Below are 72089 nucleotides of genomic sequence, written 5' to 3'. Positions count from 1 at the left end.
TTGCGCTGCATGCTTCGGAAAGGTAAGAAAAAGAACGTGCATTTGAGTTTGAAATGTCCGATCCTGCAGCAGCACACTTCCAAAGCCCACACATGACAATAACCCGATTCAAGGCCCCATTCACCCGTTTTTAAAAAAATAGATAACACTCCAACAAAGTAAGATTATAAAACTTTATTAACTATTAACTATAACGAACGGAACAAAAACTAAAAACATTTAAACATTTTTCAACACAAAAAGCAACAATGGTTAGAAGCTGTCTTTTGTGCGAATAGTCCCATTGCAGCACAACGTGCAGAGTTCTGGACGGCACCCAGGTGATGTCGCCTGGGTGCCGCACTGGTTTTGGGATCCTACAATGCAGCACAGAAAAACAGCGTGGGGCGTCCCGGGTGGTTCGGGGGGAGGCCTCGTCAGTAGCGGTCTGTTGTGCGAATAGTCCCAAGGCAGCAGAACGCGTTGAGATGTTGATGGGACTGTGTCCAGTGTCACATGGCTGACACAACATGTACGACAGGCACTCAGGTGATGTCCAGTAAACTGCCGCACTGGCTTTGGTATCCTACAATGCTGCTCCGAAAATTGGCGTGCGGCGGCCCGGGCGTGGGGGAGGCGGCGTGAACGGGCCTCCCCAGGTGGCGGCCATCTAGCTGAGTTGCGCCCGCTCTTGCGGCTACAGCGTCTCGCTCACCATGTTGTTGAGTTGCTCCCACTCTTGCAGTGCAGCGATAGGCGGCTGCCACATGGCTCTTAAAATGGCGGACGGCTCCTCGGTTTTGGGCCTGGTCCACTGAAATGGCCCTGGGACACCTTGGAACTCGGACGCTTGCCTGCTAGGGCTTGGGCTCCATTCTCGAAAAGCGTCCCCTCAGCCGTGAAGATTCTACAAAAGTCTTGGGGGCCCCCGACTCCCGCAGGCTTCCGGTGGGGAGCGGCTGCCATGATTGCTCGCGGAATGACCACGACGGAGCCACGAGATGGTGGTGCTCTCATGCTGACGCCAGCTTCAGTCTGAATGATCCAGAAACAAGGTGGGGCTTTCATCGTTTGGGAAAAAAAAATGTTCTAAACCAATGAAAAGTGTTATTTTTAGGTCATATGACCAAGCCTTCCATCTTTAGGAAACCAAAAGTAAAATGAACCAATGAAAAGTTTTATAAACAAGTCACATGACCTGTTATGCGGCATAGGGCTACAAAAAGCGTAGAAAATCCGTTGGCACGTGAGGCGGCGTCAGTAGCGGACCGATGTGCGAATAGGCCGAAGGCAGCACAACGCGCCGAGATTCGGATGGCACCGAGGTGGTGTCCAGCAAATTGCCGCACTGGTGTGGCCATCCTACAATGCTGCGCCGAAAGACGGCGTGTCCAGCTGAGTTGCGGTCACTGTTGCGGTACAGTGACTCGAACGCGCCGAGATTCGGATGGCACCGAGGTGGTGTCCAGCAAATTGCCGCACTGGTGTGGCCATCCTACAATGCTGCGCCGAAAGACGGCGTGTCCAGCTGAGTTGCGGTCACTGTTGCGGTACAGTGACTCGAACGCGCCGAGATCCGGATGGCACCGAGGTGGTGTCCAGCAAATTGCCGCACTGGTGTGGCCATCCTACAATGCTGCGCCCAAAGATGGCGTGTCCAGCTGAGTTGCGGTCACTCTTGCGGTACAGTGACTCGAACGCGCCGAGATCCGGATGGCACCGAGGTGGTGTCCAGCAAATTGCCGTACTGGTGTGGCCATCCTACAATGCTGCGCCGAAAGACGGCGTGTTCAGCTGAGTTCCGGTCACTCTTCCGGCACAGTGACTCGAACGCGCCGAGATCCGGATGGCACCGAGGTGGTGTCCAGCAAGTGGCCGCACTGGTGTGGCCATCCTACAATGCTGCGCCGAAAGTCGGCGTGGGGTGCCCCGTTGGCTTATGAGGTGATGTCAGTAGTGGACTGATGTGTGAATAGGTCGGAACCAGCACAAGGCGCCAAGATCCGAATGGCAAGTCCTGGATGTTGAGTGCCTCAGTTGAGAGTTCTGAGCAGTGCTTGTAAGACTGTCTGAAGCTTATTTGCACCTGCTGCAGCTTCACTATTGCCCTGGTGTGGCCAAAGGTGGCACATGACATAGGCGGCCGGCTCCCGAGGTGCGGCGGAACTTTTTTCCTTTTCCTTTCTGCTTCTTTTCCTACAATCCGTTTCATCTGAAGACACGACCAGGTCCCTGAATGTGTGCAGCGGGACGCTATTGATTGAATGAAAATGGCGGCTTGACACAAAGCTGACTCAAGCGTTACTGTTGATGCTATACAGACAAAAATTGGTTTTCAGTTTGTACATTCTTCAGGTTTTTTTTTTCCATCCAAGTCTGATTGAGAGTTTGTAGAAAAATGGCTTCAGATTTTCCACATACTACTCTTCAACATTCTTCCTAAATGTAACAATGTGAAACTCACTAGGAGAATGGCTGTTTCTGTTTCCTTTCAAAATGCTGCCAACACTATTTTCTGAATGGAAGACACCATCTTGTAGCATAAAGGGCCGAAAGGGGTTCTGGTCTGGCCGATGGTTGGTGGAGACATTTTGACTATATCTTGGACCTGCCCGGCCTCGCCCAAAATGGCGCCGGTATAAATGGGACTCGTAACTCCTTGCCCGCAAATGTATATCTAGAAAATGTTATTGTAAGTGGCTGTATCGTATTTTAATTACAAAATGTACGTCCACCGATTCCGCAACTGTTAGACACCTTTGTTCTTGCAACCTAATGGCCCGCTCGTTACGTTCTTCTACAGTGTAAATGTCTCCTCATCATATACGATTTCAGTTTGCTCCGTGGCCGGCCCACGTGGTTATAGGCCCGTATTTGTATACTGACATTTTCACAATAAAGGTTTTTAAAACAAAACACGGTAGTAGTATTTACATTGGTAAAGTTTTTACTTTTAGTCACTGTTTTCGAATCAGTAAAGGCAAGTGAAATAAAACAGTCCAATTACATGACGGATAAAAGGTATAATATGTAGGAACGCAGTAAAGATAAATGCTTAAGGGCAGTTGTGTTTTTCATGTCTGCAATATAAAGTGATCGATAAGAATCTGATAATCAGGCGTATCGGCGACTAAGATAGCAGGCCAAATCTCTTTTACTCAACGGCTCCGTCATGGAAGGAAGAAACGCCCTTTTTCTCGAAAAAGGAATATATTTTACTTGCAAGACAGTTGTAAATTTTCCGGGAAAGTACATTAGCCTGGAATATTATAACATATGTTTGAAAAAAAAATATTGTTCGAAAACAATAAAAAGCGTAATTTTTAGGTCATATGACCAAGCTTTTCATCATTAAATTAACAAAAGTAAAATGAACCAATGAAAAGTTTTATTAACAAGTCACATGTCCTGTTGTGCTTACGTTGCGCGCCGCGCCGCGGATCACTTCCGGGTGCGGTAACGCGGCGTGTCATATAACGCATTACGCGACAACGTAGGTCAAGAATATAGTCAAAATGTCTCCACCAACCAGCGTTCGGAACACAACCCCTTTCAGCAGTCCAAAAAGTTCTGTTAAATGACAACAGAGGGGACAGGCAACAAGAACCATCAGTCAAAGAGGGGAGGGCAAGTTCTTCTCTTCCGGGTCATGTTGGGGCGCTACCGGAACTGATCGAATTGGTAGTCTACAGTGTTTCTGGATGTTTCAGACTAAAGCTGGCGTCAGCATGAGACCACTACCATCTCGTAGCTCCGTCGTGGCCATTCCACGAGCAATCATGGCAGCCGCTCCCCACCAGAAGCCTGCGGGAGTCGGAGGCCCCCAAGACTTTTGTAGAATCTTCACGGCTGAGGGGACGCTTTTCGAGAATGGGACCCAAGCCCTATCAGGGAAGCGTCCGAGTTCAAAGGTGTCCCAGGGCCATTTTAGTGGACCAGGCCCAAAACCGAAGAGCCGGCCGCCATTTTGAGAGTCCTGTGGCAGCCGCCTATCGCTGCACCGCAAGAGTGGGCGCAATTCAGCTGGATGGTGGGCAAGACGCTGTAGCCGCAAGAGTGGGCGCAACTCAGCTGGATGGGACAAGGTTCAGAATTGAAGAGTCATCAAAAGGCAAAAAGTTCCGCCGGACCCCGGGAGCCGGCCGCCTATGTCGGGGGCGATCTCAGGCTACACCAGTGCTATAAGACTTGGGGAGGGTGTCGGAGCCAAGCGAAAATTTGAAGCCATCGTACTTGACATTTTAAAGCTTTTGATATTTGCTATTAAAAAACCAATGAAATTCACAGAAAAAACCATAGGTTATAGTGGATATATAGTTAGGAATTTGCATTTACAAAACCTTGAAAATTCAATGAAAAAACCATTGGTTTTAGGCCATATATAGTTAGGGATTTGCATTTACAAAACCTTATTTTACTCGCATAAAACCATTGAAATTCCATATATAGTTATAAGCGCTAACTATATATCGCGCACCCGCAATCCACTGCTGATGATGTCACATATTACATCATTCATGACATGGTTAGTGACATCACTGATGACATCACTGATGACATCTCAAATGACATCACTGATGACATCACTGAAAACATCTCATTTGACATGACTGATAACATCACTGATGATATCATTCATGTGATAATACCATGAACCTCTTCAGACTCTAATATAACCTTAGATACAATCAGTGTAAACAGACAGTCACAGACTGTCACTCATCCATGGAGTTACTCACACACCTAGTCAGTTATGCCAAAAATCAATCACACCTCCATTTTCTCAACTATACAGTTATACACACCTTACTTATTCAAACATATACTAACACATATTTACTTTACTCTCTTATACAATCTCTGATACATGTTCACAATGATCCATACAGCCACTCACACATTCACTGGCTCTTATGCACAGTTATTTATAGATGTCAACTCTCACATGTACTGTGTTTTACATATGTACTTAATTTGACATGTAGCACTGAGATATCCATTCACTCACTAATACACTCATGCACAGTCAACCGCCCATACAGCTGTTTCCACATACACTTTTGAATCCATACATATAGTGAATCAACTACTCACACATCTATGTACAGTCACACACCTCCCAGCCACCCATACACACACACTCAGTTTCCCATACAAATACTTGGACAACCAATGAATAACCCATACAGTTACTCATATAGCTACTGATCAACACATGCAGCAGTTTACAGAACAACAGACATAATGATGCACAAATTAAGACAGTTTAGTCACTAACCCATGCACTTAGTGAGACACATTTGATCACTCACTCATACAGTCAGTCACGCCCCTACTAAATCCTTCATCCAGACACTTCTACATCTACTCATTCTTCAATATGTAAAACATATTTAAACTTTACAGAAACACACAGTCACTGGATGATGTCCTCAGTGATGTCATCAGTGATGTCATTTGAGATGTCATCAGTGATGTCATCAGTGATGTCACTAACCATGTCATGAATGATGTAATATGTGACATCATCAGCAGTGGATTGCGGGTGCGCGATATATAGTTAGCGCTTATAACTATATATGGAATTTCAATGGTTTTATGCGAGTAAAATAAGGTTTTGTAAATGCAAATCCCTAACTATATATGGCCTAAAACCAATGGTTTTTTCATTGAATATATATATATATATATATATATATATATATATATATATATATATATATATATATATATATATATATATATATATATATATATATATATATTGTATAGGTAGTTATAGTTAAAACCTAGTTTCCATAGGAAATCCACAACATTCTATTTGGAATAACTTTGGCGCCGGTGGACGAATCTTCGCGAATTTCTCCGAGAAAATGGCCTGCTCTGCTCCGGATGATTCGTGCAGCAGGGGCCGAGAGAAAAGGGGGGTCCCAAAACGTGTTTTCCCCAAGTAATTTTCCATAGGACCTTTAGCCAGGGCTACAGCCCGAACCGCTGAATGGAATTACACCAAACTTGGCAAAAAGGTAGATTCTGGTTCGCAGATCACCCTTTTTGTTAAATGGTGTGAATCCGTTTAGTAGTTCCTGAGAAATTCATATGTAAAATCATAACTATATCTATAGGAGCTTACTGTAAATTTACTGTAACCTTACTGTACATTCCTGAGCACGAGCTGAATGCTAATTGGCTGTCAACACTCCAAACCAGGAAGTGTTGGCAGCCATCTTGTGCCTCAGTAGAGTCAAGCTAGCCGGGCTGATGAGAGGTGTTACCTCGAAACCGGTCCGGTCCTCGGATGCTTGATTCCGTTCTGGGAAGGACATGGCTTTTGTAGTTCGGACTGGACTATTCCCATGGGGCACAGGGTCAGAGCTGATTTGCATATCGCCATTGTCTAACCCAGGGTGGCGTGGAGTGCAAAAAAACGATGGATTAGGACCCAGATCTTTTGACTGGGTTGAATGTGTGACATTGATCCTCATTCGGTCCATCACCTGTTGTTTTTGCAAACTCGCTATAAGTGTACTGGGGATGCCCAGACGTGGGTCCCAGGCACTCCACACCAATGGAGTCAAGCTAGCCGGGCTGATGAGAGGTGTTACCTCGAAACCGGTCCGGTCCTCGGATGCTTGATTCCGTTCTGGGAAGGACATGGCTTTTGTAGTTCGGACTGGACTGTTCCCATGGGGCACAGGGTCAGAGCTGATTTGCATATCGCCATTGTCTAACCCAGGGTGGTGTGGAGTGCAAAAAAACGATGGATTAGGACCCAGATCTTTTGACTGGGTTGAATGTGTGACATTGATCCTCATTCGGTCCATCACCTGTTGTTTTTGCAAACTCGCTATAAGTGTACTGGGGATGCCCAGACGTGGGTCCCAGGCACTCCACACCACTGGAGTCAAGCTAGCCGGGCTGATGAGAGGTGTTACCTCGAAACCGGTCCGGTCCTCGGATGCTTGATTCCGTTCTGGGAAGGACATGGCTTTTGTAGTTCGGACTGGACTGTTCCCATGGGGCACAGGGTCAGAGCTGATTTGCATATCGCCATTGTCTAACCCAGGGTGGTGTGGAGTGCAAAAAAATGATGGATTAGGACCCAGATCTTTTGACTGGGTTGAATGTGTGACATTGATCCTCATTCGGTCCATCACCTGTTGTTTTTGCAAACTCGCTATAAGTGTACTGGGGATGCCCAGACGTGGGTCCCAGGCACTCCACACCACTGGAGTCAAGCTAGCCGGGCTGATGAGAGGTGTTACCTCGAAACCGGTCCGGTCCTCGGATGCTTGATTCCGTTCTGGGAAGGACATGGCTTTTGTAGTTCGGACTGGACTGTTCCCATGGGGCACAGGGTCAGAGCTGATTTGCATATCGCCATTGTCTAACCCAGGGTGGTGTGGAGTGCAAAAAAACGATGGATTAGGACCCAGATCTTTTGACTGGGTTGAATGTGTGACATTGATCCTCATTCGGTCCATCACCTGTTGTTTTTGCAAACTCAGTAGAATCGAGGCACAAGAAAGCAGAGAAACAACATTTTTTTTTTTAAATTGCGGGGTCCGCTTACGGTAAGCGAACCCTGCGAAAAAAAAACATTGGTCTGCTTTTTTAAAATTAGCCTCCGGGGGGACCAAATCCCGGGGAACAAATTATTTAAAAAGTGGGGGGTCCCAATCCCCCCCACACTGCCCCAGGGACTGCCACCTCCGGGGCAAATTAAATTTTGATTGCAGGGGGGCATAGAGCCCCTCTGCAGCCCCAGGGACCGCCACCCCCCGGGGCTCTGTTATTAGTGAGTGGGGTCTTTTTGGCCCCCCCAAGCCCCAGGGACCGCCACCCTCTGGAGCTTTTTTTCTATGTTTGCGGGGGGCTTTGATTTTTAATTTTTTTTTTTTTAAAGTTGTGGGGGGCTCAACCCCCCCAAACGCCCCAGGGACCGCCACCTCCCCGGGGCTGTAATATTTAATATAGGGGGTTCCATGACCGACCCACCAGTCCCAGGGACCACCACCCCGTGGGCTTTGTTGATGTTGGGAGAGGGGCACTCGGGCCCCCTCCTGGAGCCCTCGATGGCCCTGGGGACCACTACCCGCCAGGGCCAGCTCCTGCAGTGTCCTGGGGTGCCCAATCCCGGGACACTGCTGTTTGCTGTGGACTCGCAGCTCCCACCCTACCACAGCAAACTGCTTTTTGTCATAGAGACTAGCATGTTAGCCGCTCTCTCTGATGAAAAGCAATGCCGGCTCCCCAAGGATGTGCGGAGCCGGTTGAGACGCTGGGGGCATTTGGGCTCCCCCCACGGTCCCCAACCTTTTTTTATTAGCCCCGGGGGATGGGTTCCCTGGGGATTATAAAAAAAATTGTAATAGCCTCTATTTTTTTTATGACATATTTACCGTGCAAGTACGGTGCGAATTACGTACGACGTATGGTGCAAAGTCCGGAAGTCGTTCCAAAATCTTATCCTAGCATTAAAAAAATTCTTAGAAAAAATATATTTTAGAGATATGTTTGAAGTTTATGCATTTATGTGTTGGTTGGTTCTAATAAGAGATTTTCTCTTTATTGGTACTTATAAGTAAATACTTATGTATAGTCTAAATATGTTAAGAAGAAGTGTTTTATAGAGTGCTGAACTTTTGACCTCTGGTGACAGTTTACAGAGGGGTAGGGTGGAAAGTTATGTCAGTTGGCAAGGTTTGAATTGTTGAATCAATAGAAATATGTCTTTGGTTTTTAATTATTGTGTGAATGAATTTGATTTGTTAGTAATGTGTATATATGTGTAAATTGAGAGAGAACATGTGCCATTTCTTTGGTTCTGCTGCAAGCACTGGAGCAGAGAGATTCTGTATAAGGCTATCTGCTGTGTGAGTGGCATTCTTCTTAATCTACCAATCAGTTTGAGAGGTGAGTTTAAAAGTTGTAAGGGAATGTATGTAGTGCATTTTATTTTTAGTTAAAGTAATGTGTTTAATTATGAAAAAATTTTAAAATTGTATTTTGAGTTTGACTGTATTTGAATAAGTATTGTGATAAAATCATTTGGTAAATTAATGTGGTTAGTGAGTAAGGTTTTTGCAATGAAGTGCAGTACTAAAAAAATGTAGAATATGTGCAGTCAGTTAAATGTTTTAGTTTGGTAAATGTGTTTTGGTAAAATGTATGGTTTTAAATAATTAGACTAGAATCACACTGAGCATCTGTGTAAATTAAGGATTAATTGTTGCACCTTTTTCCATAATCTCTGCAGTTTTTCCTCTCTCTGCTTATACTGTCTGCTCTCTTGTGATGTTTTACCTCTTTCTTTATTTTTTCTTGTCTTTTCTTATAGTGCTGCTTGTTGTCATAGTCCCTTCTCTATTCTTAGTGTCTCTCTGTCCTTATTGTCTCCTTTGTTTCCTAATAGTCTCCCTTCTTTTTATACTGGGTTCTCTGACCTTTTAATCCCCATCTCTCATCATGCCTCCCTGTTAAGAATTCCTCAGTCAGAATACATAGACTGTTGCATACAGTGTTAGGTAGATTAACAAGCCTCTTGGGCCTGTTCCTTGTTTTATTGTGTCTAACTTTTGGGTGTAATGTTGGTAAAATAATTATGCAGCAAATTGGAAATGTATTTGGAAAATGTGTCAGAATTGTCAACTGAAATGTAGTGGTTATATTCATAGAATGTTTTCAGTCAGTTAAACATTTTAGTGTGGGAAAGGTGTTTTGGCAAAATGTATGGTTTCAAATATTTTGTCTAGAGTCACACAGAGCATCTGTGTAAATTAGGGATTTATAGTTGCACCTTTTTCCATAATCTTCACAGTTTCTGTATGCACCATCTCCCCTCTGCCTGCATCATCTCTCCTTTTGTCCACACTATCTACCCTCTGCATTCACCATCTCTTCCTTTGCCTGCACCATCTCTCCCTCTGCCTGCAATATGACTCTGTATGTCTGCACTATCTCTCCCTCTGCGTGCAACATCTCCCTCTCTGCTTGTAGCATCTTATTTTCTGTTTGTACCATCTTCCTGTCTGTCTGCACCATCTCTCTCTTTGTGTGGTCCAGCTCCCCTCTGCATGTAACATTTCTCCCTCTGTTTGCTCCACTCCTCTCTGCTGCACCATTTCACCCTCTGCTTGTACCATCTCTCTCTCTGCCTGTACCATCTGTGTCCCTGCCTGAACCATGTCATCCTCTCTCTGCACTATCTCCCCTCTGCCTGCATCATCTCTTTCTCTGCCTCCAGCCCTGCACCATCTATCCTCCCCCTTCACCATCTCACTCTCTGTCTGCACCATCTCCCTCTCTGTCTGCACTATCCCTCTCCCTCTGCCTGCACCCTCTCCTCGGCCTGCTGCTATTTTTACTTTTTTCTCTTCACCTTCACCCCACCTTCTACCCCATGGTTTGTCACTCAATGTTCTCGACTTTTCTCAAAGTCACTGAAATAAACATAAAATGTGCTTCGAATTTTCACGTGCGCTGCTGAAATAAGTTTAAATAGACACAGAGCAGAGGCGAGGCTGCAGAGCTGTGTTATATACATAGTGTAAGCAGATGGTGTCACCGTATGTGAGGGTATCTCCCGGTGCGGTCTGCACCCTCTGCACCCCTCTAGTGACACCACAAAAAGCCCCTTGGGCCTGTTTCTTGTACTATTGTGTTTCACTTTTGGGTTTAATGTTGGCAAAAAATAATGCAGTAAATTTGAAATGTATTTGAAAATTGAGTCAGGATTGTTCACTGAAATGTAGTGGTTATATACATATAATGTGTTTAGTCACTTAAACGTTTTAGTGTGGGAAATGTGTTTTGCTAAAATGTATGGCTTTAAATAATTTGTCTAGAATCACACTGAGCATCTGTGTAAATTAAGGAATTATAGTTGCAGCTTTTTCCATAATCTCCACACTTTCTGCTGATGGTCTACCTGTGTCTGCTTATACTGTCTCCTCTCTTGTGATATTTTCCCTCTTTCTTTATTTTCACTTGTCTTTTGTTATAGTGCTGATTGTTTTCACAGTCTCTTCTGTACACTTAGTGTGTTTCTGTGCTCATTGTATCCTCAGTTTCTTAATAACACTCTTTCTTTTCATAATCCGTTGTCTGATCTTTTAATCCTCCCTCTCTCATCATACCTCTCTCTGCCTGCACCTTCTCTCCTCCATCTGCACTTTTTCTCTCTTTGTCTGCACTTTTTTCTCTCTTTGTCTGCACCATCTCCCTTCCGCCTGAACCATCTTTCTTTCTGCCTGTACCTTCTCTCCCTGTGCCTGCACCATCTTCCCTGTGCCTGTACCATCTCACCCTCCACCTGCACTATCTCCCCCTCTGTGTGCTCCATCTCCCCTCTGCATGTAACATTTCTCCCTCTGTTTGCACCATTTCTTCTCTGCTGCACCATCTCACCCCCTGTGTGTATCATCTCTCTCTTTGCCTGCACCATCTGTCTCTCTGCCTGAACCATCTCACCCTGACTCTGCACCATCTCCCCTCTGCCTGCACCATCTCTCCTTCTACCTGCAGCCCTGCACCATCTATCCTCTGCCTGCACCATCTCGCTCTCCGCCTGCACCATCTCCGTCTCTGTCTGCACCATCCCTCTCCCTCCACTTACACCCCCTCTTCTGCCTGCTGCTATTTTAACTGTTTTCTCATCACGTTCCCCCTCCTCCTACCCCTTGGTTTGTCCCTCACAGTTCTCAACTTTTTTGAAAGTCACTGCAATAAACATATGAAATGTGTGTTGAGTTTGTGCGTGCGGTGTTGAACTAAGTTTAAATAGACACAGAGCATAGGCGAGGCTGCAGAGCTGTGTTACATACATAGCATAAGCAGATGGTGTTACCCCATGTGAGGTTTATCACCCTGTGCGGTCTGCACCCTCTGCACTCCTCTAGTGATGCCATTGACAAACCCTTAGGCTTGTTTCTTGTACTATTGTGTCTCACTTTTGGGTGAAATGCTGGCAAAAAAATTATGCAGTAGAAAATTGAGTCAGGATTGTCCAATGAAATGTAGTGGTTATATACATGTAATGTGTTTAGTTACTTAAATGTTTTAGTGTGGGAAATGTGTTTTGCTAAAATGTATAGTTTAAAATATTTTATCTAGAATCACACTGAGCATTTGTTTAAAATAAGGAATTATAGTTGCAGCTTTTTCCATAAACTTCACAGTTTCTGCTGACAGTCTACCTCCCTCTGCTTATACTGTCTCCTCTCTTGTGATATTTTCCCTCTTTCTTTATTTTCACTTGTCTTTACTTATAGTGCTGCTTGTTCTCATAATTTCTTCTGTACTCTTAGTGTGTTTCTGTGCTCATTGTCTCCTCTGTCTCTTAATAGTACCCCTTCTTTTTATAATCCCTTATCTGATCTTTTAATCCTCTCTCTCTCATTATACCTCCCTCTGCCTGCACGTTCTCTCCTCCGTCTGCACTATCTTTCTCTTTGTCCACACCATCTGCCTTCCGCCTGCATCATCTCTCTCTCTGCCTGTACCATCTGTCCTTGTGCTTGCACCATCTCCCGTCTGCCTGCACCATCTCCCCTTCAACTTGCGCCATCTCACCTTCTGCCTGTACCATGTTCCTCTCTGCCTGCACTATCTCACCCTCTGCCTGCACCATCTCTCTCTCTGCCTGCATCATCTTCTCCTCTGTCTGCACCATCTCCCCTCCTCCTGTAACATCACTACCTCTGTCTGCATCATCTCTGCTTTGTGTATGTGAAAGCTGGGAGATACCACAGGTACCTTTCATGTGCACTTCCAATTACACTTTTACTCTGGGGGCGTGCAAGGGGCCCAACACTAAAGACAGCATACTTTTGTGTGGCGGTAATGCTGCTACTGAAAGGCATCTGCAGAGGCCCATTATGATATGGCTGGCGGTGTGTATTAGACACCACTACCATGTTAAACCCATTCTGCCCAGTCGTAAGGTGACCGGGGCAGAAAAACTTTGAATGGTCTTTGCCACTGCTGTGGAGCTGTCAGCCATGGCGGGGGTCATTCTTGTTGGGGGTCTTTCTGGTTGGGATCGCAGGTGGATTGCCCTCACCAGGCTGGCGGTGGGTATTGCAGCCTGGTGGGGTCAATCTGCTCGCCATCGTAATGGGCCCGTTAGTGCCTCTCTGTCCTCATTGTCTCGTCTGTCTCCTAATAGTCAGACTTTTTTATACTCCCTTGTCTAACCTTTTTTTATATTGCCCCTCTATATTCTCATAGTCTGTATCTTTCTTCTTATACTCTTCCTTCTCTCCTCATACTGCTACCTTTCTCCCCATAATTCTCATTATCTCTTCATATTTTCCAGTCTTTTCATACTCTATGTATCCCCTTATACTGCATTGACTGCTTATATCCTCTTTTCTATGTATATTTCATATTGTCTTGTAGTCTTCTTTCTCTTGCTGTAAGTCCTTCTATTTTCATATTCTTATGTTTGTTGTCATAATCACTCCTGTCTTCTTTTAAGTAATGTAATAGTGTATTTGATATAATTTATTTTTCTAAAGTGATATATATTTTTTATAATAGATTCTTTTGGTCACCACTGAAAAAAAATCAGCATGCCTACTAAAATTGATAAAAAGAAAGGATAAAAGAAATCAGTTTATTTAAAGAGGACTCATCTACAACATTTACCTAAAGATCAATGTAGTAACAAAAAGAAAAAAAGTCCTGGTAAGAAAAAAAAGACTTTTCTGTGAAGATTGACAACCGCTAACAGTAGGGTGCACAAAGTAAACAATACTGTGACTGTTTCTGCAACTAAAAGAAAAAAACAAGAGTCATGGAACAACTTCAGAATTGTTTTTATATAGTAATAGGAGGATCAATCAATTTAACGACATAAGAAGGAAGATGTTTTATAATAGAATTTTGTTCAATTTGACTAAGTTAATAAAGAATAGTAAGAAGAAAACCACATTTTATAAGAAGAGGAAATGTATTGAAAATGTAGTTGAGAAAGCTTTTGAATTAAAAAAACCCTTATTGTTTTAGTAATCAATAAAATTCGATCACTAGATAAGCCAATCCATTTAATGAAGAACAAAAGTAAGTGGAGAAGAGTAATTAACAGAATAAAGTTTTCAGAAGTTTTTTTGGGTGAATGGAAACATAGTTCAAATTCTGAACCTTTTTTTTAATGAGGAGAGTTATCTTCAGAGTAATGCCTTGTTGCATGCAATTGACACCATAGGTCATGCTTATGAGGTTAAGAATTGTTGTCCTATTCAGAAAGAGAAAATTGTTCCTAGAAATGCAAAAGAGGTGTTAGCTGATGAGGTATTAGGGAGAAGGCCTAAAGCTCCAGTGTACACTTGGAATTGCAGTAGTATTTGTAGTGTATGGCAGGAATCTATTGATTTTTTACGCAATTTCTTACGTAACTATACTAAGAAAAGTGTTAAACAAAAGATTAAGATGTTGCAAGGATTAGACCCTTGCAGAGTGAGAGAAAATACTGGTTTGCAAGGACATTCTTTGGCTTGTCTTTCAAAAAAGTTTGTAGCAGTGTTTTTCACCATTTCAGGATGTTGGCAGTACATCATACTGAAATGAGGAAATTAGTCAGAACATTGTATTATGCAAAACGTCCAGCTCTAATGTTAAAGAAGTTGAACAGTGCTCTTTTGCATGGATCTGTGTCAGATGTAAAGAACGTTTGTGATGACTTTCAGGTTAGTTTCTTTGGTGCAGAAGAAGATAGTGCAGAAATTGATACGTTAGTAGAAGGAAATGTAGAACAAAATGTACAACATTTGCAGTACAGAAAAATTTGAGCAAGAAATTACAAAGTTCAAGGTGGTTTCAGGTGAAACACCAAATTATTCTTGTATTTGTTGTCAATGTACTCATTGTAAAAATGAGACTAGGACTGTTGATCTGTATTTAAAATGTGAAAAGGAAAATAATAAGGAGTGGATGGAATTTGCAACTTACTTGTTGGTCGAGAATGCTTTTGATTTGGGTTGTGATCAGCATATTTGTAAACATGTTTATAACAAATTAGACGAGAATAAAATGCCTGCTACAGCTGTGCATAATACATTTGAGTTGGTAAATATTCCTTCTGAACTGGTGGATTAAAATGCTTATGAGTCTATTCTTATTCAATGTGCGCATCCTTTTCAGGCTATAGTTCGTAAGGAGCCTAAGACAGGGAAATTGCCTCCTTCAGATTCACAGAGAGGATTAAAGGGAAGAGTTGTGTATTTACCATTAGATTTAAAGAAAAATATTGAAACAGTTGGTGTAGAAAATATAGAAGATGAACCTTTAGGTATTCTTGTTAATGGCGTTTCTACTAAGAGTAAGAACATCTGGCAGGAATTAGTGGATGTTAGGAAAGTGAAAAAGGCAACGTATCTGATAAAAAATAATCAGTATTATAAAGATGTGTTTATGAGTGAAGAAGAAATAACTGTAGAAGAAGATAATGACTTGCCATCTGGACAAATTGAAAAAGTGGATGTGTCCAGAACTGAAGAAATCTATGAACATTACAGTGCTCATCAACTGAATTCCAAAGAAGGGATGGGGAATACTATAAAGTTATTCCAAATGAAAGAAGCAAAGGGAAGTCCAATTAGTGTATGGGAAAAAAGCTTGGAAGCTCGTTGTTTTCCTCATTTGTTTCCCACAGGAAAAAGAGGACGATATGATAACTGACCTGTGCAGATTCCTGCATCTGAATACCGGACATTAAGATTGTATGCAGAAGATCCAAGATTTTGACAATGTATTCCGTATTTGTTTCATCTTTTGTTTGAGAGTGATTTGTCTGGACTTTCTTATGCAGTAAACCATATATTGAAAACAGGAGTACATCTGCAAAAGGTTTAAGCAAAAGAATGTATATATAAAGTACACCAGGAAAATAATGTTTTGGAATCTCAGCTAATTAATCTCATGGCATGTCAGCGTGGTACTAATGAGTACTGGTACCGTCGTCATGGAGAACTTAAATGTATGCTAAGGAACTTAGGAACTCCTACATGGTTCTTTACTCTAAGCTGTGCTGAATATACTTGGGATGATTTACTTCAATTTCTTAAAGAGGCAAATCCAAATATACTAAATATTGAATACAAGACACCAGGAGAATTGTGCTCCTTGGATCCAGTTAATGCATGCAGATATTTCAATCATAGATGTGAAGCTATGATGTATTTTATCACTAATAAAAAAATTCCTCCTCTTGGAGAGGTTGTGGACTTCTTTTGGAGAAAGGAGTATCATGCAAGAGGTGCTCCTCACATACACATGTTAATATGGATCAAAGATTCTCCCAAATTTGGAACAGATTCAGATGATACTGTGTTGTCTTTTATTGAAGAATACGCTACCTGTGATATACCAAAAAGTACACAGGATAAGGACTTAAGGCAACAAGTCTTACGATTCCAAAGCTATCGTTGTAGGAAATACTGTCGTCGAAAGTATAAATCTAAGGACAAATTCTACACCAAATGTCGTTTTGGATTTCCACGTCCAGTAATATCGAAAGGAAGAGTGAACAGTTTTATGTCATCTTTGCAACATACTATCACAAGAAAGTCTCCTAAAAATACCTACAATTTAAGAAGAAATGAAGATTCAAAATATATAAATGACTATAACCCAGTCATTTGGTCCATGTGGAATGCTAACATGGATATTCAATATGTTGCAGACAATCCCATTGCTGTTGCTCAATATATAACATCGTACATAACGAAATCAAAAAAGACAGAATTGAAGGAAATGTGGGAAGAGATTTCCCACGAGAAGAGTCTAAGTAAGAAATTATATACTTACAGTTTAAAGATGTTATCTCATCGAGAAATTAGAGCGTATGAATGCTCGGATCGATTATCATCTGCAAGTTTATACTCCAAATCTAGAAGAATCATTTGGGTGAGTCTAGGTCTTGCTGCAACACGAAACCGAGTACTTAAACCTGTACAAGAAATTGAATATTTAGCTGAAAAGGAGCCAGAAAGTTCAGATATGTGAAACAAATATGTTGGATCCATATTATCCAAACAGAAGTCATCATCTTGAGAACATTTATCTCTATGAAGGGCTGCAAAACTATATTTTTAAATGGAATATTGCAGAAAGCATAAATAATGGTATATATGCTGTGTTTGGTTCTGAAGGATGTCTGGTGGTACAAAGAAGAGGACATTTGATCAATCACCGTAAACTGAGTTGCGAAACACCTGACAAAAGGGCTTTTTACTATTTAGCTCTTTTGCAACTTTTCAAGCCATGGCGTTCAGAATTAGAATTACTTGGAGATTTCGAGACCTATGAAGATTCCTTCAATGCAACTAAAGATACTATAGAATGTCCTGTTTTGCAAATTATGTGAAAATGTTGAACAATTAAATTGAGCAAGAAGCTACAATTGCAGCTGAGATTGCTAGAGATAGTTCTCAAGACAGTCAAACTTCTGCTTTGTTGAGTCAGGACCCACTAGGAGAACCAATTGTTCAAAATGAAGCAGCAACTGCTATGGAAGAGGTGGAATCAGCAATTTATCAAGCTCAAGAACATGTAAGAAACTTAGGAAACTTAGAAGAACAATTAAATGTTGAGCAAAAACAAATATATGAGCAAGTGAGAGAGCAGATTAACCATGGATTACTTCATGAAAAGAGAGAGTGCTCTTGCTCATCATTTCAACCTATCTGATTGTACGTGAGTGGAGAAGCTGGGACAGGAAAAAGTTTTTAAATTAAAGTAATTTCAACTTATCTACAGAAAACAACTGAGTCGTATTTGTCTTGTGTTGTCACTACTCCAAATGGGTTGGCAGCACACAATATTAAAGGAATTACTTTACATTGTTTATTAATGCTACCAGTGGAGCATGAAAATAAATTAGAATACCACAAGCTCTCTGAAGAAGCTTGTTTTGAAGTTTCAAGAGTCTTGAAGAAAATTAAACTTCTCATTATTGATGAGGTAAGCATGGTATCAAACTTAATGCTTGCCTTTTTACATTTGAGAATGCAGCAAATTCTTAAAACAAATTATGACGTATTATTTGGCGAAAAACACGTCACAGTTTTTGGAGATCTACTACAACTTACTCCTGTAAAAGTACAACCAGTGTTTAGAACACTGGCACATGAAGATACCAGAAAGTCTTTGGGAAGTATTGGAAATGTTAACATTTGGTCATTTTTTTAATATAAAGAACTTATTAGAAATATGCAGCAGGCAAATGATGCTGATTATGGAACTATTCTTCAAGAAATAGGAATAGGAAAAGTGATAGAACATGGCAAACAAGCTTTACAGAGACGATTACTTCCCAATTTGTTTCCAAATGAAAATATTGTTCCTGAGCAAATATATATGAAAATTGCAGAAAACAAGTCTGTAATTTGTTTAATGCCAACACTGCATGAATGTTCTGTATTCAATCAAGAAATGTTAAAGTTGGAAAATGAAGAAATTATAAAATCGAAAGCTATTGACAAAATTGAACATGAAGGAATAACTATTATTTTGACTGAAGAAATTGGATTCTTTAGAGAAGTCGATAAGTAAAACTGCTGGTTTAAAAAAGAATTTGTATGCATGTGTAAACTGTAGGGTAATTTTACGCCGTAATTTGAATGTGGAAAAATGGAGTAATGGGTAAAATTGTTGATTTTGTTAATTATGTAAATAGAGATGGTATTGAATTCTTGAAGATCAAATTTGATGAAATTGCAGAAATACAACAATTTAGTTGTTGTTCATCTCGGTTCTTGCTTGTAAAAGATTTTTATGTACGCAGAAAATAGTTTCCTATTTGGTTGGCATATGCGGTGACCATTCATAAATCTCAAGGTTTAAGTGTAGATAGTGCTTTAGTAAATATTGGAAGTACTGTGTATAAAGAGGGTATGGCATAAGTTGCTTTGTCCTGAGTCAGAACTTTATCTGGATTGTACTTGATTGATTTTGATGAGACAAAGGTTAGTGCAGATGCAAATTTTGTCAAAGAGTATAATAAATTAAGAAGAGAATAAGCTCCCAATTAGGTCAATATCCAGTATTTGAAAAGCGTGTGGTAGGTAGGAAAAGAAGATTTGAGAATATATGTTGTGAAACTGCAGAGAAAGAAAAAAAACAAGATGAAGCTGTGTCTGGAAGCAAAAACAAAAAGGACAGTGTTGAAGAGAATGTTGGTTATCGGTTTGAAAAAAGTTGTGGTGTCAACTGCTATGCTAATGTAGTTGTTAACGTTGTTTTATTTCTTGAAAGTTTATAACAGTAAATTGTTGAAAATCTGGACCAAAGATTCTGTTTGTTGTTGTATTCTGTTTATGATAAATGTAGTAGTGATAAAAGTAAAATACAAAGTGTTACTGATATTTGAAATGTTTTGGATATATGTTCTGGTTCCACTAAATTTACACAGAATATTCAGCAAGATTGTGAGGAATTTTTAATGTTTATGCTTAATGTACTGGAAGATGAAGGTATAGATATTGAACATATTTTTGGCCTTTCTTATCAATGTCAACATGACTGTCAAAATTGTTTGTTTACATTTAGCACTAATATAGACACTGAAAGATTCATACATTTGACTTTACCAGACTCTGATCAGTGTCTTTTAACAATCTAGTTAGAGGAGCTAGTCAAAACATGGAGTGTAGCCAATGTAAATCAGAAATGTCATCAACATTATTTATACAAAGATATGGACAATATGTTATTTTAATGCTGCAACATTGTAGAGCTGATGGAAGAAAATTGGAAACTTTAATAAAAAATGTTGCAGCTGGTCAAGTTTCAATACCAAGAAGAACTTTTGTAGCTGTTGCAATTATTTTTCATGAAGGACCTTCTACAACATCTGGGCATTACACTGTTTATTTAAAATGTCTGAAAGGTTGGATACATTGTAATGATAGTCAATTAGTTTTTAAGCAACGTCTGCCTAAAGAGTTACCAAATTCTTACCTAATATTTTTAAAGCCAACATTTTAAGATCAAAATTTGGCCTTTCAGGATTACTGTCGTAAAGGTAGATTAGTCTGGGGTTGTAGAGTATTTTGTAACTGAGGGTGAAGAGCTTGAACAAAATCCTCCTGTTGATGTTGAGGCAGTGTAGCTGTATCATGTTGTGGGTGATGTGGCTGTAGCAGGGGACTTTGAAGATCAGTCAGGTGGAGGTAGTTTTGATTGGTTGTAGTCATTATATTTGTTTGCTGGAATTCTTGTGTGGAGTGTGTTGCCACAGAGTGGTCTATTTCTTCTTGTTTTCTTTAGGATGTACTTGTAAATGATGTGCAGAATGTGGAAGGTGTTATAGCAGTATGACGAAATGCTGTAGACTTGTTTACATTTCTACAGGGAGGAGTTGAGGATTTTAATGCTGCAACATTGTAGATGGACAGTAGGTGTTGGTACTGTTTACAATGTAGTTGGCCAGCAGGAGTCATCTGAAGCTGAGGGGGTGGGTCTGAGGATAAGTATCTTCATGTTGTGTGAGTTCAGATTTAGAGAGCTGTTCTTTATCCACTTGGTGATGTCCTTAATTATGTTGTGGAGGTTGTTTTTTATGGTATGTGGTTCCTTGGTGAGCAAGAGGATGCGCTGGGTGTCGTCGAAGTAAGAGATGATGTAGTGGTTGAGATGGCGGGCTATTTGTGTGAGGGTGGTCAGGAAGATGTTGAATAGCATTAGGCTGAGAGATTAGCACTCGGGGACGGTGCAAATAATTTCAGTGGATTTGGATCAGAAGGCTGGAAGGCAGATGTTCAGAATTAGTATTGAACAACTTTCAAACTAAGAATTTCACACATACTTATTTGGCCATGCGGAAAAGTATGTGTAACCTTTAATAAAATTTTGTTTCAAATTTTGTTAGCATATCTTGGAAGTAACTTTATTTATAATGGAATAAAATTAATGATGGTGTTTTGTTATTTCAGGATTTTTTGACATGACATATAGTTACGTAAGAATTTGGTCTTATAAAAAAAGAACATTTAAGATTGTTATTGAGATTGTTGTTTTTTTTAATAAGATAATCTTCTTGATTGTCTTTTTTTTGCCCGCTGTTATGTGATGAGTACTATTGAACTCACTGTTTCAAGGGAAATTCAATATATTCTGAGAACAGCAATATAGGCAAATTAAATGCTTTAGAAATGATTTTGTGTTGTAAAAGATAAATTGTAACTCTATTTTCTTTTGTCTTCTACAGATGCTGAATTTGTAATATTTTTTTTAATTGTTATTTTGAAGGTAAGTATAACTAACTGTCAAAAATAATCGATGGAATGTACTTCTACAGCGGTAAAGTAACAGAACGTCCATGGTGTACAAAAGTTTGTAAAGACGTATTGTATGTTTAAAACACATTTGAAGAAATTAAAAAAATATACACTGAGTGTACCTGTGCTCTTTGTATTTCACTACAACACATCAACTGCTTTGGAACTGGTAAGCTGAATAGATATTTTCTACTTTTTTTAGTACTGCATTTTATTATAATATCCTTAGTTTTTTTATACTGATAAAAAGTGACTGGTTTGAAAATGTAAGGAAATGTCATAACTAAAAATTCATATAAGCAAATTTTATAGATATCATCAAATAAAGTAGTTGAGAATGGTTTTCGCATATTATTTTTTAACACCTTCGCTGCTATTGATATTTTCCTCCTGTGCTGGTGATCCTTGATATACATTATTTCATGACGAGCTCAGCTCGTCATCAGCACAGCTCCACTGTGCCTCATGACGAGCTGAGCTCGTCATGAGCATCGAAGGGGTTAAAGAGCAAAATAGTTGATAAAGACAATTTTGTATTATGTATTAGGGAAAATGATAAAATGAAGTGTTTATGTTTTTCTGCAAGGAACAACAACATAATAAAATTCACTATGGAAGCGGAGCAGAAGAATATGGAACAGAGTTTTGAAATTACTAACTCTCTGATAGAAGAGTTAAATATACCTTTCATGGAGAGTGAGAATGAAGAAGAAAGTATTGGTGCAGGAGATATTACCTGCGATTTTTTAGATGAAACTTTAGACGAGAACTTTCTTGAGTTTCATGATATGACTTTTGAAATTCAAGATGAAGAAAACGAAATTTCAGACAAAATCATGCTGGAAGTTATATTAAATTATGAAATGTTACAAAAATAAATGTATGATTAAAAAATAAAAATGGTTTGAGATACTCTTCTTGTAGAATTGTAATCATTCAGCTAGTATTTAAGTTCACATGGTACAAACTGGGTCTTAGGCCATGGACTGCTTCAAACCTTTATAGATTATGTATACACTGTCTTATGCGCCAGCAAACTTGTGTTTAATAATTTTTATTTCCAGGTGTATATCCTTTGACTTACAGCAAAGTCTCTATGATTGGTGATTCCGTATTGTACAGAGCTATTCAACAGAATATCCTTGAGTATGCACTGTGCTAAAAATTAAGGTATTTAAAATTCCATAGGCAGTCTGCTTGCAGAACTGTAATCATCTAGTCAGTATGGAAATATTCATGGAGGATAGTACGTCTTACGCTGTGGACTGCTTTAAACCTCCATAGACTATTCCTACAGTCTTCTATGTACCTACAAACTAGTGTTTTCTATATTAGAACATTGGAATGTTGGGAGCTCCATTGAAAACAATGGAGTGCTCCGGGCTTATAATGGCTGGTATAAGCCTGGAGCTCCAACATTCCAATGTCAGAGCTGTGAAAAAAGGCTTCAGGGAACCTGAGGGGATTCCAATCCCCTCACGCTCCCAAAAGGCTTTGTTTTTTTTGTTAGAAGATTCTGTCCTCTAGTGACAGAATGTTCTAATAGCCTTTTAGCCCTTCGTAGATGGGCTATACCACTATTAAAGTCCCTCTCCCTTGTTAAAGACACTCGCCTTCGGCTCGGGGCCTTTAATAGCCAGTATAGCCCTCCACGGCGGGGTATAAGGCTATATTTAATTCTCCAGTCTGTATTATTACACTTTCATTAATCACTCTCACTTTACTGTTTCAGTATTGTAATTAGCCATTCAGCACTATGTGCTTATCTATAAACTATTTGAACATACAAATGTTCCACTGATAACAATGGAGTGCTCTTGGCTTATGACTGGTATAAGCCTGGAACTCCAACATTCCAACGTTACTTTGTTCACTGCTCTGGCTGTGAATAAAGGCTTCAGGGAGCCTGGGGGGATTTCAATCCACTCGCAATCCCTGAAGGCTTTGTTCTTTTTAGTTAGAACATTCTGTCTTCTAATGGTAGAATGTTCTAATACCCTTATAACCGGGCTATAATGGCTATTAAAGTCCCTCTCCCTTGTTAAAGGCCCTCACCTTTGACACAGGCCTTTAATGCTGGAGAGGGCCTTTAATAGCCGGTTTAACCCTCTACGGTGAGCTATAAGGCTATATTCTAAAAGTGAAGATACTATATATTCAACCAGACAGTTGACACCCAATCAGTATGCTGCTTGTGCTCGGGAAGTTACGTGTAGTGTACGCGTACTGTATAGAATACAGTACAGAGTACGGTAAGCTTCTAGATATACTTATGATTTTACTTATGATTTTCTGAGGAAGGTTTCTAGTCACTTTTTGTGATGTTCTGTGGCACAACTGTCAGCGTAATATTTATCAGGCAGCACTAATGCACTTTATTTGGTGTACTGTTGCCTGATAAATATCAAACCTTTTAATGCAGTATTCTGTGTTAAAGGGGTGTGCAATGGGTGTTGCTGGAGGTGTTTCCAGCAACACCCATGGCCTTTTAACACTGCTCTACATTTACAAGAAATTGTAAATCTTAGGCACTGCAAAAAACTTATGCCTCCCCAGGAGAGGCATAAGGAAGGTGCAAAGGGGAAAAATAGTTTTAATTCTCCTTGTTTTTTACTTTTCTTCATGTGTTGCTGCTTTCTGCATCATACGTAGAAAAAGGAAAAGTCTCATGAGAATATTTTTGTACAGAAAAGTTTGTCTAACTCTACAAATATAATCATCCTTGTAACACAGACACCCTTGCTTAATTGTGCTAAGGTTTGTGCCTTGGTGCAGGCAGACCATTGTGCACTGGCGCAAGGGAAAAGGATATTTATTTATTTTGAAGAACAGATAGTTTCCACATCCTGTACAGCATGTATTACAAAGCAAACTACATAAGTCATATCATACATTTTATAATAAACACGATTCATTTTAAACCACGTTCATGAAGAAACTTTCCAACATATAAAGTATACATAATGCAACAATCAGAATATAAATTAAAAAAGGCAGTTTAAATTATCAAATTCTAATACTTTCTATAAACTGCAATTCTAAGCCATGAGAAATTCTTAAAGTCCTTCTTGTGTTCATTACCACAACTTTTTATTGTTGTCTTCTATTGTCTCCTTGGTGATAATTTCATCTTCCCCAACATCTCTCTTGACCTTCTTTCCCACTAAACTATAGATCTCCTCAGGAGGAACACCAGCAGGTTCTGCCACCTTCACATTGAGCATGTTGGAGGTGAGGACTGTGCCAGAAGTAATGTCCATTTTTGCGACTACAGACTTTCCCAGCTTTTGAAAGCAGCTTGTCTCGCATGGTATAAACTGTTTAATCAGAGATCCCATGGCCATCTCCACAGTGCGGATTGATCGCACAAGCTCAGCCAACTCGCTTGGTTCCAAAGACGCCTGATGGTCACTTCCTCTCCAGGTTTTGTCCAAAATCACATGTCGTTCCACTACTTTAGCCCCCAATGCTACTGCCACAATGGAAATGGCTATGCCACCTTCATGGCCAGAGTATCCAATAGGGATGTCAGGAAATGCCTCTTGAAGTGTCTGCATTTTTTTCAAGGTTATTTCAAAAGCGAAGGTTTTCGAATGCCAGCGTCTTCCTCAGTGTCTCCAACTCATGAAGGAGAAAAGGATAGAAATATGCTGCATCTTATAGATATAGCACATTCCTGTCTTTTTCTTTTGCCATAGGGAAGCTAAACAGGAAGGCCTGCTGAACTTTCCTACGGCAAAATCTCATAAATGAGGCCTATGTGAGTAGTAAAGTACTCATGGTGCAAAATAGGCATAAGGGCATAGAGTGCTTCAAATGCCTACAGACTGTGCATACATTGTTGTATGCACCTGCAAATTTGCCTTTTTTAAGTTGAATTTTACAGTTTCTACCTTTTCACTTCCAGTAAACACTCTGTTACTCTTGGTATACTTTTCTAGTGATTCATTGAAGAGTGTGTAGTAAGGCATTCACTAAATTAAAACAGTAATTAGTAGATGTAGAATAACTGGTAGATCCCCAGAAATAAGACAGTTATTGTGCACTGTGACATCACCACCATGGATGCACCATATGTGGAGCACTATGAGGCAAACGTGGAGCAGATATGTGATGTATCTGTGCTGTGAAGATGGCGCATTGATTGATTTGCATTGCAAGCAAAATGCAGCTGCAACAATACTGTTTGGGCCCAATGCTCCTAATGCTGTCTCAATCCTTACACCTGTTTCAAACAGGTGCAGGGTTTTGACACGGTATAAACCCAAAAGTAACTGAATGAAATCTTATAAATTTCACGTAGTCAGTTTTAGGAGGCGTTCCTGCACCAGAATATCCTCTCCCTGTGCAGGAATGTCTCCTTCTAGCCCAGGGCTTTTCAGTCTGGGGTTGTAGAGTATTTTGTAACTGAGGGTGAAGAGCTTGAACAAAATCCTCCTGTTGATGTTGAGGCAGTGTAGCTGTATCATGTTGTGGGTGATGTGGCTGTAGCAGGGGACTTTGAAGATCAGTCAGGTGGAGGTAGTTTTGATTGGTTGTAGTCATTATATTTGTTTGCTGGAATTCTTGTGTGGAGTGTGTTGCCACAGAGTGGTCTATTTCTTCTTGTTTTCTTTAGGATGTACTTGTAAATGATGTGCAGAATGTGGAAGGTGTTATAGCAGTATGACGAAATGCTGTAGACTTGTTTACATTTCTACAGGGAGGAGTTGAGGATTTTAATGCTGCAACATTGTAGATGGACAGTAGGTGTTGGTACTGTTTACAATGTAGTTGGCCAGCAGGAGTCATCTGAAGCTGAGGGGGTGGGTCTGAGGATAAGTATCTTCATGTTGTGTGAGTTCAGATTTAGAGAGCTGTTCTTTATCCACTTGGTGATGTCCTTAATTATGTTGTGGAGGTTGTTTTTTATGGTATGTGGTTCCTTGGTGAGCAAGAGGATGCGCTGGGTGTCGTCGAAGTAAGAGATGATGTAGTGGTTGAGATGGCGGGCTATTTGTGTGAGGGTGGTCAGGAAGATGTTGAATAGCATTAGGCTGAGAGATTAGCACTCGGGGACGGTGCAAATAATTTCAGTGGATTTGGATCAGAAGGCTGGAAGGCAGATGTTCAGAATTAGTATTGAACAACTTTCAAACTAAGAATTTCACACATACTTATTTGGCCATGCGGAAAAGTATGTGTAACCTTTAATAAAATTTTGTTTCAAATTTTGTTAGCATATCTTGGAAGTAACTTTATTTATAATGGAATAAAATTAATGATGGTGTTTTGTTATTTCAGGATTTTTTGACATGACATATAGTTACGTAAGAATTTGGTCTTATAAAAAAAGAACATTTAAGATTGTTATTGAGATTGTTGTTTTTTTTAATAAGATAATCTTCTTGATTGTCTTTTTTTTGCCCGCTGTTATGTGATGAGTACTATTGAACTCACTGTTTCAAGGGAAATTCAATATATTCTGAGAACAGCAATATAGGCAAATTAAATGCTTTAGAAATGATTTTGTGTTGCAAAAGATAAATTGTAACTCTATTTTCTTTTGTCTTCTACAGATGCTGAATTTGTAATATTTTTTTTAATTGTTATTTTGAAGGTAAGTATAACTAACTGTCAAAAATAATCGATGGAATGTACTTCTACAGCGGTAAAGTAACAGAACGTCCATGGTGTACAAAAGTTTGTAAAGACGTATTGTATGTTTAAAACACATTTGAAGAAATTAAAAAAATATACACTGAGTGTACCTGTGCTCTTTGTATTTCACTACAACACATCAACTGCTTTGGAACTGGTAAGCTGAATAGATATTTTCTACTTTTTTTAGTACTGCATTTTATTATAATATCCTTAGTTTTTTTATACTGATAAAAAGTGACTGGTTTGAAAATGTAAGGAAATGTCATAACTAAAAATTCATATAAGCAAATTTTATAGATATCATCAAATAAAGTAGTTGAGAATGGTTTTCGCATATTATTTTTTAACACCTTCGCTGCTATTGATATTTTCCTCCTGTGCTGGTGATCCTTGATATACATTATTTCATGACGAGCTCAGCTCGTCATCAGCACAGCTCCACTGTGCCTCATGACGAGCTGAGCTCGTCATGAGCATCGAAGGGGTTAAAGAGCAAAATAGTTGATAAAGACAATTTTGTATTATGTATTAGGGAAAATGATAAAATGAAGTGTTTATGTTTTTCTGCAAGGAACAACAACATAATAAAATTCACTATGGAAGCGGAGCAGAAGAATATGGAACAGAGTTTTGAAATTACTAACTCTCTGATAGAAGAGTTAAATATACCTTTCATGGAGAGTGAGAATGAAGAAGAAAGTATTGGTGCAGGAGATATTACCTGCGATTTTTTAGATGAAACTTTAGACGAGAACTTTCTTGAGTTTCATGATATGACTTTTGAAATTCAAGATGAAGAAAACGAAATTTCAGACAAAATCATGCTGGAAGTTATATTAAATTATGAAATGTTACAAAAATAAATGTATGATTAAAAAATAAAAATGGTTTGAGATACTCTTCTTGTAGAATTGTAATCATTCAGCTAGTATTTAAGTTCACATGGTACAAACTGGGTCTTAGGCCATGGACTGCTTCAAACCTTTATAGATTATGTATACACTGTCTTATGCGCCAGCAAACTTGTGTTTAATAATTTTTATTTCCAGGTGTATATCCTTTGACTTACAGCAAAGTCTCTATGATTGGTGATTCCGTATTGTACAGAGCTATTCAACAGAATATCCTTGAGTATGCACTGTGCTAAAAATTAAGGTATTTAAAATTCCATAGGCAGTCTGCTTGCAGAACTGTAATCATCTAGTCAGTATGGAAATATTCATGGAGGATAGTACGTCTTACGCTGTGGACTGCTTTAAACCTCCATAGACTATTCCTACAGTCTTCTATGTACCTACAAACTAGTGTTTTCTATATTAGAACATTGGAATGTTGGGAGCTCCATTGAAAACAATGGAGTGCTCCGGGCTTATAATGGCTGGTATAAGCCTGGAGCTCCAACATTCCAATGTCAGAGCTGTGAAAAAAGGCTTCAGGGAACCTGAGGGGATTCCAATCCCCTCACGCTCCCAAAAGGCTTTGTTTTTTTTGTTAGAAGATTCTGTCCTCTAGTGACAGAATGTTCTAATAGCCTTTTAGCCCTTCGTAGATGGGCTATACCACTATTAAAGTCCCTCTCCCTTGTTAAAGACACTCGCCTTCGGCTCGGGGCCTTTAATAGCCAGTATAGCCCTCCACGGCGGGGTATAAGGCTATATTTAATTATCCAGTCTGTATTATTACACTTTCATTAATCACTCTCACTTTACTGTTTCAGTATTGTAATTAGCCATTCAGCACTATGTGCTTATCTATAAACTATTTGAACATACGAATGTTCCACTGATAACAATGGAGTGCTCTTGGCTTATGACTGGTATAAGCCTGGAACTCCAACATTCCAACGTTACTTTGTTCACTGCTCTGGCTGTGAATAAAGGCTTCAGGGAGCCTGGGGGGATTTCAATCCACTCGCAATCCCTGAAGGCTTTGTTCTTTTTAGTTAGAACATTCTGTCTTCTAATGGTAGAATGTTCTAATACCCTTATAGCCGGGCTATAATGGCTATTAAAGTCCCTCTCCCTTGTTAAAGGCCCTCACCTTTGACACAGGCCTTTAATGCTGGAGAGGGCCTTTAATAGCCGGTTTAACCCTCTACGGTGAGCTATAAGGCTATATTCTAAAAGTGAAGATACTATATATTCAACCAGACAGTTGACACCCAATCAGTATGCTGCTTGTCCTATGGAAGTTACGTGTAGTGTACGCGTACTGAATAGAATACAGTACAGAGTACGGTAAGCTTCTAGATATACTTATGATTTTACTTATGATTTTCTGAGGAAGGTTTCTAGTCACTTTTTGTGATGTTCTGTGGCACAACTGTCAGCGTAATATTTATCAGGCAGCACTAATGCACTTTATTTGGTGTACTGTTGCCTGATAAATATCAAACCTTTTAATGCAGTATTCTGTGTTAAAGGGGTGTGCAATGGGTGTTGCTGGAGGTGTTTCCAGCAACACCCATGGCCTTTTAACACTGCTCTACATTTACAAGAAATTGTAAATCTTAGGCACTGCAAAAAACTTATGCCTCCCCAGGAGAGGCATAAGGAAGGTGCAAAGGGGAAAAATAGTTTTAATTCTCCTTGTTTTTTACTTTTCTTCATGTGTTGCTGCTTTCTGCATCATACGTAGAAAAAGGAAAAGTCTCATGAGAATATTTTTGTACAGAAAAGTTTGTCTAACTCTACAAATATAATCATCCTTGTAACACAGACACCCTTGCTTAATTGTGCTAAGGTTTGTGCCTTGGTGCAGGCAGACCATTGTGCACTGGCGCAAGGGAAAAGGATATTTATTTATTTTGAAGAACAGATAGTTTCCACATCCTGTACAGCATGTATTACAAAGCAAACTACATAAGTCATATCATACATTTTATAATAAACACGATTCATTTTAAACCACGTTCATGAAGAAACTTTCCAACATATAAAGTATACATAATGCAACAATCAGAATATAAATTAAAAAAGGCAGTTTAAATTATCAAATTCTAATACTTTCTATAAACTGCAATTCTAAGCCATGAGAAATTCTTAAAGTCCTTCTTGTGTTCATTACCACAACTTTTTATTGTTGTCTTCTATTGTCTCCTTGGTGATAATTTCATCTTCCCCAACATCTCTCTTGACCTTCTTTCCCACTAAACTATAGATCTCCTCAGGAGGAACACCAGCAGGTTCTGCCACCTTCACATTGAGCATGTTGGAGGTGAGGACTGTGCCAGAAGTAATGTCCATTTTTGCGACTACAGACTTTCCCAGCTTTTGAAAGCAGCTTGTCTCGCATGGTATAAACTGTTTAATCAGAGATCCCATGGCCATCTCCACAGTGCGGATTGATCGCACAAGCTCAGCCAACTCGCTTGGTTCCAAAGACGCCTGATGGTCACTTCCTCTCCAGGTTTTGTCCAAAATCACATGTCGTTCCACTACTTTAGCCCCCAATGCTACTGCCACAATGGAAATGGCTATGCCACCTTCATGGCCAGAGTATCCAATAGGGATGTCAGGAAATGCCTCTTGAAGTGTCTGCATTTTTTTCAAGGTTATTTCAAAAGCGAAGGTTTTCGAATGCCAGCGTCTTCCTCAGTGTCTCCAACTCATGAAGGAGAAAAGGATAGAAATATGCTGCATCTTATAGATATAGCACATTCCTGTCTTTTTCTTTTGCCATAGGGAAGCTAAACAGGAAGGCCTGCTGAACTTTCCTACGGCAAAATCTCATAAATGAGGCCTATGTGAGTAGTAAAGTACTCATGGTGCAAAATAGGCATAAGGGCATAGAGTGCTTCAAATGCCTACAGACTGTGCATACATTGTTGTATGCACCTGCAAATTTGCCTTTTTTAAGTTGAATTTTACAGTTTCTACCTTTTCACTTCCAGTAAACACTCTGTTACTCTTGGTATACTTTTCTAGTGATTCATTGAAGAGTGTGTAGTAAGGCATTCACTAAATTAAAACAGTAATTAGTAGATGTAGAATAACTGGTAGATCCCCAGAAATAAGACAGTTATTGTGCACTGTGACATCACCACCATGGATGCACCATATGTGGAGCACTATGAGGCAAACGTGGAGCAGATATGTGATGTATCTGTGCTGTGAAGATGGCGCATTGATTGATTTGCATTGCAAGCAAAATGCAGCTGCAACAATACTGTTTGAGCCCAATGCTCCTAATGCTGTCTCAATCCTTACACCTGTTTCAAACAGGTGCAGGGTTTTGACACGGTATAAACCCAAAAGTAACTGAATGAAATCTTATAAATTTCACGTAGTCAGTTTTAGGAGGCGTTCCTGCACCAGAATATCCTCTCCCTGTGCAGGAATGTCTCCTTCTAGCCCAGGGCTTTTCAATGTGATGCACCTTCCAAATGCGTCACATTGTAAATACCACTTACCATGGCACATCTTTTGCAACACTGCTGCGTCATAAAAGTGCCACAACAGCTGTGTAAAAGTGGCACAAGGGATTGTAAATTCACCCTTAACACATACAAATTCATCCAGGCACTTTCACCAGTAGTGCAAATTGAAGCATAGCTTGTAACATATTTATGTGCATATGTTACATTCAAGTGCTTCCGAGGTACTACAGTATACTATCGGGAAACACCTTATAGATTAATGTTGTATCACTTCCTTATAGTTCTGCACTTTCATATTCATCATACAGTTCTAATCTATTCATTCATTTATGAACTACACCTTCAATCTGACAAACTTTGACACAATAACATAGAAATATAGTTCTTTCTTTGACCAGTGAAGGTAGTTCTGAGAAGAACTGTTTTTTTGTCTTTTTAGTTTTTTTTAATTTTTCAACAAGTTTTTAGTTTTTTTTTTTTAAGCAAAAAAATAGAACTAGAACCAGAAAATCTGTGGAACTGTAACAAAAAAGCAAACATTTTTTTTATTTTTTGGGCCAAAAGTGCTCCTCTTCCCTCTTTACAATAAGGTCAACTGACTGCTTGCCATAACAAAGAAGTTCTTTGCAGAACTTGCAATGAAAAGTCAGGTTGGCACTGAGGGACAATAATTTGGTATCCACTGCTTGGAGGAGGTGGTGCTGGTGGTGGTGCAGTTGAAGTAGCAGCCACTGCGGGTGGTTGACTCTCTTGCAAGCTCTGTGTGGCTATCGTTGCATAGTTTGTAGGATGCAAGTTCTTCACATGGTGATCCATGCTAGCAGTTCTAAAAGAATATTTTTTTGAGGGGTCTCCCCTTGAAAGAGTAACATTGCATATTTTGCATGTTACCTTAGGAGCATTTACTTTCTTCTGCCCCTCTGAAAATGTAAACAATTTCCAAATAAATGCTTCCTTCCTTATTTTCTGAGGAGGCTCAGCTACAAATTCTTCCTCTGAAGAATGTTCTAAAAAACTCTCAGGATGACCAGCCATTTTTCAGTTTTGTTCTAAAGCACTAGAACTGCTCCAAAGAAAGTCCAAATAGAATGATCAAAATGGGAGGGGTCTCTCAACAATTGGAGTAGGAAGTATTATGAACCAATAAAATCTCTTCTTTTAAAGTCACATGGTTTTGCGGACTCTAACGGTGCACTTACGGTGCTCTTATGCTGCGTTTACATACGACGTATTGTCGCAATGTGCGTAATTGGTTTTAAAAGTAATATATGCTTATTAAAAGTTTTAATATGATTTTGAAGAGTTAGAAACTTTCGCGGGGTGCGCACACGGTGCGACGTATATGATGTAATATGCAAGAGTACATGTGATGCGTAACCTCAAAGCAGATCCGTAATGTGTGCGGGTACACATAAAGAACAATTTACTGTAAAAGTATGGTGCGTTATTATTATTATTATTATGGAATTTGATTAAGCGCACGGCTACCCCCACCGGGGGTGTCCCGGCGCTGTGATACGAGTACAATACAATTATTAAAAAAAACAATAAAAAAAGGAATTATATCGAAATTAATTTTAATATTTTTAAAAATGTGCGTTCACGGTACGCGTACTGTATGTTTATAAAAAAAACTATGAAAAAGGAATAATAAAGAATTTAATTTTAATATATTGATAAAAAAAGAAATTAAAAAAATGTAATTAAGTTTTGTTATTGTTATTTTAAATTAAGTATTTGAAATATTACTTAAAAAATAAAATAAATATAAATATTTATAATACAAATGTAGGAAATTATTATAAAAAGAAAGAAATATAATAATCCGTTTTAAAATTATCATTTACAAAACCTTTGAAATTCACTGAAAAAACAATAGGTTTCAGCCACGTTTTAGTTAAAAATTAGCATTTAAAAAACATTAGAAATCCATTTAAAAAACCAATGGTTTCACCCGCATTATAGTTAAAAATTAGCATTTAAAAAACCTTAGAAATTCACTGAAAAAACCATAGGTTTCACACACGTTATAGTTAAAAATTAGCATTTAAAAAACCTAAGAAATTCACTGAAAAACCATAGGTTTCACACATATTATAGTTAGCTGGACATTTCAGTCATACAAAACCATTGATATTCCCCTGTTATAGTTAACTATAACTCGCGCGCCCGAAATGCACTGCTGATGACGTCACATATTACATCACTCATGACATGGTCAGTGACATCACTCATGACATCACTCATGACATCTCAATTGACATCACTGATGACATCATCCGTGTGAAAGAGTGACAGACCTCCTCTCAGCGTAATAGCGTAATATAACCCTTGATACACACAATAAAAAATAGAAACTAAAATTTAAAAAAAAAAATTGGAAATACCAATTCCAGTTAGAACAACCTATTCAGTAATTCTAAAATCTACATACACATCCAATCTCTAACTTCGTGAGAAGAGGTCGCTCCCCACGCTCCCTGGGCGGACATCGCAGCGCTTGGCTCTGACTGCTTGCTCGTACAAGATTGCTGCCTGGGTATCGTAGTTGTGACTGCTTGGCAGTATTAACAGTTCAGATTGGTTATTTTGCGCTCGCATTGCTGGATTTAAAAAACAAATATTATTGCCTGATTGCATAGTAGCTCTGACTGCTTGCCTGTATTAAAATTGATGCTTGGTTATTTCTGCGCTCGCATTGCTGGACTTCAATTATAACTAGTATTGCCTGATTGTGCTGATACCACCGCCCATAGCGCCATTCATCTGTCTGCCCCAATCTCGTCCTGTATCAGGTTTGTTTATCGCTGCCATGTTGTTTGTTGTGCCTCGTAGCGAGGCTCCCCAGCCCGCACCCGCCTCCCAGCTACTCCTCCCTCGCCCCCGCCCCCTCCATTATCCACTTATGACAGATGCTTTTGCGTGCAGCATTCACGCGCAGCGGACACGCCCCATGTGCGCCGAAGGTGCGCCAAAGGTAAGCCCGTCTACGCCCGTCCGCGCCTGGACCGCGCCAGAACCCCTGGTCCCCGCATTTCTCAATCCGCCCGCATTACTTATGACGCCGCAACCCTCTCAGCCCTTAACCCTGGCCGTCTTCCAAACTGCTATCAAGCCGCCCCAGGACACACCCATGGTCCCTTCACCTGCCTCTCTTGCAAGTTCGACTGCATCAGGACCCACACCAAATCCACAAACTCCAAACAGAGCTCCAACACTAACCACCTAAAGTGCATCCTGATCAACACCCGCTCAGTACACAGACACTCCATCGAACTCTGGAACCTACTCGACACTACACCGCCGGACATCGCCTTCCTCACAGAAACATGGATGAACGCCTCATCAGCGCCCAACATCGCCATAGCCATCCCAGAAGCCTACAAGATCATCCGAAAGGATCGCACCAACCAAACAGGAGGAGGCATCGCCATCGTCCATAAGAACACCATCCGCATCACGACCAGTTCCGACGACAACCTCACTTCCGACGAACACCTTCACTTCCAGACTCACACCGACCACAAAACCACACTCAGGGGCACCCTCATCTACAGACCCCCAGGTCCCCGCACGCAATTCAGCGAAGACATCGCTGACTTCATCAGCCCACATGCCCTCCCCTCCGAAAACTACATTCTTCTGGGAGACCTCAACTTCCACCTGGAAAAGAAAAACGACAACAACACCACCACCCTTCTGGATAACATGGCCAATCTAGGACTCAAACAACTGGTAGACACCCCCACCCACTCTGCCGGACAAACGCTTGATCCTATCTTCACCTCCAGCAAGCACATCTCCTTCGATCACACCACAGCTCTCCACTGGACGGACCACAGCTTCAACTACAAAAAGCCCTCGACACACAACCCCCCCAACCCATTCCCCGAAGAAATTGGAACAAAATCACCACCGACCAGCTCTTCACATCGCTTCACCAAAACCCTGCTGCCAATTCATCGGACCCTAACCAAGCAGCCACCAACTTCACACAGTGGATCACCCACAGCGCTGACGAACTAGCACCCCTGAAAAACCATCAAATCAAGCAAGGCAGCAAAAAAGCCCCCTGGTTCAACGATGACCTTAAAAAATCCAAGAAGTTCTGTCGTACTCTCGAGAAAACCTGGAGAAAAAACCCAACCACTGACAACCTAGCCACCTTCAAGAACGCCACCCGCAAACACCACCAACTGATACAATCCACCAAGAAATCTGCATTCAAGGATCGACTTGACAACAATGCCCAAAACAGCAAGGAACTATTCAACATCGTCAAAGAATTCACTAACCCCACCACCGGCACAAACGACATTTCTACCTCCCAAGTCCTCTGCGACTCTCTATCCTCATTCTACCACAACAAAATCCCCGAAATACATAACAGCTTCGACAACCAGTCCGACGACATGCCCACTTCACCCATTTCCGAACCAACACCGCCCTCTAACATCCTTCACAACACAATCACCACCGAAGACACCATCCGCCTGATGAACTCCATCCACTCAGGATTGCCTACCGACCCATGCCCCCACCACATTTTCAACAAAGCAGACTCCATCATCGCACCCCATCTCCGCGACATCATCAACAGTTCTTTCAACTCCGCTACCTTCCCGGAAAGCTGGAAACATGCCAAACTCAGCGCCCTTCTGAAGAAACCCACAGCAGACCCCACTGAACTTAAGAACTACCGCCCCATCTCGCGCCTCCCATTCCCTGCCAAAGTCATTGAGAAAGCCGTCAATAATCAGCTCGCCGCCTTCCTCGAATCCAACAAATCCCTCCACCCTTCACAATCCGGCTTCCGAGCCAAACACAGCACCGAAACCGCCCTCATCGCAGCAACAGACGACATCCGAACACTACTGGACAACAGAGAAACACTTGCCCTCATCTTACTTGACCTATCCGCAGCCTTCGACACAGTCTGTCATAACACCCTAATACAACGCCTCAGCAACATCGGAATACAAGGAATTGCTTTGGACTGGATCATCTCATTCCTTGCCGGAAGAACCCAGAGAGTTCGCCTTCCCCCTTCAAATCAGAAGCCAAAGAAGTCATCTGTGGCGTACCACAAGGATCATCACTCAGTCCCACCCTCTTCAATGTCTACATGAGTCCCCTCGCATCCATCGCGCGCCAACACAACCTCAACATCATCTCCTACGCAGACGACACCCAGCTGATCCTCTCTCTCACCAAAGACCCAAACACCGCCAAAACCAACCTACACGAAGGGATGAAAGAAGTAGCCGAATGGATGAAGAACAGCCGTCTAAAACTGAACTCGGACAAAATGGAAGTCCTCATCTTAGGGTCATCCCCCTTGGCCTGGGATGACTCTTGGTGGAAGGGTATTCTCAGATGTGAGACCCTTGCTCATTGCACCATCAGGATTCAAGCAAACCGGGCCGAAGACGGCTGTAATGCCAGAAACCGGTCCCCGGGAGCTTGTTTCCTTCCCAGTGTAAGAATTGGCTTTTGTAGTTTGGTTTGCCCTGTTCCCATCATGCACTGGGACAGGAACAGACTAATTTGCATACAGACAGGTTCTGAAACTGGGATGGTGCAGTGAGCTAAAAAACGGTGTTGGATCTAGCCCTGATCTCTTGACTGGGTGAGAGCTTTCTGCTTAATTCAGAGACTCTGTCCCTCACCACCCCTTGTTGTAAATATCTTGGTGGCCACCAGCCCTGGGATCCGCACCCATTCCAACAGATCACGCATGTAACCTGGGCTTCATCCTGGACTCCTCCCTCTCGATGACCAGACAAGCTAATGCCGTCACATCATCCTGCTTCAACATCCTACGCATGCTCAAAAAAGTCTTCCGCTGGATCCCCACTGAAACAAGAAAAACGGTCACCCACGCACTGGTCACCAGCCGACTGGATTACGGAAACACCCTTTACGCCGGAACCACAGCCAAACTACAGGAAAAAACTCCAACGCATATAAAAAAAAATCAGCAAGACTCATATTGGATATCCCTCAGCAAGCTCACATTTCCGGTCACCTGAAAGATCTCCACTGGCTCCCCGTCAACAAGAGAATAATGTTCCGTCTCCTCACCCACGCACACAAAGCCCTCTATGACCTTGGACCTGAATGCCTCAACACGAGACTGTCCTTCTACACCCCCTCCCGCCAACTACGTTCATCCAACCAAGCACTCGCTGCCATTCCACGCATCCACAGATCCACCATGGGGGGAAGATCCTTCTCCTACCTAGCGGCCAAGACCTGGAATTCTCTCCCCACCCACCTCCGCCTAATTCAGAACCGCCTCTCCTTCAGAAAGCAATTAAAAACGTGGATATTCGATAAGTAAATACTCCTGCCTCCTCAAGCGCCTTGAGACCCTCTGGTTGAGTAGTACGCTATATAAATTTTTGAACTTGAACTTGAACAGTCATTCATAAACAGTTCTATATAGGCACTCATACATGTACTCACTCATCATATGTACTCATACACCTATACATCTCATTACATACCAACACTCATCTATAGAGTTACTCACACACAAACTCACACATGCAAATAAACTATCAAACATCCATTTACTTGCATATACAGGTATACACCCACCACTACACTTACTTCTACAGAATTGTACACATACTTACTCTCTTAAACAATCACTTATAGAAACACAAACATATTTATACAGGAACTCTTACAATCTCTCGCTCTCACATATACTCAATTATATACATCACTTGTATACATCAATACTCACATATACTAGTTTAAAACATATGTAGTTACTTATAAAGATACTATTGAGACAGTAATTTACTCACTAACAAACCCATACACACACTCATCCACCCATACAGTCATGCACAGATGCTGTCTTCAAAACACATACAAACAGTGAGTCACCCATTCATGCATCTATGGGGTAAGTAATACCCCCCACCAAACCATACAATACTCTAAAAAACCAACTAATAACCCATATCGACACTCATGTAGCTAGTCACCAACCCATGCAGCCACTTCTACACAAAGTGAGACACTGATACAGATATTTGCATATTTATACATTACTCAATAATACATGTATTCACTAAGATACAATTAATAAGTCAGTTAATCAATGATTTTTACAAAAAAATATCCATTTAGACACTTATTTACACATTTATTCTTCCATCGACCTTTAGATATACATATATAAAACATATTTATTTTTCAGAAAGACACACATTCATAGGATGATGTCATCAGTGATGTCATCAGTGATGTCATTTGAGATGTCATGAGTGATGTAAAGAGTGATGTCACTGACCATGTCATGAGTGATGTAATATGTGACATCATCAGCAGTGCATTGCGGGCGCGCAAGTTATAGTTAACTATAACGGGGGAATTTCAATGGTTTTGTATGAGTGAAATGTCCAGCTAACTATAACATGTGTGGAACCTATGGCTTTTCAGTGAATTTCTAAGGTTTTTTAAATGCTAATTTTTAACTATAACGTGTGTGAAACCTATGTTTTTTTCAGTGAATATATATATATATATATATATATATATATATATGTATGTATGTATATATATATATATATATATATATATATATATATATATATATATATATATATATATATATATATATATATTTGTGTCCAACTCTCTTGCGAGAAATGAAAACGCACTCACGGAATCAGCATAGTTTCCATCCGATTTATTTAACAAGTGGCATTCAGTCTATCAGCAGAAAAAGCACCGACGCGTTTCACTGTGTACACACAGCTTTCTCACGGTCAATACAAGCCAGCAATAGTGAGCCCCTCCTATATCAATAGGGTGTTGCCAGAAGCCATTTACAAAACGTCACTTCCTTTGTTTGACGATGGAGGTGATGTGGGAGTTGTAGTCCATGTTGTAATTACTGACTATTATGTATGAATTGTTATCCATTACGTATATAATTGTTACTTATGAGTTACTTTGTCACACTTTTTGGTATTAAGTGATGAATTATTTTAAACGAAACCTGTGGTCATCTTTTTCTAACCACCCTTTTGCGTTATACATAATGCACCAAAACTTTAAACCTTGATAAGCACATAAACATTCCTGCCCTCTAGTGGGCAATCACAAAAATTAATATTCTTCACATTTAATGCCCAACCAAAGACCTTCCAGCATTAGTACTCCTAACAAACTTGGATGTAATGGGGGAGGAAGAACCAATCTCTGAATCAGGAGTATGTCCACAGAAAGGAGCAGGACTAAGTGGCATGAAAAGACCGTCGAAGTTCTATCCACAATTACCACCAGGTAATAAAATTGATCTATTTCAGGAGGCGATCACTAAAGAACTATACAAAATAAAAGGTATAAGTTACAAAGACAATCTTAAAAAGGAAGAGAGAATGGCATTAAAGGACCTGACAGAGGATAAAAGTATAACCATAAAAATGGCGGACAAAGGTGGCAATGTGGTCATCCAAGACACAAAGGATTATGTAGCAGAAGCACAGCACCAACTAGGTGACAAGAACTACTACAGAAAATTGGATAACAACCCTGCTGAAATATTCAAAAAGAAACTAGATCTAAAATTGAAATCCTGGAGAGAACAAAACCTATTAGACCTGGACGAGGAGAAGTTTCTGACAACGGACCACCCAATACTCGCCACAATATACTTCCTTCCGAAGGTCCATAAAAACCCACGAAAACCACCAGGGCGGCCTATCGTCTCTTCCAAGGGATCACTCATGGAACCGATAGCTAGTTACATTGACTTTTTTCTAATGCCCCTGGTAACCAATTTAAGCTCCTACCTACGCGATACCACAGACTTGCTAAAACAATTGGAAGAACTACCATGGCAATCTAACTACATGCTTGTTGCAATGGACGTAGTATCATTGTATACTAACATTGAAAATGACATTGGACTAAACGCATGTGCTCACTTCCTAAAAGATCGGGATATACAATTTAAAAGACATAATCAAATGTTAATGGAAATGATCGAACTGTGCTTGACTCAAAATACATTTTTGTTTGGTGAAGAGTTATTTCAGCAAGTTAAGGGATGTGCTATGGGCTTTGCCTTTAGTCCGGCATATGCATGCCTCACAATGGGGTGGTTTGAACATCAAATTGCCTGGCACCCTGACAATGATTTCTATGTCAACAAAATTGCAAAATGGGTCAGATTTATTGACGACCTTCTCATTGTTTGGGAAGGCACAAAGCAGGAATTCGAAGCATACTTCCAAATTCTAAAATCCACAAGTACCAATCTAAGATTCACTTACAACATCGACAAAACAAAAGCCATATTCCTGGATACGGAAATCTACATTCACAATGAACGAGTAGAAACTACTCTACATAGAAAGGAGACTGCAACGAACTCCACACTGCATGCAAGCAGCTTTCACACACCGTCGGTTGTACAAAATATCCCATATGGGGAATTCTTAAGATTGCGAAGGATCTGCTCGGAAGACACAGAATGGAAAAGGACAAGCTTCGAAATGGCACATAGGTTCAAAAACAGAGGATATAACAGGAAAATCATTGAAAGATGCTGGACAAGAGCAAATAACAAAACAAGAAGGGAAACACTCACATCCAAAAAGAAAAACACTGAACAGAACGATCAAACTGATGACAGAAAAATACGACTGATTCTGGGCTATACGAGGGAATCGAAACAAATTGTGACAATTATCAGAAAGAATTGGAAATTGTTACAATTAGATCCTGTCACAAGCAAAATAGTGGGCAAACACCCGGAAATAACATATAGAAGAGCAAGAAACCTTAAAGACAGACTGATACAAAGCCATTACAGAGACAATACCAAAAAAAAGAAAGGCATTCAGTGGATGAAAACAAAAGGTTTCATTAAGTGCCAACACTGCAAGGTGTGTCAAATAGCGGTGAACAAAAAGGAAGTGACAATGCCTAATAATAAAACATGGAGAATAAAGGAACTAATAAATTGTGTAAGTACTCATGTGGTATATGTGATAGAGTGCCCGTGTGCACTCAAATACATCGGGAGCACCAAAAAAGAATTAAAAAAAAGAATTTTGGAACATGTGAGAGCAACAGTAAATAAAGACCGTAATATTGCTGTGGCCAAGCACATGGAACAATTACACAATGCAGATTGGACACTTCTCAAGTTCTATGCCTTGGAAACAGTCCTCCCACATGACAGAGGGGGGGACCGAGAAAAAACTTTAAGATGCCGTGAGTCACGACAAATTCTGAATTTCAGGACAATGACTCCGACAGGTCTTAACCAGAGTGAAGAACTTTATGTGCATCTATGATTTTTGTGTCTTCACTATGAACTATGATCCTTTGTTTCAAATATAGACAGAACGAACAGTGGTACTCAGTAGGTTGTGAAACATAAGTGGGTTTGTATTTCACGAGACTATGATTAAATGTGGTTACGTAATAGAGTTACCATGTGTGTCACAGAAGTAGATGGTAATGGGAATAAGTGCACAGTATGCAGACATGCCCACCGGAGGGCATTAAATGTGAAGAATATTAATTTTTGTGATTGCCCACTAGAGGGCAGGAATGTTTATGTGCTTATCAAGGTTTAAAGTTTTGGTGCATTATGTATAACGCAAAAGGGTGGTTAGAAAAAGATGACCACAGGTTTCGTTTAAAATAATTCATCACTTAATACCAAAAAGTGTGACAAAGTAACTCATAAGTAACAATTATATACGTAATGGATAACAATTCATACATAATAGTCAGTAATTACAACATGGACTACAACTCCCACATCACCTCCATCGTCAAACAAAGGAAGTGACGTTTTGTAAATGGCTTCTGGCAACACCCTATTGGTATAGGAGGGGCTCACTATTGCTGGCTTGTATTGACCGTGAGAAAGCTGTGTGTACACAGCAAAACGCGTCGGTGCTTTTTCTGCTGATAGACTGAATGCCACTTGTTAAATAAATCGGATGGAAACTATGCTGATTCCGTGAGTGCGTTTTCATTTCTCGCAAGAGAGTTGGACACAATTAAGCAAGGCTGGGCTCAGCCGAGGATCACGTACCGAAGCTAAGCAGCGCCAGGGGTCTGCAAAATCGGAGCCAAACTGGGAGTATATATATATATATATATATATATATATATATATATATATATATATATATATATATATATATATATATATATATATATATATATATATATATCTGTATGAATGTATATAACGACATTGGTGCAAGTCACGTTATGAGGAGCCCTGTATGTATAAATTCCACAATCAAAGCATATCAAATGCTCACAAATGTGCACTCGCCGCCACAAATAATCGCAGCCAAAGTTTTGTGATGAATTTATTTTGCCATAGTCAAAGAGCCTGGCTATAGCAAAATACATTTATAAAAATAGAAGGTGGGCAGAGTGGCCCCCCTCCCGGGCCATTTTCAGCCCCAGTGACCCCATCACTGGGGTTTGACCTCTTGTTGGAGACAATGGGGAAGCCTCAAGGTCTTGTGGTCCCTGCTGGCTCCCCACCTGCTGTAAGAACCGGCATTGCATTTGGGCAGATGGTATTGCCAACATGCAGATCCCTCCACCGAAAAGCAATTCTGCTTCGCTTCATAGAAGCAAGAGCATTTTCCATGCTCTTGCTTCCATGAAGTGAAGCAGAGTTTACTTTGGCATGATGGGAGCAGTGCTCTTGCCATGCCATAGCAAACTGCAATGTCCCCAGGGCATTGCTGGGGCTGGCCCTTGGGGGTGGTTGTCCCCTTGGCCATTTTGGGCTCCTGGAGGGGGGCTGCAAGGCCCCTTTTCCTGTCTTCTTAGTAACCTAGGGGCGGTGTTTGTCACAGGGGGCCCCCTCATTTAAATAATTTGTGCCCCAGGGAGGTGATGCTCCCTGGGGCAGTGTGGGTGACTGATCTTTTGAATGGAGCGGGAGCCACAATCAACAAAATTAGCCTTGGGGCAGTGCGGGCCAACTCGGGCCCTCGCATATATTTACTTAATTACCCCCGGGACCTAGCCCACCTGGGAACCTAATTAAACGAAGTGCAAGAGATTACTCGCACGAGATCAGGAGGGTTTACGGATCTCCACGGTCATATTTCTATATCTGAGAAATGTTGAAATTTCTCAGGAACTACTGAATGGATTTACACCATTTAACAATAAGAGTGCTTCCTGAACCAAGAGCTAGCTTTTTGCTAAATGTGGTGTAATTCCGATAAGCAGTTTGGGCTGTAGCCGTGACTAAAGTTCCCTTTGGAAATTAACATGGAGAAAAAGCATTTTGGGACCCCCCCTTGTTCTCAGCCCACTCTTGACATATCATCCCAAAACCTTCAACATGTCAGCGGAAGTGAGATGGGCCATTAGATTTGACATTTTTGTGAAGATTTGTCAAACGGCGCCAAAGAAATTGGCAAAAGAAAAAACACATTTTGAATAGAAAGTAAGTTCAAATTACAACCACCTACTAGCGACCGTCCAGCCTGTTTCCCCCACTAAGCACTCCCACTGTGGGGCTTACTGGAGATAACAGGTAGGATTGTTGGCCCCTAAGGACTCCCACCAGTGAAGGGGACTTCAATCCCCTTCCAAGAGCGCACCAGGGAATGTGTTTGCAGATTGGTGGGCAAAGGAGGCATGGCCTGCTATGAGAACTTAGCAATCCTGCTGTGTGGGACTTACTGGTTGTAATAGGAGGGGTAGCTGGCCCCCAAATATGTCCTTGGGGGCCAACTACCCCTCCTATTACCTCTAGTAAGTGCCACACAGTGGAATTGCTAACATGTCTTTGGAGGCCATGCCCCCTTTCTCTACCACACTGTTTTTGGAGTGGAGTGGATGTACGTTGTGTGTAGTGGAATTATGTGGTATGTTGTCCACTGAAATTATGTGGATAGAAAGTATGTGGTATTCAGTGTATAGGAATTATGAAGAGTGGGATTTTCTGTTATGGAGAGTAATTATGTGGTATGGTTGTCTATGTTGTGGAATGATAACCTCAAGTTTAGTCTTCTTCGTTAATATAGAATCTAAACGATAAACTCAATGAGACAAAAAAAAGAAAGAACCACTGAGGAGCACTTATGGACCTAGTCAGAGATATTAGCCAGTCCACTGGAATTATGTGACTGTTCGGCTGTACCAATTTTCGCTTAATTAGACATTTTCCTCATTTGCCACATAATCCATATTCTGCTACATAATCTGCAGATTTGAACAACAAAAAACTTTGTTTCTTACTCAAACGGCACAAACGTTATCAAAAACGCAGCAACAAGTGTTCCATTGTGGTGGAAGGCCCTTTGCAAAGCTGAAATGGTCACCTGTTTCTTATTACTAAATGTGGACGTTAAAATGGTACTAAGGGTGGGCAAACCACTGTTGCCTCCTTGTGCACTTTGCTTGCTTGTTTCTTTACTTCTTTTGCTTGTTTCTGTACTTCTCTTGCCTTTTTCTGCACCTCTGTTGCTTTTTTCTGTACTTCTCTTGCTTCTTCCTGCACCTCTTGCTTCTTTCTGCACCTCTTGCTTCTTTCTGCACCCATATTGCCTCTTTCTGTATTTGTCTTCACTCTTTCTGTACCTGTCTTGTATCTTTGTACACATCTCTTGTCACTTTGTACACCTCTCTTGCCTCTTTCTGCACATGTGCTGCCACATTCTGAACCTCTGTTGCTTCTTTCTGCAGTTCTATTGCCTCTTTCTGTAGCTCTCTTGCTTCTTACTGCTCCACTCTACCCACTTCTGTACCTTTCTTCCCTCTTTCTGTACCTTTCTTGCCTCTTTCTGCAGTTCTCTGGCCTCTTTCTGCACATCTGTTGCTTTTTTTGAACTTCTCTTGCCTCTTTCGGCGCCCGCTTGCCTCTTTCTGTACCTCTCATGCCTCTTTCTGTACCTCTCTTGCCTTTTTCTGTATCTCAATAGCTTCTTTCTGTATTTCTCCTGCTTTTTTCTGCACCTTTCTTGCTTTCTGCAAGTCTCTTGTCTCTTTCATCACCAGGGCCGGTTCTAGGATTTGAGAGGCCCTGGGCTAAAAGAGAATGTGCGAGGCCCCTCTAATGTAGATAAGTGGCCCCTTGCAAGGAGACCATTCACAGACACTGTGGGAGGCCTATTGTGCAGCATTTTGTTGCCCCCACAGTTTTAACTTTGAGCCCACAAGCATTTCTCACACCTTCAGTCCGATAGGTGTGAGAATTGCTTGTGGGCTAAAAGTTAAAACTATGGGGGCGCCAAAATGATGGACAATCGGCCTCCCACAGTGTCTGTGAATGGGTCTCCTTTCAATTGAAGGGAGTGTCTCCCTCTCATATGTATCCAGATACCATCCCTGAGAAGCCAAGGGAGGGGGGCCCCTCCATTTCAAAGAAAGGTAACACCTTTCTTTGAAATGGATCGCCCGGGAACCGACAGGACACATCACCAGTGAGTGGCCCCATGCTGGTGGGCTGAGTGCGAGACCCTGCGCAGCTGCCCACGCCGCCCATGCCTAGCGCCGGCCCTGTTCATCACTCCTCTTGCTTCTTTCTGCAACTCTGTTGGTTCTTTCATCACTTCTCTTGCCTCTTTCTGTACTTATTTTGCCTGTTTCTGTAACTCTCTTCTCTTTTCATCACTTCTCTTGCTTCTTTCAGCACCTATTTTGCTTCTTTCAGCACTGTTCTTGCCTCTTTCAGAATTTCTCTTGCTTCTTTCTGAACCCCTGCTGCTTCTTTCTACACCCCTCTTGTCTTTTTACAAATCCCTTTTGCCTCTTGCTCTACCCCTCTTCCCTCTTTTTGCATCTTTTCTGTCTCTTGCTGCACCCCTGTTCACACTTTCTGCATCTCTCTACCACTTTCTTGTGACTTTCTGCACTTCTCTTGCCTGTCTCGGCTCCACACTTGCCTCTTTCTATACTTCTCTTGCCTCTTTCAGCACTTTTGTTACTCTTTCAGCACATCTCTTGTTTTTTTCTGCACTTCTCTTGCTTCTATCTGAACTTCCCTCACCTCTTTCTGTATTCAAATGAGAAGTGCAAGCTGTCAAGTTTAAAGGTCTGTGTGCTCTTGTGACTGAGGTATTTGTTTACTTGTACATGTATTCTCACATGTGTAATGCATCTGAAGATGGAAGCTTAAAAAGCGGGTAGTTTCTACTATAGGTGGTCAAATCTTCTCTCTGCTGCTCTGTTATTCGGTTGCACAGACAGACATATCTTATGTTTATTAATGTTATAGTGACCCTCAAATATTCAATTGAATACCCATGTGCCCTGTATTATGAGCAGAAGGACATGCATACACCTATTTGTACACAAATTTACATATTATGCTGTTTGAAACAGAGGTATTCCAGTATTGGTATGTAACTTATTACTAGGTAAAAGCAGAGACAGACGCCTGAATACCGTCACAAACTTGGTGAGACTTTCAAAAATGAAATGGTTAGGATTGCTGTTTTACATTTTATAGGCTTAACATACGGAGCAGTCAATGAATAGTGAACATCCAAGAGAAAAGTGAGTTTAAGACATCTTTGGAGAAGGATCAGGCTACTTTGTTTGAGGCTGTGGAAAGATACAGGCGAAGTAGGCTTCTGTCTATACCTCTGTTGCTTCTTTCTGCATTTCTTTTGCTCCTTTCTGGACCTTTATTCCTCTTTCTTGACTTATGATGCCTCTTTTTACATTTTTCTTGGGTGTATAAAAGGTTATATTAGGGTGTGAGGAGGTACATCAGGTATTAGGTGGATGATGTCATCAGTGATGTCATCAGTGTTGTCCTTTGAGATGTCATGAGTGATGTCGCTGACCATGTCATGAGTGATGTATTATGTGACATCATCAGCAGTGCATTGCGATGGCACAAGTTATAGTTTGCTCAGCTAACTATAACGGCTGAATTTCTTTTTTTTGTATATGTAAATGTCAGCCTAACTTCCCTGTTTATTCAGTGAAATTTTTTTAATTTGGACAACTCTTTTCAAAGAGACAACAGCATGCAAAAGCATCTTATTAGCCAACAGTACACAACCAAAACCTCTAAAAAGGAGCATCCCATACGGAAAATTCTTAAGAGTCCCCAGGAATTGCTCAGATGAGAATTACTACACGAGACAGATTAACAGGATGTACGAGAGATTTAGAAGACAGGGATGTTCAATAACTGTCCTGGAAGAGAAACACAAAAGAGCCATGAAACACATGAGGGAAAATCTACTGTTGCCCCAAAAAATTGTGACACCTACTGAATTGAATACAGAAATTAATAGATTTATCACAGATGTTAATAGTTCAAACAAAGCAGTGAAATAAGTGATTACCAACCATTGGACCATTTTAAAGAAAGATCAAGAACTTAAACATCATATTTCAGAACTTGTCAACATCACGTATCAAAAGATACCCTCTTTGGGAAATTTGTTAACCCAGTTATTTTACCAACAAAAGCACACAAAAAAAGTAATTGGTTAATGTCCAATGGTTTTATTAAATGCCCCAAATGTGAACATGCCTCTATGGCCGCATCAAGGTGGATGTGACAACTATACAAGCTACAAAAAGAACCATCAATGAAAAGATAACCTGTGAGACCACCCATGTAGTTTGCCTTCTAGAATGTGGCTGTGGCAAACAATACGTGGCAGTACTGTAAACAATCGTAAGTTGCGTACTCCCCAACGTATAAGGGCCATTATTAACAAAGACTGCATAAGTGATGGCTAAACATATTTGGAAAGGTCACGATGACAACTTTGAAAGTAACCTCTTGTTTTCCAGTATCAAACATATCTCTATGAAAATCAGGGGAGGAGACAGAGAATCGAAATGGATAGTTACACAGGAACAGAGATTCCAAGGGGTTTGAATGCAGATGCCAAACTGTATACATTTATATAATATTTTTTCATTACATCTTCATTGATTGTTTTTTCAAAATATCCCTGATATGTGTCAAAAGAACTATTAGGTAGAATGTCTTATTGGCTTGAGATTCTATGTATTGATCTTAATGATTATGTCTCCAAGAGGATGAAACGCAATTCTGTAACCAGCCACCTTCTTTTCACAAGCACAAGAAACTTTCCCAGATTTTTGATAACAACACTGCACTTTATTATTATGAGTGCTATAGAAGGATGGATGTAGAAGTGGAAGGATAGATGTAGGAGTGACATCATCACTTTCTATTTTCTGTCCTTTACTGAAAAAACACATCACACTTTATATGTCACATAGTGTAGGTGATGAACCGCAATTCTGGCAAAATAGAACCGGCTTGGAACCTTCCATTTAGGGCAGAGTGCTGCCACTAATTCTAGAAAACCAACCCCTTCTACAAAAGAAAAAGGGAGAAGGTCCAGAGCTAGCATTTTAGCCAGCTTAGTGTTATACAGACGCGTCAGTGGGTGGTTACGTTCATTTTGCGCTTCTGTAAACAACATCTTTTTAATGTTGCCCTGGACCAAGCATTTACTGGATGATGATGATGATGATATCTTCGACCCAGTTACGCTCGCTGATGAACTTTTTCGCATTGGTGTATCACTCTCTCCCACACTCTTAGTGTGGCTCACATGGGGTGTGCTGCTGACAGGGGTACTGGGTGTAAGTGAAGTGTTTGACACGTCTTCTTCCTCCTCGTCATCACCAGATGAAACATCAACGTTTTCATTACGTGCAAGTCGGGCTTCCTTGATCGCCTGTAGGTGCGCAAACCATTGGACAGCGTGCTGTCTCTTTAGAGGACCTCTCTGGCCTCCGGTACCATAGTTGGTACCAAACTTACCACGACTAACTCGAAGCTTACAAATGCTACAAATGGCTACGTTTTCCTTTTTTGGGCAAACACTAAAGAAGTCCCAAACTGCAGACTTGAAATGTCTTTGGGGGCCGAAGGAGGCGGCGATACTGGTGGTGAAGGTCCTGCTGCTAATGCCAGATGAAGTGGAGGATGTGGATTGCCGAACTTCAGTACGTTTTGCACTTTCACCACCACTAATTGAGGTCGAGGTGGATGGAGGTCCCTTCTTGCGAGGAAGAAATATGGAAGCGGTAGGTGTTGGTGTACTAGTTAACTCCAATGATTGTTGTGTTTCCATTGCCTCCTCGTCGACATCATCATCACGCTCAGCAGCTTCTCGGGCTAGGGTCAAAATGTCTCTTTGCTGCATGCCCGCTGGGGCTGCAGTGACCTTTATGATGACTGGCACGTCGTCGTGAGAGGCTTCATCAGCAGCAGTATCCGTCACTTCTTGTTGAGCCTCATCACACTTCATAGCTATGAGTTTTTCGACGACCTTCCTTTTATGCTCAGGTACCTTTGTCTGATCATGGTGTGCCTCACTCTCAGACTGCCGTGATGGTTCCCAATCTTCATCCAGATCATCAGAAGGAGGTGGGCTTGAAGAAGATGTAGACACCCCCCTTGATCTTTTCCTTGCTAGGGATGTGGAAGACAATGGATGATCATCAGGAGGAGTGGCTTCCTCAAATGATACCTCGGTTTGATTGTCGATTTTCTGATGTGCCCCTACTTCGGGAGGAACAACTATTGTGGGCACTTGTGACCCTCCATGCACCTCTGCTTGCGCATCTGCTTGCGCTGCCTCTCCTTCCACATGTACTTGGGCTTGTACTTGCACATGTTGTTGTTGTTGCGGCTGTTGTTGTTCAACACTTGTCAGATGAGTTACAACAACCTGTGTTGATTTAGGGACATTGCTGCTACTTTCTTGCGATGAGCCAACATCACTGGTCGATGGTGATTGAAGAAGTACACTGACTGCCTCTGCAGCACTCAAGGGCTTTGACTTAAGTTGGCGTGGTGGTGGTGGTGGAGGCACTGAGCCCAATGGAGCGGGGGTGCTGCTCCCAGCTTGGTCCCCAGCATATCCCGCTGCTGCTGCATGCATATTTTTTTTTTTACTCCCACAAAACGCGGCGGCCGGCACACCAGCCTCCTTGGTAACTTGCTTCTACTGCTCCTTACTGGCAACTTTCTTGCTAGAGGAGCTACGGAGAACTTTTTTTGGGGCCATCTTCTTCAGAGCAGGTCAGAACAGCAGGCCGCAGTTGCACGAGTTGCAGAGTTGTCTGTGGCCAGACGTGACGTTGCGTGACGTTATGCTGCACACACACACCGCTGCAGGACTTCTTCCTGGCACTGGTGGTTCTCTTGAGTCTTGTGCACCTAAAAGCAATGGAAGACAGAGGAACATCAGTTCAGTTATACACCCCAAAAAAATAGAAAAAAACTGAAAAATCAGCACAATCCCATGCCCTCCATGATGTTTAAATTCAAGACACCCCACAGAAAGACTAGGCCCATGCAACACTCACCAGTCACTACCCCTGGTGAAAAGGCCACAACAACAGGCCAAAAAAACGAAAATCACAGAAAAATCAGCACAATCCCAAGCCATCCAGCCCCTCCATGATGTTTAAATTCAAGACAACCCACAGAAAGACTAGGCACATGCACCACTCACTACCCCTGGTGAAAAGGCCACAACAGGCCCAAAAAACGAAAATCACAGAAAAATCAGCACAATCCCAAGCCATCCAGCCCCTCCATGATGTTTAAATTCAAGACAACCCACAGAAAGACTAGGCACATGCACCACTCACTACTCCTGGGGAAAAGGCCACAACAGGCCAAAAAAACGAAAATCACAGAAAAATCAGCACAATCCCAAGCCATCCACCCCCTCCATGATGTTTAAATTCAAGACAACCCACAGAAAGACTAGGCACATGCACCACTCACTATCCCTGGTGAAAAGGCCACAACAGGCCATAAAAACGAAAATCACAGAAAAATCTGCACAATCCCAAGCCATCCAGCCCCTCATGATGTTTAAATTCAAGACACCCCACAGAAAGACTAGGCACATGCACCACTCACTACCCCTGGGCATAATGGATGAAAGCTAGGCAAAATGGGTGCAGGCCTGAGAACACTGCCTGCATTCAAAATGGCCCCCTCCCTCCCAGCACATGGCCAGGGCCTGTAGCAGCACTCAAAATGGCCCAACCCACATGGCCTGTCCCCATGAACACCCCAAAAAATCGAAAAACACAGAAAAATCAGCACAATCCCAAGCCATCCAGCCCCTCCATAATGTTTAAATTCAAGACAGCCCACAGAAAGACTAGGCACATGCCCCACTCACTACCCCTGGTGAAAAGGCCACAACAGGCCAAAAAACGAAAATCACAGAAAAATCAGCACAATCCCAAGCCATCCAGCCCCTCCACGATGTTTAAATTCAAGACAACCCACAGAAAGACTAGGCACATGCACTACTCACTACCCCTGGGCATAATGGATGAAAGCTAGGCAAAATGGGTGCAGGCCGGAGAACACTGCCTGCATTCAAAATGGCCCCTCCCTCCCAGCACATGGCCAGGGCCTGTAGCAGCATTCAAAATGGCCCCACCCATATGGCCTGTCCCCATGAACACCCCAAAAAATCGAAAAACACAGAAAAATCAGCACAATCCCAAGCCATCCAGCCCCTCCATGATGTTTAAATTCAAGACAACCTACAGAAAGACTAGACACATGCACCACTCACTACCCCTGGTGAAAAGGCCACAACAGGCCAAAAAAACGAAAATCACAGAAAAATCAGCACAATCCCAAGCCATCCAGCCCCTCCATGATGTTTAAATTCAAGACAACCCACAGAAAGACTAGGCCCATGCACCACTCACTACCCCTGGGCATAATGGATGAAAGCTAGGCAAAATGGGTGCAGGCCTGAGAACACTGCTTGCATTCAAAATGGCCCCTCCCTCCCAGCACATGGCCAGGGCCTGTAGCAGCACTCAAAATGGCCCCCAACCACATGGCCTGTCCACAACAGGCCAAAAAACTGAAAATCACAGAAAAAACAGCACAATCCCAAGCCATCCAGCCCCTCCATGATGTTTAAATTCAAGAAAACCCACAGAAAGACTAGGCCCATGCAACACTCACTACCCCTGGTGAAAAGGCCACAACAGGCCAAAAAAAACGAAAATCACAGAAAAATCTGCACAATCCCAAGCCATCCAGCCCCTCCGTGATGTTTAAATTCAAGAAAACTCAGAGAAAGACTAGGAACAAACAAGAGAGCAGACCAGGTCTAGGAGTGGTGTGAGACCATCACAGTGACCTAGGATCAGTAGGCTGCACATGTGAACCCAAGTTGTTGGAGATTATTGGGAAACATAAAAACTAGTACAAATCCCATCAGACCACCCTTGCGGTGGAGTTTACGTCACGTGGGAATTGCAGATCAATCCATATCTTAGTCGGCCATATAGTGCCGGTAAAGAGCTGGATGTCAGAAAACTAGCAGACATGTTTACCATGTAGTGGACTAGATAATGTGCAGTGCTCAAAAATAAAGTGATATATAAAATTAACTACACAGACTCTGAAAGAACGTTTAAACAGAAGGCCGTGTGTCAAGGGATAAAAACGCGCCTGGTAGAGTAACTACCCTGTGGCGCTGTGTGTAGTACGGTCGACATGTTTCAGCCAATTGGGGTTTTACCCCGGCATTCTTCAGGACCTCTTATAAATCAGCTACTGCAGCCATAACTACAAACGTTGTGTTTGGTAAGAAATAGTGATAAGGTTGCTAGTAGAAAGATACATATCTACCAGAGACTTTCACGGTTAGACGTCCACTTGAGGGAGAGAAGCATATCTTCTTCCTATCAATAAACAAGATGGTATTGTACAACAACGTTAAAATGCACATACACAACCACCCGTACCCAGAGAGACTGTTCAGACACAACACACCTGCAAGAATAATTTACATTCTGCGTATTGGAAAAAAGCATAATCGCTTAATCATTTCGAGGCATTTCCTCAAAGTGATACTCACCCAGCGTTATGTGGGTGAAGACCTCACCACACCCGGCAACCGCTCGGGAGTATGAGGCCCCGCTCTGTGGTGTAGAAAAAGGACACAGTCAGCACTTAGTTCTACTGTGACCAAGCTAAGTGCTCTACACACAAACCCAACGCAAGTGTGATGTGCATCCCACTGTCAAGCTGAGTTCACACAAATCACAATTACCCGGGTGTCACCTTTAAAGATAGCGTAGTACAGACATTCAAAAATGCCTAGAGAAAACTTAGGATAGTATATGGACCTCTCAATCAATCATATGTATTAGAAACTTCATGGAAAGCTTAATAGAAACCAATCTAGTGGCACTAGTGAGTACACACATATCGCAACTACCCGTGTGTCTTATGGTGGGTACTAAATGGAGAACTTAATAGAAACCAGTCTAGTGGCACTAGTAAGAGGGGCTGGAGTAGGTCCACAAGAGACTAACTGGGCTACTTACAATTAGGAGCCCAATAGGTATCAAGGAGTTTGAGAGTCCAAGACCCCTTCCATATAGCTGTCATAGTGAAGTAAAACAATGACCTAACAAACTGCCTACAGTGCCCCTACCTAAATAAAGCCTGGAAGGACCACCCGAGTGAGTTGGAGAAAGTCTGGCAGGGCACTCACCTGTCCGTCGGTACCTCTGGCTGTGGGCCGAGCGGAAGGGGAGGCACTCACAGGGTTGTTGATTTCCCTTAAATAGCCGCCAAATGGTAGTTATTGTGGCTAACGTGGCAAACCGAGGATCCTGCTCTCGAATGGAAAACGAAGCAAAACGCTAGTTGATCGCGCATGCGCACAAGGTGCAGGACACGCGGGTCAGGTTTGATGTTACAAACCAGATTCGTCCTTCCACAAAGGATTCTGCTGTTGATCGCTATACCACAACAGCGTAAATGCATCCTTTGGGATTGTAATTATTCTAAGGAAAAAGTGTCAATAAACCATAGGAGTGAACGCGCGAGAAGACGCTAATCTCTCGCGCATGCGCACATGATACGAGTTCACGGGGAATGCTAAAGTTTAAAGGAAACTGCATCAATAATGGTGCTGGCTAAAGTGCTCACTATTCTTAATGAATAGTCTAATACCTATCCCATCACAGGCACATTCAGAACTGCCGGGGGACTGAACTTCACTAGGGCATGTAGCAAACAGGTGGTGCTCATGCAGGCTAATATCGAGCAGGGGCAATTCGTGCAGATGAATGCCTAGGACGGATTTCTTACAGTGAGAAAACCACCATAGAGCAGAAATATATTGATTCAAATGTTTACATCTATATAGTGTTGTCATCAAATATCATGACATCAAGATCTCTTTTTTGTGACAGGGAATGTGATGGTGACTCGATAGACAGGAGGGAAAACACACAAACACTTGCGTTAGGTGAGCTATCAGGACGCAAAAACTATGTTTGCGTCCAAAATTACTAGACCCGCAACTGAAAAGTTGCTCTAAATACTAAAAAACAAACATGTATGGAGGGTCAGGGGGGAATATTTAACGACCTGTCTGCTCGCTCCCCAAATATCAAATAGAAACAAACAAGAGAGCAGACCAGGTCTAGGAGTGGTGTGAGACCATCACAGTGACCTAGGATCAGTAGGCTGCACATGTGAACCCAAGTTGTTGGAGATTATTGGGAAACATAAAAGCTAGTACAAATCCCATCAGACCACCCTTGCGGTGGAGTTTACGTCACGTGGGAATTGCAGATCAATCCATATCTTAGTCGGCCATATAGTGCCGGTAAAGAGCTGGATGTCAGAAAACTAGCAGACATGTTTACCATGTAGTGGACTAGATAATGTGCAGTGCTCAAAAATAAAGTGATATATAAAATTAACTACACAGACTCTGAAAGAACGTTTAAACAGAAGGCCGTGTGTCAAGGGATAAAAACGCGCCTGGTAGAGTAACTACCCTGTGGCGCTGTGTGTAGTACGGTCGACATGTTTCAGCCAATTGGGGTTTTACCCCGGCATTCTTCAGGACCTCTTATAAATCAGCTACTGCAAAGACTAGGCCCATGCCACACTCACTACCCCTGGTGAAAAGGCCACAACAGGCCAAAAAAACGAAAATCACAGACAAATCAGCACAATCCCAAGCCATGCAGCTCCTCCATGATGTTTAAATTCAAAACACCCCACAGAAAGACTCAGTGCACCCACCACTGAGTACCCCTGGGCAAAAGGCCCCAAAACAGCCCAAAAATCGAAAATTCCAAAATTGTAGTTGCAGCAACTGTAATGCCCCAAACAAACTTCCTCGTGAAATTTCTAATCCAAAAGTGATCCAAAGAAAGTCAAAAAGGCCTCAAATCCAAATATCCAGCAGCATCCACAAAAAGTAATCCTTCCAGCTCCAGATCCAAATGAAAAGTGACCAGGAGATGGACAAAGCACTGGGAGGAGCCTGCTGGACAGGAAAAGGAAGTTGAAGACTGTGGGGCACTTCCTTCCTCCCACTTCCCCCTCCCCAAAATGGACTCCTCGCAAAAAAAGTGCAGGCAAATGTCAACCTGAGGAGTTATTCAGATAAAAATCATCATTTCCAGAAGGTTTATGATGCTTGCTGGTGGATTTCTTGTGCAGAATTGCAAATTTTGTATTTTCGCGAGTGCGAGATTGTTGCTGCTCGCCGCATCTCCATGCTCGCAATTGCGAAGTACCGCAATACGTGATCACGGCGTACTCGCGTTGACAAACTCTCGCTGTGCAAGTTGGCCAGTCGCCAAATTCCCGCGGGATTTCGCAGCAAGATCCAAAATGGCGCAGCGCTCGCAAAAAATCAAGAAAAACAACTCGGCAAACGCTGAATGACGGTAAGTAAACGCCGCGCTCCGCAAAAATACATGGTCGTCAGGGGGGCATTGAAGACCAAAATTCTTTGCACTGGCTTCCAGAACACATAAAGAGTGGAGAATTACAGGGTAGGAGAAAGTTTGAGCGTTGTTGATGTGGAGGTGAGCAGAACTGGTAACCTGGAATGCGAGTTGCAGTGGCACCCGCTCCCACACGGCGAACCTTGTTCGTGCAACGGTGGGAAATACAGCAGAAGTGCCTGGAAGCGGAGGACCCAGACTAGGACTGGATGGTGGCGAACCGTACTAAGTTAATCTGTAAAACCAAATAAACAGTGCAGGAATAAGCAGATCTGCGTAGGGCTGTAAAAAATCAGAAGGCTGTTAATAAGCTTCTTAAAACAGAGCCTTTCATCACTCAGTGCTTGGAGACTGAATCTAACATAGTGCATGAAAGAGTGTACACGTTGGTATCTCCCCACAATTTAAAACGTGCCAGAAATGCATGGTCGCCACTGATAAATGGGGTTATATCCACCTAACAATAAGGCCTATAAGACCACCAAGCCCCTTATTGAATAGCCGTCAACCGCTCAGCTCTGAAGGTGTATACCAGTGACTACGGAGGAAGGCAAAAGAGTGTCACAAATGGGGGAAGTGGTGTAGCTCTCTGACACAGACCTCTGTGCTGGGGCGAGAACTTCTGTCAAGTAACCCAGTGTTGATCTAAAGGGCCCCCTCGGTTAGAATAATAAAGAGAGCCCTGGGGTAGCCCTTCAGGCTGAACAATAACAGAGGTGTTAATAAAACATTGCATAGAGGGGCACTGGCGGACTTACTCCTGGGCTCATAACTGCGAAACAGTGTCATTTGGAGGACGGTAACCTCTACCTAGGTGCTGTTTTGATCATGAGAATGCAGGGAAACTAGCGTGACATCCACAGAGGCACGACTGCAAGGTAAGATGCAAGTGTGGGAGAAGAAGCGAGGTGAGATCAGCACACCAGTCGTTCAGAGGCTCTGCAAATTATCAGAGCTGTATCACAATGGGGAGTTTCAGAGCGAAGCAACAAGACTTCCCCCAACTGGAGAAATGGATTTCACAACACAGAATGACTTGACCCAGAACGGTGAACAGGATGTGATACCACCTACGTCACCTGGACGCAAAGGACACAAACTAGACCTGATACTCAAAGAGATACGGGACTCGCGCACATCAATACAAGCACAAATAGGCATGTTAACTACTAATTTCACACTCCTGAGGGCTGATCATGCCAAACTAGTGGACAAAGTTAAAAATCACAAAATATTATTGGGTGATTTGGTACCACAACAAACAATCACCTCCTCAAACCTAGACCAACTACAACGCCAACTAAAAGGGTTGCAGGACAGAGTGGATGATGCCGAACAAAGATCACAATTTATTGAAAAATGGCTACTGGATCACGTTGCACAGGTAGGCTTGACTGAGATGTACAGTCTGGAAAGAGCGCATAGAGTTCCTCCCAGATCTCTGACTACTGGGCACCACCCAGACCGATAATTGCAAGAATCTTACACTATAAAGATAGAGATACAATCCTACGTGCAGCCAGGTTACATGCGCCGATCATGAGAATAAACGTATTTCCATCCATCCAGACTTCACGTTAGTGGTCCGGAGACCAAGGAATACATTTTGAAAAGTGAAGAAGACACCACAAACCCACAATTTGAAATATGCCATGATTTTCCCAACCCGCCTGAAGATCATATACAGACAAAAATCGCTGTTTTTTGACAACCCATAGAAAGAATGGAATGGGCAGAAATAACAATAACTCTATACTCATCTCAAAATATATAACAGGAAGGACAACAGCAACAATCTCATCTGAACAAATGTAGTAAAACTAAGACAGGCAAAGACCAAAGAGCGGGGAAAGAACTAGAGAAAAACCCAACAAAGGAACACATCTCAGAAAGTCAAACATGCGCTTTGCTGATGGCAGCAGCCCTGATGGAGCAAGACACAACCTCAATTACTGAAATGGTGGACTCGTCAGAGGACCCTGATGCCCAATCTGACTCAGAGGGCAGCCTAGCCCTGTTCCCTGTGGTAACCACACCGACTGCGAATGACTTCTGAGACTGAACTATTTGATCCTTAAATGGAAGTACTTGGATATATCAGATGACTATGAATGCCTTATTTGTGCCCTGGGATAACTCTCATGCCCCCTATATTTGTAAATGAATGGAATTTAAGCCAGAACTTTCTGAATGTTTTTGCGGTGCGTACATAGATGCGGGCGGGAGTAAGGTGGTTCCCACTCTCCCTACCAGAGGCGACTGCACTGTGTTATAGATTTTATAGATTTATTGTTGTAATTTTGTTAATTGTTTGGTCCTCTAATGTAATATTAGTGAACCTAGTATTGGGCACTCTAATGGAGAATCTCAACGAGTACTCAGCTGCACACTCTTATCCATCCCAACAGCAGAGCAGGGCAATGACCCAAGAAATGCTACACTATAGAGAGAAGAATGACAAAACCTAGCAAGTAGATATATATCCTGGCATTTGAGGGGGTTAGGCTCAATACATAAGAGACACAGAGTTCTAGCACAACTTAATCACAGGAAAGTATATGCTTTACTGAAGGAATCTCACCTCACTCATACTGAAGCTACTAAACTACAAAAGAAATGGAGGGGAAGGTTGTATTATAAATCTTACTCTGCATTCGCTAAAGGAGCAGTGATATGGATACGTATTGGCACCCCCTTCACATTATTAGATCAAAAAGTAGATGTAAACGGTAGCTATGTGTTCCTACTTGATATGCTAGATGGGAAACACATAGTGATTTGGAGCGTGTACACTCCTAACTTCAAGCAAGATACATTTTCAGACACAAACTCCACAGTACTAGTGGGCTGGGAAGACTACCCTTGGGTGTTTAGGGGTGATTTTAATGCATGCAATTTCATCAGATTAAATAGGTGAGATAGATTGGGTGTTGTATTGTACGTTTTTGCTTGTAAAAGACTTGTATGTTCGCAGACAAGAGTTTTCTCTGTCTCTAGCACATGCAGTAACTATTCATAAATCTCAAGGTTTGGGTTTAGACAAAGCTTTTGATAATATTGGAAATACAGTGTTTAAAGAAGGAATGGCATACGTTGTATTGCCTTGAGTAGGAACTTTGGTTTGTATTTGATAGATTTTGATGAGAAAAGCGTTACTGCTGATGCAAATTGTATAAGAGAGTACAATTGTTTAAGAAGACTGTATGCTCCTGATTTAGGTGAAAATCCCATATAAGAGAAGCGTGTAGTGTGTCTAAAACGGAAATATGTCAAACATGAGGTTCAAGAAAAGAAAACAACTGAACAGAAAGTTCAAAGTGTAAAGAAAAAACTGGAAAGTGTTGATGACATTGTAGGATACCAGTTGGAAAACAGTTTAGGTATCAACTGTTATGTTAATGTGATTCTGAATGTTTTTTTTGTTTGTGTCATTTTGCCCTTAGTAAATCACCTAGGTGCACTAGGAGAGGGGTATGAACTTCGCTGTCACAGGTAAACTGGTAGTGCCGTCCCCCGACTGATATGGTTTTGACACTCAGCGTTGTTCATTCACTCCCAAAAATGCGCCGCAAGATGACAACTCTAGAGGAGCAATGTTGCTGCTATGCAATACCCATACAGGATAGGGGGGACCACAACCTTGAATAGAGCAATGGGGGAGAGCAGACCAAGCAGCGTTAATCATCGGACAGTGGGAAAAAAAAACCAAAAAAAAAACCCCACAGTCTAGAGAAGAATCACCTAGACCAGTTTAAAAGGTGCCAGAAGCCACGTTTGTCGGGGTTGCCAGCTCTTACTAGGTCAGTTTTAGATGTTTTTAAAACTGAGATGCGCCAATCTAACACAGTGGAGGCAGTGGTTCCTTACATTTCCTGCATATTTCTCTCCTGGCCAATAGGATACAGTAGAAGAGGACTTTTTTGAGAGGGTCTTGGATTTCCAATGATGTTCCGAAGACTACAAGCAGTGCATCGATTGGGATTTCGAAGCCCAGGGATGTTGTTAACAGAGAGCTGATAGAATCCCAGTAAGATGACAGCACTGGGCATTCAAAGAACATGTGTAAGTCGGAGGCTGCAAGCAACCCACACTTAGGGCAAGCCACAGTGGAATCAGTTGAGAACTTCGATAGCCGCTGTGGAGAGTAGTAGGCCCTATGTAGCATAAAAAGATGGTTCCTACGCGACCACGCCGGCTTCACTGTATCCCACAGAAGCCTAAAGGAAGAATACCAAATGTTCTCGAGATCTTTTCCGATAAAGAAAGAGCTCCACAATGTCTCGGGAAGGATAAAATCCCCGTCTACCTCGTCCAGTAACAAATTATACCAGAACGAGATTTCCTTAATTACCGGGGGTTTGTCCATCATCAGTGACAATATGTTACTATCACCTCCCATTTGGAATCTACCCCTAACAGAACTCTGTGTATGGGCCCAGCTTGCCATCTGTAGATATTTAAATTTAGAGAGGCCCAACCCCACTCTAGCTGATAGGTAGTCCCAAGGTAACAAAGAGCCCTCTAAAAACAAATCCCCCCATACCTCCAGGCCAGCCTCTCTCGAAGGAGTAGCCAAACTATCAAGGAGCCATCCTGGACACCCAGGAGAGTCCCACAATGGTGACCTGCCTGCGAAATACCCCACCTTTATGGCACTTCTTAATTTAACCCATGTTTTGGTGAATCCCAACAAAATCTTCAACTTAATCTTTTAAAAAAATTAGGATCCCCGAATTTAAGAAAAAAACCCTGCTGGCCTGCTCCCTCTCCTCTAAGTAGTGCGGCAAACATGCTACCTATTCCTGTGTTTGTCGGCGTCTTAAGCAGCATCCTGGCATGAGAAAATTGGAATGCCCAAGCGTATAGTTGTATGTCGGGTGCTGCCAGACCTCCCTTTTCTCTACGGCGCCTGATCTTTTTCCATGCTACCCGTGGTATGCGATCATTCCAAATAAAGGAACTAATATGACCTTAAAACTTAGTTAGGAGAGAGGGTTCAAAATGCAAAGGAAGAGTATTAAACAAAAATGAAATTTTGGGTAAAATAGACATCTTTAGAAGGTTGGCTCTACCCAGGATGGAGAGGGGGAGTGAAGACCAAGACCTCATAAGTTTTCTACAGTCTCTCGCCACAATATCAAAATTCAATGAAGCAACTTTGTCAATGTCCTTAACGATGGTGAGACCGAGATAGCGCATAGAATTACTTCGCTGAGCCCCTGCCACTGGCTCAGCCTCATTCCACAGCATCATCTCAGTTTTGGATTCATTGATTTGATATCCAGATAGCTCACCATAGTCATGAGCCAGTGCGATGACCGAGGGGAGTGTTGAGCGCAGATGTGAGGTGAAAATGAGAATTTCGTCCGCGTACAGGGCTACCTTCCTCTCCCATCCCCCATAGAAAAAAGACTTGATGTTATTGTCATCCCTAAGCTTTTGCGCAAAGGGTTCAATATAGAAATCAAATAGGAGAGGGGAGAGGGGGCAGCCCTGCCTCGTACCCCGAGTGATGTCAAAAGGGTCCGACAATTCACCGTTGACCAACCAAGAAGCTGTGGAGTTCCGATACAATAGGCTCACCACTCTGCGGAAACCCTCCCCCAGGTTGAACTTTCCCAAGACCCCAAACAAGAATGTCCAATTCACCCTGTCAAAGGCCTTGGTGGCGTCCAACGTGATAACGGCTAGGGGTAAAGAATCCGCAGTCGCCATGTCGATTGCTCCCAGTAGGTCATAAGTCAGCTCAAAGAGGTGGCGTCCCTTTACGAAGCCTCGTTGATCTCGATGTAAAATGCAAGGTGCCACCTCCCGCAGCCTACTAGCAAGAACAGATGTAAAAATCTTATAGTCAGAGTTTAGAATGGAGATCGGTCTATAAGAACCACAGCTCTCGGCTGGTTTACCCGGCTTCAATATCAAAGTGATTGAAGCGTCATTCCATGAGTCAGGAGGGGCCAGCCCCACCTGGAAGATCTGATTGAACAGCTGAGTTAAGAAGGGGACTATTGTTGGTAATAGGGCCAGATAGACCTCCGATGGGAGGCCATCGGGACCTGATGCCTTACCCTTCTTACTATCTGTAATGGCTCTGATAACCTCTTCCTTAGTAAATGGTCTATCTAAGGCAACTTTCTGGTCATGCGAAAGGGAAGGGAGGGATACTCCGATCAACCACTCGTCTACTTGCCGCGCCTCGATAGTCTTGTCCTCATGATAGATGTCTTAAAAAAAATCACGGAAGGCCCTTCTGATGTCTGCCGAGTAAGCCACACTGTCAACTTCAATATGGTCTATGTTATTTCTGACTTGGTCTGTTTTTGCTTTCCAAGCCAGGAGCTTCCCTGCACATTCTCCATATTCGAAGTGGGCCATCTTACCGGCCTCCCATCTCTGGAGAACTCGCGCATTCAGAGATGAACTCAATTCCTCCTTTAATATGAGTAGCCTGTTCTGCCAATCTTCCAAAATTTCTGATGGGGCAGCAGGATGTGATAAGATATTCTCCTGCAGCATAGCCATATCGGCTTCCAATGAGGTGACAGTTTCTCTATAGATCTTCCTTCTATACGAGACCTTATTAGTGATAATGCCTCGTACAAAAGCGTTAAATGCATCCCCGACGCAACCTAATGAAGCCGATCCGATGTTGTTATAAAAAAAACCCTGTGCTTCAGATTTTAAAAAGGTAATATCGTCTGGAGCATTAAGAAGGGAGCGGTCAAACGATCATGTTCTGGATGTGGTATTGGACAGCCCAACCAGTTCCATGCACAAAGCTGCATGGTCAGACAGATGGAAAGGGAGATAGTAAACATTTTGTACAAATTTAACTAATTCCCGACTGACCAGAGCAAGGTCTATTCTTGACTGGTGGTGATACTTATAATTACGAAATGAAATGCCCTGTTTTAACCCAGATCTTAGTCTCCATATATCTACATATCCAAACTCCTTCATTTTATCAAGTAGAAAGGCCCTAGTTTTGGAAGGGACTATTGGCCTATTAGACGGAGATTTATCCAAATTAGGGTCCAAGACCACATTAAAATCTCCGGCCAGGACGACCGGTTCTGGATAAAGAAGGAGATGAGAAAACAATGAACTCAATGCTGAAGGATCGTCGTTGTTAGGCCCATAATAGCCCATTATCGTAACTGGAGCCCCAGCTATAAGAACCGAGACAATGAGCCACCTGCCCCCAGAGTCTGCGAGTTTATCAACCAGCCTGGCTTTTAAAGATTTTTTAAAGATGATCGCCACACCTCTGGTATTCGAGTTCTGTGTAGTGGATATGCAAAAGTCGATCCACCTATTTTCTTTAACTAAAGAAAGAATCTCATTTTCTGTGAGATGGGTCTCTTGAAATATGAGTACCTGGGCATCTGAGTCGCGAAGATACTGCAATATCTTCATGTTTCTGGGGCTAGAGCGCAAGCCGTTTATGTTCCAAGAAAGAACTTTTAGCTTATCCATAAGAGCAGTTTTGCACTCCCCCACCTAGAAGCATTAACAAGTAAGGCAAGAGAGCCTCTAACAACAATGCTGGAAAAAGTACCAACTTTTACATCCCGACCTACAACTCTCCATAACCAGAATATCAATGGGCAAAAAATGAGGACTTTTTTTCAGATTTTTACAAGCACCCCTTCCACCCTGAACCTCCCCCCACCCCTTGGGAAACCCTTACTCTATCTATCTGGAAAACAAGAAGATAGCGCCCCTACTGAGTTCCTGTCCTAACTAACCGATACCTTTTATATATACATAAGTGAGAAAAAGAAAGAAAAAAAGCAGAAAAAACTGAATAAGAGAAAGAGGAAGAGAAAAGAATAAATGACCCCGCAGGGAGGGGAACAGGATATAAATTATATGTGAGAATGTTCTTAAGTTTTTTTTTTTAATTTTTCCTAACAGATATCTCTTTATTTTCCTGTTTTGTTTTGTTTTTTCATCTATTATCTTTCCTTTTTTAACCTGTGCTATCCTGTGCCAACCCCCTTTGACATTTGCTCGTGGCATTAACTAAACTCACTTTTTTTTTTCTTTTTTCCCCTTCCCTCCTTCTTCTTTTCTCTTTTTTCCTTCCCTTCAGAGGCACGGTAATTTATTCTTTGGCATTTTTTTCTTTTTTTTAACTTGAAGCCCCCTTGTTTTTATCTGTGTCTCTCCCCCTCCCCAAGGATATTAACAACTCATCCGCAGCCTGGACTGAGCGGATATTATGCATTGTATTATTATGCATAACCTTCAGGGCGGCTGGGAAGACTAACTGGGCTACTGCCCCTAGGCTCCTAAAGGCATCTAACCTCCTCCCGAACTCCTACTGCTTATCAAGCGTAGCCCTCGAGAGGTCTGATCTAATTTGGAAGTTAAAACCCTTCCCACTCAAGGACTTCTGTTTTAGGGCCAAGCTCAAGATAGTCTCTTTAAGGGTGTAAGTGTGGAAGTTCACAAGTATTTTCCTCGGCTTTGTTCTTTGAGGATTTCTCCTGAAGGGATCTCTATGGACTCGTTGGATGTCAAGTGACAACTCCTCGACCGTTTGATCCAATCTCAGGGATTCTTTTAGCAGTTGGATAATGTATTGCTTGATATCCGACCCTTCGCTGTTTTCCGGGATGTTAAGAATACGGAGGTTGCTACGACGCGCGTTGTTCTCCAATGACTCCATCCTCTCCGCCAGAATCAGATCTTCTTTTTTAAGTTTGACGATATCCGTGATTCTGAATGTTGTGTTTCATCTAGCAGATCTTCACCATGATTCCATGGATAATTGTGAAAAACGATTCTGTTCTGCACTACAACATCTATTTGTACAGTTGGTTAGTGAGAGAAGTAAAACTCATAGTGCCTCTGGCATTCGGCATCTTTTAGATATATGTAGTGGTTCATTGACATTTACTCTCAACATACAACAAGATGCACAATAATTTTTATTGCTGATGCTTGGAGCATTAACAGATGAAATGAATAACTTATTTGGAGTAAATTATTAATGCGAGCATAACTGTGAAGACTGTTCATTTAGTTCTACCATTCAAATACACTCAATACAAGCAGATCGATTCCTTTACTTAAGAGTACCTGACTGTAAATCAGTACCTTTTAACAAATTGACAAAAACAGCAAATCAGGATATGACATGTTCACAATGTAAGTCAAAGATATTGTCTAAATTACATTTAAAACATTTGGAAAATATCTAATTTTAATGTTACAACACTGTAGAGCACATAAAAGAAAACTGAATTTGAAAATGATAGATTTTAAAGCAGTCAAATATCTATTTCAGGAAGAACTTTTACAACAGTGGCTATTATTTTTCATAATGGACCCACTACAATATCTCAACACTATACTGTTTATTTGAAGTGTAAAAAGGGATGGACTGCCTTTTCAACTACAAAATTGATATATGTTATTTCTGCAGCCAAAGTTTTGAGTGCATCATTCAGCCTATGGGGAAGATGTCAAAAGAAAGTAAAGAACACTGCAAAGTATCCGTGTTTATGTTTAATGTTATAATTATTATTTGCCCCAATTGATATTACTTAAAAAAAATTGTGTTTGCAAGCAAATAGTGTTTATATTGGTTGTCCATATTGTAGCAGATGTAAATAAGGTAATACATTTTGTGAAATGTATTTCATATAAATTATTGAGTTAATGTAGATGAAGGAAGTGATTAGCAAACTGTATATAGGAAAACAGATAGCTACAAATATTTATAATGATGTTCTATGCTGATTTGTTTTTTTCTTACAATCAATTTGATAGTTGTTTTCCCTCTCTGTTCAATGATGATACTACATTGAACTTACAGTGTACGGTGAACTTTAGTAGAATCTGAGAACAGCAAAATAGAGAATATTATGTAATTCTAAATTAATGTTGTGTTCTCAAAAATGTTATATTATAATTTCTTTTAGACTTGGCATCTTATGGCATGTTTTCCCTGAGTTTTTGCTTTCCTACCTCCCGATTTGGACACTATTTTTGCTGTCTTATTTTCTCTGTGCGCTTTCTCACTGCTGATCAGAGTTAAAGTTCTAGTACTCCAGTTGTAAATTGTGTTATGGATTGCTGTTTCCATGATTGGCATATTTGACTTACATGTTTGTCCAAGTAAAGTGCACTGAGTGTGCCAGGGCCTGTAAATCAAATGCTGTTAGTGGGCTGCAGCACTGGATTTTGCCACCCACATAAACAGCCTGTAAATGTAACTCTGGCCTGCCATTGCAGAGCTGTGTGCAGTCTGGGACTGTCATGTCAACTTGGCAAGTGTACCCACATGCCAGGCCCTAAACCTCCCTTTTCTTACATGTCAGTCACCCCTAGGGAAAGCTCAAGGTAACCCTGTGGACAAGGTGCAGTGTATGTGAAAGGTAGGACATGCCCCGATGTAGGTGGCCTTTCTTGATAGTGAATTACTGCCAATGTCGTTTTACACTATTGCTAGGATACCGTATCCAATAAGACAGAATGGGGAGTTTGATTATAACATCTAATGAACATAACTGGCCCTGGGAACAAGGTAGAGAAATAAAGTTTAGTATGACTGAACCCAGAATCTAAAGAGCATCTTTTTGTAAAGCTGATTTTTATATTCTGTGTTTGAGAATACCAGTTTTAGAAAGTAGGTATTTTCTTGCTTAGCCATCTTCTGTGCCAATGTGTATTGACTGTCTGGCTTTGGACTGACAGGGGCTGGGAAGGACCAGAGAGTCTAAATGGGTCAGGGATGGTCTGAATAGACCTTGGCTGCATTCAGAGTAGTGGGAGAAGAGGTGTGGCGCCACGGCTAGGGCAACTGACTCCGGAATCTGGGGATCATGGTTCAATCCCCGGCACCGGCGGCAGATTAGCCCAGCACCATGTGACTCGGGGCAATAGCTTGCTTAATCTTCCCGACGGCCTCCAGCGCCTAGAGACCCTTACGGGTGATTGTGCGCTTTACAAATGTGGATTATATATATATATTATAGAAGTTGTCACTAGCACCTGAATAGGCTCTGTCTGCCTTGGACAATGCTGTCCCCGCCACCTGCTGGGAAGCTAGGCCAGAGGGGACCAAACAGTTTTTGACTAAGCACAGAATCTCCCTGCCTGAGAGGACAAAGGAATTTGGAGTATAAATATTGGGGCCCAGATCCCGGAACTTAAGAACTCTTTCGGACAAAAAAGACTACCAAGAAGAAGTACCACTTTACTGAGTGCTTTGCTGTCTTGGCTTGTTGTGGCTGCTTCTGTCTTGGGCAGTGAAAGGATTGGACTGAACTTTCTACAATATCTTTCTTTGACTATCTCCAAGAGTTTGAGTAGAGCTTGCCCCAATGTTCAAGAAGTCTCAGTAACATCAAAGACTTCAAGTTCTTCTGCCCTCACCACTGGGGACTGTGTGTTTTGTGCTGCAACAGAAGAAAAGGCAACCTGACGCCGTCTATGATGCTGCTGCCGACTCCTTGTCCTGAAGGCATGGCAGAGGGCACCACCGTAATGCCCCACCGAAACCCTGGTTTCCCCGATGATGCCATCCAATGCTGCCCCGAGCATCTGCTCTCACCACGACCTGAAGGCACCGCACGCCACACAGTCTTGCTTCACAATGCCGCCTTTGTATCCCCAACAACGCCACTTCATGCTGACATCAACGCTGCTGCCTGCACCGTGGTTCGAGGGAACCACTTGTAACATTATACATTGCACCGCCCTCATCCCGCACCGTAGCCTTGGCCTACTGATGCCGGCGCCATCGGCTCCAGTTCATCAACCCACGACAGTGCTTTAGCAATGATGACGCAGCTGCCTGCAATCTGACCTGCCAGCACCACGACAAGCACTGCATCACTTGGCACCGCGACCCTCGTCTCACAAACAATGCCATTTGATGCCGCCACTGAGCTGCCGCTCTCACTGCGACCTGAGGGCATCGCACGCCGAACCGCTGAACTTTGCTCTGCAGTACCCGATCCTCGCCAATGCCAGAGCTCCTGACTTCAACCACAAGGAGTTCGAGCTGCAACGCGTGTGACTTTGAGGGCCCGACAACTCCTGCACCGAACTCTGGGACCGACGTCTCCAGATGCCTTGCTTTCAGAAGCTCAACGAGAGATCGCCATTGCCCTGCATTTCTGAAGGTACTGTTTTGAGGGTCTGCCCAACCCCGTGGATGGCCCGAAACGCCGGGGTCAGCCAGAACTGTTTGGATTTGTTTGTTCACATCGCCGCAATAGTCCCGGATGGGGCTATCAACTGCAAGGAATTTTATTTCAAGGTTATTTTGATAACTGAAAATTTCGAAGTAGTGTATTGTGAATTTTTATCATAAGAACTCAGGAGAGAACCTTCTCCAAAATCTGCATTCTGGAGAAGGTTCTCTCCTGAGCAGCATCAAAACCTTCTCGAAATGACAATTTGGATTAAGAGAACTTCTCAAATTGACATTTGACTGTACTTTTTTGTGCAAGGAGTTCTTTTTCTATTTTTACTTTTGTTTAAGAGGAAGGAAGTGCCCCATCATCTCCAACCTCCTGTTCTTGTGCAGCAGGCCCCCCCAGTGCTTTGTCCATCTCCTGTTCACTTTTCATCTGGATTTGAAGGTGGAAGGATCACTCTTTGCGTCTGCTGCATCAGATATATCATTGGATTTGAGGACTTTTGAATTTGAGATTTCATAGTAAATTTGAAAATTAGTTTTGTTTCTTTGATTGTGGCATTGCACCTACAATTGTTTGTTCTTTTCTTTTTTTATTTTTATTTTTATTGAGCAGAGCATTAGCTGCACGAAAATACATGATGTACTAAAACACATTTTCACTGATATTAACAGTTACAAAATTAGATTGACAACCTAAAAATACATATTGGAAAAAGACAAGGAGTTAAAAGTAAAGTAGCTAATTGTGTTTTCATTCCCAAAAAAAACAATGCAACTTTGTCCTGGGACACAGTAGCAATAACAGAACATTCCCAATACTTCTACGCTGCAATACAGATTAAGTGCTAATGCCATCTTATCTCCTAAAAACGAACATAAATACAATACGTTTATATTTGGTGGCAGTAGCGGTTTCTTGCATCATAGGCCAAAGTGAAAAATGCATTCTATAAAGTGCCAGAAAAAGTGCAGATGCTGTTAAAGTGCAATAAGAAAAAAGTGCTAGTGCAATTTACCAAAAAGCTGCTACATCAATTAGCCATCCCTGGCACTATAATTTCTCTCTATACTCCATCACTTCATTAAAAAACGTCCAATTCTTTTCAAATTTCCTAGTAGCGCCAACCCTTCTAGCATAAGCTTCCTCAAATGTTTGAGTTCTTTTCATTTTATTGAACCACTTCAGATGAGAAGGTATTCCCTAGATTTCCAATTCTGCAAAATTAGGGAGCAAGCGACCATAGATGAAATAAATAGGAAGGCCTTTTCGGGCTCGGATAGGATCTTTCCATCTTAACTGGTACCGAACATACAGCTTTGGTCTCGAGCAAAATACTCTTACCGATTGCTTGCCCAATATCCTAAAAAACTTCCTCCCAAAACGGCCTGAGTCCTGAACATGCAAAAAAAATATGATTCCACCTGCCCTCCCCATATATTTGGCAACGAAAGCACCTATTTTTTACTCATGGAAATATTTTATTTAAAGCGGCCGGAGTTAAATAAGATAGCCATCGTGATAGAAAGGCCATCCTTTTAAAATTTGCGGCGCACAAGGATTTACTTCCTAGGAGGCATATAGATTCCCATTTCTTCACATTCAAGCTGCATCCGGTCTCCCAAGTGAGTCTCTATTGTGGAAGCCTGTCCCTTCTTACGTAGCAACTTATACCAACTTCCCACCCCATTTAATATTGGCCCCATAAAGAGCTATTGTGAATTGACTAGGGTTGTCCAAAATACCACTGGTATTCGTTATTAAGTGGACAACGTGTAGATATTCGAGAAAAGTCGGCTTCCGATTGGCCTTCCGCTCTTGCAGTTATTTCTTGCCATGAAATTGTTCTATTTTGAACTATAAAATGCCTTAAAATCCACAGCCTTCCCAGATACATATATGCCTCGATTGTAACTGGAGGCCAAGACTCATACATTCTCTTAATTTTAAGTACTAGAGACCAGATGAGCCAGTCTTCCTAAATAAGGATTGGAGTCTAAGAGAATAATCTATTAAAGTCTTACAGCGTGTCTTTTTTGGAAGTTTGGACATTTTTAAAAACACTCTGGTTAGAGATCCAATTTCTTGTGTCATTTTGTCTATAAAAAAGCTGTCATTAGTACAATTAGATCCTATCAAGCCAGACACTAAATTCAATAAGACAGCCTCATAGTACGTCCTCAAGTGAGGTAGCGCTACGCCCCCTGGTAATTGGACCACATTTAATTTCACCCTCAGAGCTTTCCTACCCCAAATAAATTCTCTATGTATAGTATCGATTTCATTAAAATATGACTGATTTATTTTAATCAGGAAATTAGAAAATAGAAAAATAAGCAGAGGGAGTACAGACATGTTAATCATTGAGACTCTTCCCACAATCGAAAGTGGGAGTAATGTCCATTGTTCTAGCAGCTTCTTAATCTTGCCCTTCATTTTTAGATAATTAAACTCAAATAACTGATAATACTGATTAGATATATATATCCCAAGATATCTTAAGGGATCAGTTTTTGTTTCTTGTATCCTTAGACAAGATGGAAAAGAATTCACATCAGCATTAAGGGCCAGAACCTCAGTTTTTCTGGCATTTATTTTATATCCGCCTATTTTCACAAACTCTGAGAATTCCTTCAGAGCAGTTTCGAGGTTCTCTCTGTCAGGAATCAGGTATAAAATAATGTCATTGGCAAAAAGTTTTAATTTAGCCATACCAGGTATTGGGGGTTAGGTAGCAACATTATTTTGAATCTTTAAAAGCAGAGGTTCTATAAAAAAGGTAAAAAGTAAAGGCGAGAGCGGGCAGCCCTACCTGGGTCCATCGTTCATATTTATGGCTCCTGCACTTTTTGAGTTAATTATAACCTTGGCGGAGGAACCCTGGTATATATTTCATAGCATATTAACTACCTGTGCAGGAAACCCGATCCGGCCCAAGGTAAAAAATAAAGTCTCCCAGTTCACAAGATCGAAGGCTTTCTCCGTATCAACAATTATTATACTAGCCGGGATGGAATTCATGTTAAAATAATCCAGTGCATATATTAAAAACTGGGTATTAGTCGCCATTGATCTCTCTGCTATGAAGCCGGTTTGATCACTGTGAATCATTTCTTAGGCGGCCAGTAAAAAGCGTTCTGCCCATTTCTTCATTAAAATGTTTATAGTCAGAATTCAACAGACTAATGGGTCTATATGAATTCACATCTCCGGGTTTTTATACTTTTTTATGAAAGAAACAATTATTGCTTCTTTAAAAACCTCTGGGACTTCATCACCTTTCTTAATAAAGTTAAATACGTTTTTCAACGGGGTAGCGAGTTCTTTTAAAAATACTTTATAACACTCGATATGAAAGCCGTCCTGCCCACAAGCTTTTGCCCTGCCTGTTGATTTAATGGCTGCTAAAATCTCAATAGCTTCTACTTCCCTTCCTAATTCACCAATCCGGTTATCTGATAATTTGGGGACATTCATATTTATAAAAAAATCCTTAATTTAGTCCTTCTCCACTAAATACTTAGTAGAGTATAGTTGGCAAAAATGCTCCAAATAAATCTGTGAAATATTACTGCTATCTGCTATTTCTTGGCCAGTCAGAGGATCCATAATTTTATTTATTATAGATAATTCTTGTTTTTTCCTTGTTGAATTTGCCAGATATTTACCAATTAACTGACTTGCTTCATAAACCTTCTGTTGAAAAATGTGTGAATTGCAAACCTCTTCTAAAATAAAGTCCCTCAGTGCTGTTCTTGCCTGCTCATATCGATTTGGAAGAAGCTGAAGTTGGAGAGCATATTCTCATTAATCAGAAAATATTCACTTTCTAAATCGCTGAACCCATTATTAATT

General features: G+C 41.5%; 2 pseudogenes; both read right to left on the bottom strand.

The window, feature by feature from the left end:
• Positions 1-24337: 24337 nt before the first annotated feature.
• On the bottom strand, positions 24338-24817 carry LOC147730637 (N-acetylneuraminate-9-phosphate synthase pseudogene; annotated as a pseudogene).
• A 5148-nt stretch (positions 24818-29965) lies between these two features.
• LOC147730636 (N-acetylneuraminate-9-phosphate synthase pseudogene) lies at positions 29966-30445 on the bottom strand (annotated as a pseudogene).
• Positions 30446-72089: the final 41644 nt, after the last annotated feature.

The sequence above is a fragment of the Lissotriton vulgaris genome, chromosome 2_1, assembly GCF_964263255.1.
Source record: "Lissotriton vulgaris chromosome 2_1, aLisVul1.2, whole genome shotgun sequence".
NCBI lineage: Eukaryota > Metazoa > Chordata > Amphibia > Caudata > Salamandridae > Lissotriton > Lissotriton vulgaris.
This window is presented reverse-complemented; position numbering and strand designations above follow the sequence as displayed.